We start from the raw sequence: 72,089 nt of genomic DNA, 5'->3' as shown, positions 1-72,089 counted from the left end.
GATATTAGCGACTAAGCCTAATAATTCGTCGAGATATGTATCTCATTGGATTGGGTTTTGAAAAAGCTTTACAAAAATGTGCAACATGCCGAAATTTTGGTTAATTTTGGCCACGTTTTAGTCGATTTGGAGGCGGCTGAATGCAAACAGTTTTCTTAAAGTGGCTGTAACTTTGGCTAATTTCAATGGATTTTTGTCCCGTTTCAGCCGTGGATGGAGGACATTCCAGACTACCTAGTTGTGCAAAAATGAAGCAATTTTGAAAATTTTTCATCGTTTTTTGTTTTTCCATTTTAGTTTTGCAAATCGTTTTTCGTAAATATCTTTTGACAGGAAAGGGCTACGGGGAAGATTTTCAATAGCGACTTATCGGAAGCTAAGAGGGATCGAATGCAACCGGAAGTGTCCAAATCCGTTCAGCCATTTCCGAGAAATCGAAGTGCAATTTTTTGGCCAATTTTCAAGTGATTTTATATGGCATTCCTCGGAGAGGAAGCCAAAACTCGGGTTCCCCCAAAATAAAATAATCTGCCGTAAACCAATTGCGACCAGTTGGTCGCGTTCTTGTTGCACTCTTCTCAACAAGTCGAGTCGGCGTAGTGAGCTAGGGCGCGCCTTAGAATTTTATTTTTGGCCGTGGGTTCGAATCTCGTTCTCTCCCGCTCGCTCTCTGAGCTGATTTGTTTTTTTTTTTCTCTCTGCGCGTTGTCGAGCAATCTTCCGGCCGGAAGGTGCTCGACTTGGTTTTTCGAGCAATCTTCCGGCCGCTCGACTTTTGGGGCCATGCTGGACCTGATTTGAGGTCGGCGGAATCTTTGCATGCTGGACGCGATTCACAAAGGGAATTTTATTTCCTAAAATGACATTCGAAGCACGATGAAAAATGCTTTCGAGTGAAGTATAATAGTTCTGGGTTTTTTAGCCGGATGGGCGAACCAGCATGTGATAATGCATTGGTATCGTCAAAAATAGCAGTTTAGTGCAGATATTAGCGACTAAGCCTAATAATTCGTCGAGATATGTATCTCATTGGATTGGGTTTTGAAAAAGCTTTACAAAAATGTGCAACATGCCGAAATTTTGGTTAATTTTGGCCACGTTTTAGTCGATTTGGAGGCGGCTGAATGCAAACAGTTTTCTTAAAGTGGCTGTAACTTTGGCTAATTTCAATGGATTTTTGTCCCGTTTCAGCCGTGGATGGAGGACATTCCAGACTACCTAGTTGTGCAAAAATGAAGCAATTTTGAAAATTTTTCATCGTTTTTTGTTTTTCCATTTTAGTTTTGCAAATCGTTTTTCGTAAATATCTTTTGACAGGAAAGGGCTACGGGGAAGATTTTCAATAGCGACTTATCGGAAGCTAAGAGGGATCGAATGCAACCGGAAGTGTCCAAATCCGTTCAGCCATTTCCGAGAAATCGAAGTGCAATTTTTTGGCCAATTTTCAAGTGATTTTATATGGCATTCCTCGGAGAGGAAGCCAAAACTCGGGTTCCCCCAAAATAAAATAATCTGCCGTAAACCAATTGCGACCAGTTGGTCGCGTTCTTGTTGCACTCTTCTCAACGAGTCGAGTCGGCGTAGTGAGCTAGGGCGCGCCTTAGAATTTTATTTTTGGCCGTGGGTTCGAATCTCGTTCTCTCCCGCTCGCTCTCTGAGCTGATTTGTTTTTTTTTTTCTCTCTGCGCGTTGTCGAGCAATCTTCCGGCCGGAAGGTGCTCGACTTGGTTTTTCGAGCAATCTTCCGGCCGCTCGACTTTTGGGGCCATGCTGGACCTGATTTGAGGTCGGCGGAATCTTTGCATGCTGGACGCGATTCACAAAGGGAATTTTATTTCCTAAAATGACATTCGAAGCACGATGAAAAATGCTTTCGAGTGAAGTATAATAGTTCTGGGTTTTTTAGCCGGATGGGCGAACCAGCATGTGATAATGCATTGGTATCGTCAAAAATAGCAGTTTAGTGCAGATATTAGCGACTAAGCCTAATAATTCGTCGAGATATGTATCTCATTGGATTGGGTTTTGAAAAAGCTTTACAAAAATGTGCAACATGCCGAAATTTTGGTTAATTTTGGCCACGTTTTAGTCGATTTGGAGGCGGCTGAATGCAAACAGTTTTCTTAAAGTGGCTGTAACTTTGGCTAATTTCAATGGATTTTTGTCCCGTTTCAGCCGTGGATGGAGGACATTCCAGACTACCTAGTTGTGCAAAAATGAAGCAATTTTGAAAATTTTTCATCGTTTTTTGTTTTTCCATTTTAGTTTTGCAAATCGTTTTTCGTAAATATCTTTTGACAGGAAAGGGCTACGGGGAAGATTTTCAATAGCGACTTATCGGAAGCTAAGAGGGATCGAATGCAACCGGAAGTGTCCAAATCCGTTCAGCCATTTCCGAGAAATCGAAGTGCAATTTTTTGGCCAATTTTCAAGTGATTTTATATGGCATTCCTCGGAGAGGAAGCCAAAACTCGGGTTCCCCCAAAATAAAATAATCTGCCGTAAACCAATTGCGACCAGTTGGTCGCGTTCTTGTTGCACTCTTCTCAACAAGTCGAGTCGGCGTAGTGAGCTAGGGCGCGCCTTAGAATTTTATTTTTGGCCGTGGGTTCGAATCTCGTTCTCTCCCGCTCGCTCTCTGAGCTGATTTGTTTTTTTTTTTCTCTCTGCGCGTTGTCGAGCAATCTTCCGGCCGGAAGGTGCTCGACTTGGTTTTTCGAGCAATCTTCCGGCCGCTCGACTTTTGGGGCCATGCTGGACCTGATTTGAGGTCGGCGGAATCTTTGCATGCTGGACGCGATTCACAAAGGGAATTTTATTTCCTAAAATGACATTCGAAGCACGATGAAAAATGCTTTCGAGTGAAGTATAATAGTTCTGGGTTTTTTAGCCGGATGGGCGAACCAGCATGTGATAATGCATTGGTATCGTCAAAAATAGCAGTTTAGTGCAGATATTAGCGACTAAGCCTAATAATTCGTCGAGATATGTATCTCATTGGATTGGGTTTTGAAAAAGCTTTACAAAAATGTGCAACATGCCGAAATTTTGGTTAATTTTGGCCACGTTTTAGTCGATTTGGAGGCGGCTGAATGCAAACAGTTTTCTTAAAGTGGCTGTAACTTTGGCTAATTTCAATGGATTTTTGTCCCGTTTCAGCCGTGGATGGAGGACATTCCAGACTACCTAGTTGTGCAAAAATGAAGCAATTTTGAAAATTTTTCATCGTTTTTTGTTTTTCCATTTTAGTTTTGCAAATCGTTTTTCGTAAATATCTTTTGACAGGAAAGGGCTACGGGGAAGATTTTCAATAGCGACTTATCGGAAGCTAAGAGGGATCGAATGCAACCGGAAGTGTCCAAATCCGTTCAGCCATTTCCGAGAAATCGAAGTGCAATTTTTTGGCCAATTTTCAAGTGATTTTATATGGCATTCCTCGGAGAGGAAGCCAAAACTCGGGTTCCCCCAAAATAAAATAATCTGCCGTAAACCAATTGCGACCAGTTGGTCGCGTTCTTGTTGCACTCTTCTCAACAAGTCGAGTCGGCGTAGTGAGCTAGGGCGCGCCTTAGAATTTTATTTTTGGCCGTGGGTTCGAATCTCGTTCTCTCCCGCTCGCTCTCTGAGCTGATTTGTTTTTTTTTTTCTCTCTGCGCGTTGTCGAGCAATCTTCCGGCCGGAAGGTGCTCGACTTGGTTTTTCGAGCAATCTTCCGGCCGCTCGACTTTTGGGGCCATGCTGGACCTGATTTGAGGTCGGCGGAATCTTTGCATGCTGGACGCGATTCACAAAGGGAATTTTATTTCCTAAAATGACATTCGAAGCACGATGAAAAATGCTTTCGAGTGAAGTATAATAGTTCTGGGTTTTTTAGCCGGATGGGCGAACCAGCATGTGATAATGCATTGGTATCGTCAAAAATAGCAGTTTAGTGCAGATATTAGCGACTAAGCCTAATAATTCGTCGAGATATGTATCTCATTGGATTGGGTTTTGAAAAAGCTTTACAAAAATGTGCAACATGCCGAAATTTTGGTTAATTTTGGCCACGTTTTAGTCGATTTGGAGGCGGCTGAATGCAAACAGTTTTCTTAAAGTGGCTGTAACTTTGGCTAATTTCAATGGATTTTTGTCCCGTTTCAGCCGTGGATGGAGGACATTCCAGACTACCTAGTTGTGCAAAAATGAAGCAATTTTGAAAATTTTTCATCGTTTTTTGTTTTTCCATTTTAGTTTTGCAAATCGTTTTTCGTAAATATCTTTTGACAGGAAAGGGCTACGGGGAAGATTTTCAATAGCGACTTATCGGAAGCTAAGAGGGATCGAATGCAACCGGAAGTGTCCAAATCCGTTCAGCCATTTCCGAGAAATCGAAGTGCAATTTTTTGGCCAATTTTCAAGTGATTTTATATGGCATTCCTCGGAGAGGAAGCCAAAACTCGGGTTCCCCCAAAATAAAATAATCTGCCGTAAACCAATTGCGACCAGTTGGTCGCGTTCTTGTTGCACTCTTCTCAACAAGTCGAGTCGGCGTAGTGAGCTAGGGCGCGCCTTAGAATTTTATTTTTGGCCGTGGGTTCGAATCTCGTTCTCTCCCGCTCGCTCTCTGAGCTGATTTGTTTTTTTTTTTCTCTCTGCGCGTTGTCGAGCAATCTTCCGGCCGGAAGGTGCTCGACTTGGTTTTTCGAGCAATCTTCCGGCCGCTCGACTTTTGGGGCCATGCTGGACCTGATTTGAGGTCGGCGGAATCTTTGCATGCTGGACGCGATTCACAAAGGGAATTTTATTTCCTAAAATGACATTCGAAGCACGATGAAAAATGCTTTCGAGTGAAGTATAATAGTTCTGGGTTTTTTAGCCGGATGGGCGAACCAGCATGTGATAATGCATTGGTATCGTCAAAAATAGCAGTTTAGTGCAGATATTAGCGACTAAGCCTAATAATTCGTCGAGATATGTATCTCATTGGATTGGGTTTTGAAAAAGCTTTACAAAAATGTGCAACATGCCGAAATTTTGGTTAATTTTGGCCACGTTTTAGTCGATTTGGAGGCGGCTGAATGCAAACAGTTTTCTTAAAGTGGCTGTAACTTTGGCTAATTTCAATGGATTTTTGTCCCGTTTCAGCCGTGGATGGAGGACATTCCAGACTACCTAGTTGTGCAAAAATGAAGCAATTTTGAAAATTTTTCATCGTTTTTTGTTTTTCCATTTTAGTTTTGCAAATCGTTTTTCGTAAATATCTTTTGACAGGAAAGGGCTACGGGGAAGATTTTCAATAGCGACTTATCGGAAGCTAAGAGGGATCGAATGCAACCGGAAGTGTCCAAATCCGTTCAGCCATTTCCGAGAAATCGAAGTGCAATTTTTTGGCCAATTTTCAAGTGATTTTATATGGCATTCCTCGGAGAGGAAGCCAAAACTCGGGTTCCCCCAAAATAAAATAATCTGCCGTAAACCAATTGCGACCAGTTGGTCGCGTTCTTGTTGCACTCTTCTCAACAAGTCGAGTCGGCGTAGTGAGCTAGGGCGCGCCTTAGAATTTTATTTTTGGCCGTGGGTTCGAATCTCGTTCTCTCCCGCTCGCTCTCTGAGCTGATTTGTTTTTTTTTTTCTCTCTGCGCGTTGTCGAGCAATCTTCCGGCCGGAAGGTGCTCGACTTGGTTTTTCGAGCAATCTTCCGGCCGCTCGACTTTTGGGGCCATGCTGGACCTGATTTGAGGTCGGCGGAATCTTTGCATGCTGGACGCGATTCACAAAGGGAATTTTATTTCCTAAAATGACATTCGAAGCACGATGAAAAATGCTTTCGAGTGAAGTATAATAGTTCTGGGTTTTTTAGCCGGATGGGCGAACCAGCATGTGATAATGCATTGGTATCGTCAAAAATAGCAGTTTAGTGCAGATATTAGCGACTAAGCCTAATAATTCGTCGAGATATGTATCTCATTGGATTGGGTTTTGAAAAAGCTTTACAAAAATGTGCAACATGCCGAAATTTTGGTTAATTTTGGCCACGTTTTAGTCGATTTGGAGGCGGCTGAATGCAAACAGTTTTCTTAAAGTGGCTGTAACTTTGGCTAATTTCAATGGATTTTTGTCCCGTTTCAGCCGTGGATGGAGGACATTCCAGACTACCTAGTTGTGCAAAAATGAAGCAATTTTGAAAATTTTTCATCGTTTTTTGTTTTTCCATTTTAGTTTTGCAAATCGTTTTTCGTAAATATCTTTTGACAGGAAAGGGCTACGGGGAAGATTTTCAATAGCGACTTATCGGAAGCTAAGAGGGATCGAATGCAACCGGAAGTGTCCAAATCCGTTCAGCCATTTCCGAGAAATCGAAGTGCAATTTTTTGGCCAATTTTCAAGTGATTTTATATGGCATTCCTCGGAGAGGAAGCCAAAACTCGGGTTCCCCCAAAATAAAATAATCTGCCGTAAACCAATTGCGACCAGTTGGTCGCGTTCTTGTTGCACTCTTCTCAACGAGTCGAGTCGGCGTAGTGAGCTAGGGCGCGCCTTAGAATTTTATTTTTGGCCGTGGGTTCGAATCTCGTTCTCTCCCGCTCGCTCTCTGAGCTGATTTGTTTTTTTTTTCTCTCTGCGCGTTGTCGAGCAATCTTCCGGCCGGAAGGTGCTCGACTTGGTTTTTCGAGCAATCTTCCGGCCGCTCGACTTTTGGGGCCATGCTGGACCTGATTTGAGGTCGGCGGAATCTTTGCATGCTGGACGCGATTCACAAAGGGAATTTTATTTCCTAAAATGACATTCGAAGCACGATGAAAAATGCTTTCGAGTGAAGTATAATAGTTCTGGGTTTTTTAGCCGGATGGGCGAACCAGCATGTGATAATGCATTGGTATCGTCAAAAATAGCAGTTTAGTGCAGATATTAGCGACTAAGCCTAATAATTCGTCGAGATATGTATCTCATTGGATTGGGTTTTGAAAAAGCTTTACAAAAATGTGCAACATGCCGAAATTTTGGTTAATTTTGGCCACGTTTTAGTCGATTTGGAGGCGGCTGAATGCAAACAGTTTTCTTAAAGTGGCTGTAACTTTGGCTAATTTCAATGGATTTTTGTCCCGTTTCAGCCGTGGATGGAGGACATTCCAGACTACCTAGTTGTGCAAAAATGAAGCAATTTTGAAAATTTTTCATCGTTTTTTGTTTTTCCATTTTAGTTTTGCAAATCGTTTTTCGTAAATATCTTTTGACAGGAAAGGGCTACGGGGAAGATTTTCAATAGCGACTTATCGGAAGCTAAGAGGGATCGAATGCAACCGGAAGTGTCCAAATCCGTTCAGCCATTTCCGAGAAATCGAAGTGCAATTTTTTGGCCAATTTTCAAGTGATTTTATATGGCATTCCTCGGAGAGGAAGCCAAAACTCGGGTTCCCCCAAAATAAAATAATCTGCCGTAAACCAATTGCGACCAGTTGGTCGCGTTCTTGTTGCACTCTTCTCAACGAGTCGAGTCGGCGTAGTGAGCTAGGGCGCGCCTTAGAATTTTATTTTTGGCCGTGGGTTCGAATCTCGTTCTCTCCCGCTCGCTCTCTGAGCTGATTTGTTTTTTTTTTTCTCTCTGCGCGTTGTCGAGCAATCTTCCGGCCGGAAGGTGCTCGACTTGGTTTTTCGAGCAATCTTCCGGCCGCTCGACTTTTGGGGCCATGCTGGACCTGATTTGAGGTCGGCGGAATCTTTGCATGCTGGACGCGATTCACAAAGGGAATTTTATTTCCTAAAATGACATTCGAAGCACGATGAAAAATGCTTTCGAGTGAAGTATAATAGTTCTGGGTTTTTTAGCCGGATGGGCGAACCAGCATGTGATAATGCATTGGTATCGTCAAAAATAGCAGTTTAGTGCAGATATTAGCGACTAAGCCTAATAATTCGTCGAGATATGTATCTCATTGGATTGGGTTTTGAAAAAGCTTTACAAAAATGTGCAACATGCCGAAATTTTGGTTAATTTTGGCCACGTTTTAGTCGATTTGGAGGCGGCTGAATGCAAACAGTTTTCTTAAAGTGGCTGTAACTTTGGCTAATTTCAATGGATTTTTGTCCCGTTTCAGCCGTGGATGGAGGACATTCCAGACTACCTAGTTGTGCAAAAATGAAGCAATTTTGAAAATTTTTCATCGTTTTTTGTTTTTCCATTTTAGTTTTGCAAATCGTTTTTCGTAAATATCTTTTGACAGGAAAGGGCTACGGGGAAGATTTTCAATAGCGACTTATCGGAAGCTAAGAGGGATCGAATGCAACCGGAAGTGTCCAAATCCGTTCAGCCATTTCCGAGAAATCGAAGTGCAATTTTTTGGCCAATTTTCAAGTGATTTTATATGGCATTCCTCGGAGAGGAAGCCAAAACTCGGGTTCCCCCAAAATAAAATAATCTGCCGTAAACCAATTGCGACCAGTTGGTCGCGTTCTTGTTGCACTCTTCTCAACGAGTCGAGTCGGCGTAGTGAGCTAGGGCGCGCCTTAGAATTTTATTTTTGGCCGTGGGTTCGAATCTCGTTCTCTCCCGCTCGCTCTCTGAGCTGATTTGTTTTTTTTTTTCTCTCTGCGCGTTGTCGAGCAATCTTCCGGCCGGAAGGTGCTCGACTTGGTTTTTCGAGCAATCTTCCGGCCGCTCGACTTTTGGGGCCATGCTGGACCTGATTTGAGGTCGGCGGAATCTTTGCATGCTGGACGCGATTCACAAAGGGAATTTTATTTCCTAAAATGACATTCGAAGCACGATGAAAAATGCTTTCGAGTGAAGTATAATAGTTCTGGGTTTTTTAGCCGGATGGGCGAACCAGCATGTGATAATGCATTGGTATCGTCAAAAATAGCAGTTTAGTGCAGATATTAGCGACTAAGCCTAATAATTCGTCGAGATATGTATCTCATTGGATTGGGTTTTGAAAAAGCTTTACAAAAATGTGCAACATGCCGAAATTTTGGTTAATTTTGGCCACGTTTTAGTCGATTTGGAGGCGGCTGAATGCAAACAGTTTTCTTAAAGTGGCTGTAACTTTGGCTAATTTCAATGGATTTTTGTCCCGTTTCAGCCGTGGATGGAGGACATTCCAGACTACCTAGTTGTGCAAAAATGAAGCAATTTTGAAAATTTTTCATCGTTTTTTGTTTTTCCATTTTAGTTTTGCAAATCGTTTTTCGTAAATATCTTTTGACAGGAAAGGGCTACGGGGAAGATTTTCAATAGCGACTTATCGGAAGCTAAGAGGGATCGAATGCAACCGGAAGTGTCCAAATCCGTTCAGCCATTTCCGAGAAATCGAAGTGCAATTTTTTGGCCAATTTTCAAGTGATTTTATATGGCATTCCTCGGAGAGGAAGCCAAAACTCGGGTTCCCCCAAAATAAAATAATCTGCCGTAAACCAATTGCGACCAGTTGGTCGCGTTCTTGTTGCACTCTTCTCAACGAGTCGAGTCGGCGTAGTGAGCTAGGGCGCGCCTTAGAATTTTATTTTTGGCCGTGGGTTCGAATCTCGTTCTCTCCCGCTCGCTCTCTGAGCTGATTTGTTTTTTTTTTTCTCTCTGCGCGTTGTCGAGCAATCTTCCGGCCGGAAGGTGCTCGACTTGGTTTTTCGAGCAATCTTCCGGCCGCTCGACTTTTGGGGCCATGCTGGACCTGATTTGAGGTCGGCGGAATCTTTGCATGCTGGACGCGATTCACAAAGGGAATTTTATTTCCTAAAATGACATTCGAAGCACGATGAAAAATGCTTTCGAGTGAAGTATAATAGTTCTGGGTTTTTTAGCCGGATGGGCGAACCAGCATGTGATAATGCATTGGTATCGTCAAAAATAGCAGTTTAGTGCAGATATTAGCGACTAAGCCTAATAATTCGTCGAGATATGTATCTCATTGGATTGGGTTTTGAAAAAGCTTTACAAAAATGTGCAACATGCCGAAATTTTGGTTAATTTTGGCCACGTTTTAGTCGATTTGGAGGCGGCTGAATGCAAACAGTTTTCTTAAAGTGGCTGTAACTTTGGCTAATTTCAATGGATTTTTGTCCCGTTTCAGCCGTGGATGGAGGACATTCCAGACTACCTAGTTGTGCAAAAATGAAGCAATTTTGAAAATTTTTCATCGTTTTTTGTTTTTCCATTTTAGTTTTGCAAATCGTTTTTCGTAAATATCTTTTGACAGGAAAGGGCTACGGGGAAGATTTTCAATAGCGACTTATCGGAAGCTAAGAGGGATCGAATGCAACCGGAAGTGTCCAAATCCGTTCAGCCATTTCCGAGAAATCGAAGTGCAATTTTTTGGCCAATTTTCAAGTGATTTTATATGGCATTCCTCGGAGAGGAAGCCAAAACTCGGGTTCCCCCAAAATAAAATAATCTGCCGTAAACCAATTGCGACCAGTTGGTCGCGTTCTTGTTGCACTCTTCTCAACGAGTCGAGTCGGCGTAGTGAGCTAGGGCGCGCCTTAGAATTTTATTTTTGGCCGTGGGTTCGAATCTCGTTCTCTCCCGCTCGCTCTCTGAGCTGATTTGTTTTTTTTTTTCTCTCTGCGCGTTGTCGAGCAATCTTCCGGCCGGAAGGTGCTCGACTTGGTTTTTCGAGCAATCTTCCGGCCGCTCGACTTTTGGGGCCATGCTGGACCTGATTTGAGGTCGGCGGAATCTTTGCATGCTGGACGCGATTCACAAAGGGAATTTTATTTCCTAAAATGACATTCGAAGCACGATGAAAAATGCTTTCGAGTGAAGTATAATAGTTCTGGGTTTTTTAGCCGGATGGGCGAACCAGCATGTGATAATGCATTGGTATCGTCAAAAATAGCAGTTTAGTGCAGATATTAGCGACTAAGCCTAATAATTCGTCGAGATATGTATCTCATTGGATTGGGTTTTGAAAAAGCTTTACAAAAATGTGCAACATGCCGAAATTTTGGTTAATTTTGGCCACGTTTTAGTCGATTTGGAGGCGGCTGAATGCAAACAGTTTTCTTAAAGTGGCTGTAACTTTGGCTAATTTCAATGGATTTTTGTCCCGTTTCAGCCGTGGATGGAGGACATTCCAGACTACCTAGTTGTGCAAAAATGAAGCAATTTTGAAAATTTTTCATCGTTTTTTGTTTTTCCATTTTAGTTTTGCAAATCGTTTTTCGTAAATATCTTTTGACAGGAAAGGGCTACGGGGAAGATTTTCAATAGCGACTTATCGGAAGCTAAGAGGGATCGAATGCAACCGGAAGTGTCCAAATCCGTTCAGCCATTTCCGAGAAATCGAAGTGCAATTTTTTGGCCAATTTTCAAGTGATTTTATATGGCATTCCTCGGAGAGGAAGCCAAAACTCGGGTTCCCCCAAAATAAAATAATCTGCCGTAAACCAATTGCGACCAGTTGGTCGCGTTCTTGTTGCACTCTTCTCAACGAGTCGAGTCGGCGTAGTGAGCTAGGGCGCGCCTTAGAATTTTATTTTTGGCCGTGGGTTCGAATCTCGTTCTCTCCCGCTCGCTCTCTGAGCTGATTTGTTTTTTTTTTTCTCTCTGCGCGTTGTCGAGCAATCTTCCGGCCGGAAGGTGCTCGACTTGGTTTTTCGAGCAATCTTCCGGCCGCTCGACTTTTGGGGCCATGCTGGACCTGATTTGAGGTCGGCGGAATCTTTGCATGCTGGACGCGATTCACAAAGGGAATTTTATTTCCTAAAATGACATTCGAAGCACGATGAAAAATGCTTTCGAGTGAAGTATAATAGTTCTGGGTTTTTTAGCCGGATGGGCGAACCAGCATGTGATAATGCATTGGTATCGTCAAAAATAGCAGTTTAGTGCAGATATTAGCGACTAAGCCTAATAATTCGTCGAGATATGTATCTCATTGGATTGGGTTTTGAAAAAGCTTTACAAAAATGTGCAACATGCCGAAATTTTGGTTAATTTTGGCCACGTTTTAGTCGATTTGGAGGCGGCTGAATGCAAACAGTTTTCTTAAAGTGGCTGTAACTTTGGCTAATTTCAATGGATTTTTGTCCCGTTTCAGCCGTGGATGGAGGACATTCCAGACTACCTAGTTGTGCAAAAATGAAGCAATTTTGAAAATTTTTCATCGTTTTTTGTTTTTCCATTTTAGTTTTGCAAATCGTTTTTCGTAAATATCTTTTGACAGGAAAGGGCTACGGGGAAGATTTTCAATAGCGACTTATCGGAAGCTAAGAGGGATCGAATGCAACCGGAAGTGTCCAAATCCGTTCAGCCATTTCCGAGAAATCGAAGTGCAATTTTTTGGCCAATTTTCAAGTGATTTTATATGGCATTCCTCGGAGAGGAAGCCAAAACTCGGGTTCCCCCAAAATAAAATAATCTGCCGTAAACCAATTGCGACCAGTTGGTCGCGTTCTTGTTGCACTCTTCTCAACGAGTCGAGTCGGCGTAGTGAGCTAGGGCGCGCCTTAGAATTTTATTTTTGGCCGTGGGTTCGAATCTCGTTCTCTCCCGCTCGCTCTCTGAGCTGATTTGTTTTTTTTTTTCTCTCTGCGCGTTGTCGAGCAATCTTCCGGCCGGAAGGTGCTCGACTTGGTTTTTCGAGCAATCTTCCGGCCGCTCGACTTTTGGGGCCATGCTGGACCTGATTTGAGGTCGGCGGAATCTTTGCATGCTGGACGCGATTCACAAAGGGAATTTTATTTCCTAAAATGACATTCGAAGCACGATGAAAAATGCTTTCGAGTGAAGTATAATAGTTCTGGGTTTTTTAGCCGGATGGGCGAACCAGCATGTGATAATGCATTGGTATCGTCAAAAATAGCAGTTTAGTGCAGATATTAGCGACTAAGCCTAATAATTCGTCGAGATATGTATCTCATTGGATTGGGTTTTGAAAAAGCTTTACAAAAATGTGCAACATGCCGAAATTTTGGTTAATTTTGGCCACGTTTTAGTCGATTTGGAGGCGGCTGAATGCAAACAGTTTTCTTAAAGTGGCTGTAACTTTGGCTAATTTCAATGGATTTTTGTCCCGTTTCAGCCGTGGATGGAGGACATTCCAGACTACCTAGTTGTGCAAAAATGAAGCAATTTTGAAAATTTTTCATCGTTTTTTGTTTTTCCATTTTAGTTTTGCAAATCGTTTTTCGTAAATATCTTTTGACAGGAAAGGGCTACGGGGAAGATTTTCAATAGCGACTTATCGGAAGCTAAGAGGGATCGAATGCAACCGGAAGTGTCCAAATCCGTTCAGCCATTTCCGAGAAATCGAAGTGCAATTTTTTGGCCAATTTTCAAGTGATTTTATATGGCATTCCTCGGAGAGGAAGCCAAAACTCGGGTTCCCCCAAAATAAAATAATCTGCCGTAAACCAATTGCGACCAGTTGGTCGCGTTCTTGTTGCACTCTTCTCAACGAGTCGAGTCGGCGTAGTGAGCTAGGGCGCGCCTTAGAATTTTATTTTTGGCCGTGGGTTCGAATCTCGTTCTCTCCCGCTCGCTCTCTGAGCTGATTTGTTTTTTTTTTTCTCTCTGCGCGTTGTCGAGCAATCTTCCGGCCGGAAGGTGCTCGACTTGGTTTTTCGAGCAATCTTCCGGCCGCTCGACTTTTGGGGCCATGCTGGACCTGATTTGAGGTCGGCGGAATCTTTGCATGCTGGACGCGATTCACAAAGGGAATTTTATTTCCTAAAATGACATTCGAAGCACGATGAAAAATGCTTTCGAGTGAAGTATAATAGTTCTGGGTTTTTTAGCCGGATGGGCGAACCAGCATGTGATAATGCATTGGTATCGTCAAAAATAGCAGTTTAGTGCAGATATTAGCGACTAAGCCTAATAATTCGTCGAGATATGTATCTCATTGGATTGGGTTTTGAAAAAGCTTTACAAAAATGTGCAACATGCCGAAATTTTGGTTAATTTTGGCCACGTTTTAGTCGATTTGGAGGCGGCTGAATGCAAACAGTTTTCTTAAAGTGGCTGTAACTTTGGCTAATTTCAATGGATTTTTGTCCCGTTTCAGCCGTGGATGGAGGACATTCCAGACTACCTAGTTGTGCAAAAATGAAGCAATTTTGAAAATTTTTCATCGTTTTTTGTTTTTCCATTTTAGTTTTGCAAATCGTTTTTCGTAAATATCTTTTGACAGGAAAGGGCTACGGGGAAGATTTTCAATAGCGACTTATCGGAAGCTAAGAGGGATCGAATGCAACCGGAAGTGTCCAAATCCGTTCAGCCATTTCCGAGAAATCGAAGTGCAATTTTTTGGCCAATTTTCAAGTGATTTTATATGGCATTCCTCGGAGAGGAAGCCAAAACTCGGGTTCCCCCAAAATAAAATAATCTGCCGTAAACCAATTGCGACCAGTTGGTCGCGTTCTTGTTGCACTCTTCTCAACGAGTCGAGTCGGCGTAGTGAGCTAGGGCGCGCCTTAGAATTTTATTTTTGGCCGTGGGTTCGAATCTCGTTCTCTCCCGCTCGCTCTCTGAGCTGATTTGTTTTTTTTTTTCTCTCTGCGCGTTGTCGAGCAATCTTCCGGCCGGAAGGTGCTCGACTTGGTTTTTCGAGCAATCTTCCGGCCGCTCGACTTTTGGGGCCATGCTGGACCTGATTTGAGGTCGGCGGAATCTTTGCATGCTGGACGCGATTCACAAAGGGAATTTTATTTCCTAAAATGACATTCGAAGCACGATGAAAAATGCTTTCGAGTGAAGTATAATAGTTCTGGGTTTTTTAGCCGGATGGGCGAACCAGCATGTGATAATGCATTGGTATCGTCAAAAATAGCAGTTTAGTGCAGATATTAGCGACTAAGCCTAATAATTCGTCGAGATATGTATCTCATTGGATTGGGTTTTGAAAAAGCTTTACAAAAATGTGCAACATGCCGAAATTTTGGTTAATTTTGGCCACGTTTTAGTCGATTTGGAGGCGGCTGAATGCAAACAGTTTTCTTAAAGTGGCTGTAACTTTGGCTAATTTCAATGGATTTTTGTCCCGTTTCAGCCGTGGATGGAGGACATTCCAGACTACCTAGTTGTGCAAAAATGAAGCAATTTTGAAAATTTTTCATCGTTTTTTGTTTTTCCATTTTAGTTTTGCAAATCGTTTTTCGTAAATATCTTTTGACAGGAAAGGGCTACGGGGAAGATTTTCAATAGCGACTTATCGGAAGCTAAGAGGGATCGAATGCAACCGGAAGTGTCCAAATCCGTTCAGCCATTTCCGAGAAATCGAAGTGCAATTTTTTGGCCAATTTTCAAGTGATTTTATATGGCATTCCTCGGAGAGGAAGCCAAAACTCGGGTTCCCCCAAAATAAAATAATCTGCCGTAAACCAATTGCGACCAGTTGGTCGCGTTCTTGTTGCACTCTTCTCAACAAGTCGAGTCGGCGTAGTGAGCTAGGGCGCGCCTTAGAATTTTATTTTTGGCCGTGGGTTCGAATCTCGTTCTCTCCCGCTCGCTCTCTGAGCTGATTTGTTTTTTTTTTTCTCTCTGCGCGTTGTCGAGCAATCTTCCGGCCGGAAGGTGCTCGACTTGGTTTTTCGAGCAATCTTCCGGCCGCTCGACTTTTGGGGCCATGCTGGACCTGATTTGAGGTCGGCGGAATCTTTGCATGCTGGACGCGATTCACAAAGGGAATTTTATTTCCTAAAATGACATTCGAAGCACGATGAAAAATGCTTTCGAGTGAAGTATAATAGTTCTGGGTTTTTTAGCCGGATGGGCGAACCAGCATGTGATAATGCATTGGTATCGTCAAAAATAGCAGTTTAGTGCAGATATTAGCGACTAAGCCTAATAATTCGTCGAGATATGTATCTCATTGGATTGGGTTTTGAAAAAGCTTTACAAAAATGTGCAACATGCCGAAATTTTGGTTAATTTTGGCCACGTTTTAGTCGATTTGGAGGCGGCTGAATGCAAACAGTTTTCTTAAAGTGGCTGTAACTTTGGCTAATTTCAATGGATTTTTGTCCCGTTTCAGCCGTGGATGGAGGACATTCCAGACTACCTAGTTGTGCAAAAATGAAGCAATTTTGAAAATTTTTCATCGTTTTTTGTTTTTCCATTTTAGTTTTGCAAATCGTTTTTCGTAAATATCTTTTGACAGGAAAGGGCTACGGGGAAGATTTTCAATAGCGACTTATCGGAAGCTAAGAGGGATCGAATGCAACCGGAAGTGTCCAAATCCGTTCAGCCATTTCCGAGAAATCGAAGTGCAATTTTTTGGCCAATTTTCAAGTGATTTTATATGGCATTCCTCGGAGAGGAAGCCAAAACTCGGGTTCCCCCAAAATAAAATAATCTGCCGTAAACCAATTGCGACCAGTTGGTCGCGTTCTTGTTGCACTCTTCTCAACGAGTCGAGTCGGCGTAGTGAGCTAGGGCGCGCCTTAGAATTTTATTTTTGGCCGTGGGTTCGAATCTCGTTCTCTCCCGCTCGCTCTCTGAGCTGATTTGTTTTTTTTTTTCTCTCTGCGCGTTGTCGAGCAATCTTCCGGCCGGAAGGTGCTCGACTTGGTTTTTCGAGCAATCTTCCGGCCGCTCGACTTTTGGGGCCATGCTGGACCTGATTTGAGGTCGGCGGAATCTTTGCATGCTGGACGCGATTCACAAAGGGAATTTTATTTCCTAAAATGACATTCGAAGCACGATGAAAAATGCTTTCGAGTGAAGTATAATAGTTCTGGGTTTTTTAGCCGGATGGGCGAACCAGCATGTGATAATGCATTGGTATCGTCAAAAATAGCAGTTTAGTGCAGATATTAGCGACTAAGCCTAATAATTCGTCGAGATATGTATCTCATTGGATTGGGTTTTGAAAAAGCTTTACAAAAATGTGCAACATGCCGAAATTTTGGTTAATTTTGGCCACGTTTTAGTCGATTTGGAGGCGGCTGAATGCAAACAGTTTTCTTAAAGTGGCTGTAACTTTGGCTAATTTCAATGGATTTTTGTCCCGTTTCAGCCGTGGATGGAGGACATTCCAGACTACCTAGTTGTGCAAAAATGAAGCAATTTTGAAAATTTTTCATCGTTTTTTGTTTTTCCATTTTAGTTTTGCAAATCGTTTTTCGTAAATATCTTTTGACAGGAAAGGGCTACGGGGAAGATTTTCAATAGCGACTTATCGGAAGCTAAGAGGGATCGAATGCAACCGGAAGTGTCCAAATCCGTTCAGCCATTTCCGAGAAATCGAAGTGCAATTTTTTGGCCAATTTTCAAGTGATTTTATATGGCATTCCTCGGAGAGGAAGCCAAAACTCGGGTTCCCCCAAAATAAAATAATCTGCCGTAAACCAATTGCGACCAGTTGGTCGCGTTCTTGTTGCACTCTTCTCAACGAGTCGAGTCGGCGTAGTGAGCTAGGGCGCGCCTTAGAATTTTATTTTTGGCCGTGGGTTCGAATCTCGTTCTCTCCCGCTCGCTCTCTGAGCTGATTTGTTTTTTTTTTTCTCTCTGCGCGTTGTCGAGCAATCTTCCGGCCGGAAGGTGCTCGACTTGGTTTTTCGAGCAATCTTCCGGCCGCTCGACTTTTGGGGCCATGCTGGACCTGATTTGAGGTCGGCGGAATCTTTGCATGCTGGACGCGATTCACAAAGGGAATTTTATTTCCTAAAATGACATTCGAAGCACGATGAAAAATGCTTTCGAGTGAAGTATAATAGTTCTGGGTTTTTTAGCCGGATGGGCGAACCAGCATGTGATAATGCATTGGTATCGTCAAAAATAGCAGTTTAGTGCAGATATTAGCGACTAAGCCTAATAATTCGTCGAGATATGTATCTCATTGGATTGGGTTTTGAAAAAGCTTTACAAAAATGTGCAACATGCCGAAATTTTGGTTAATTTTGGCCACGTTTTAGTCGATTTGGAGGCGGCTGAATGCAAACAGTTTTCTTAAAGTGGCTGTAACTTTGGCTAATTTCAATGGATTTTTGTCCCGTTTCAGCCGTGGATGGAGGACATTCCAGACTACCTAGTTGTGCAAAAATGAAGCAATTTTGAAAATTTTTCATCGTTTTTTGTTTTTCCATTTTAGTTTTGCAAATCGTTTTTCGTAAATATCTTTTGACAGGAAAGGGCTACGGGGAAGATTTTCAATAGCGACTTATCGGAAGCTAAGAGGGATCGAATGCAACCGGAAGTGTCCAAATCCGTTCAGCCATTTCCGAGAAATCGAAGTGCAATTTTTTGGCCAATTTTCAAGTGATTTTATATGGCATTCCTCGGAGAGGAAGCCAAAACTCGGGTTCCCCCAAAATAAAATAATCTGCCGTAAACCAATTGCGACCAGTTGGTCGCGTTCTTGTTGCACTCTTCTCAACGAGTCGAGTCGGCGTAGTGAGCTAGGGCGCGCCTTAGAATTTTATTTTTGGCCGTGGGTTCGAATCTCGTTCTCTCCCGCTCGCTCTCTGAGCTGATTTGTTTTTTTTTTTCTCTCTGCGCGTTGTCGAGCAATCTTCCGGCCGGAAGGTGCTCGACTTGGTTTTTCGAGCAATCTTCCGGCCGCTCGACTTTTGGGGCCATGCTGGACCTGATTTGAGGTCGGCGGAATCTTTGCATGCTGGACGCGATTCACAAAGGGAATTTTATTTCCTAAAATGACATTCGAAGCACGATGAAAAATGCTTTCGAGTGAAGTATAATAGTTCTGGGTTTTTTAGCCGGATGGGCGAACCAGCATGTGATAATGCATTGGTATCGTCAAAAATAGCAGTTTAGTGCAGATATTAGCGACTAAGCCTAATAATTCGTCGAGATATGTATCTCATTGGATTGGGTTTTGAAAAAGCTTTACAAAAATGTGCAACATGCCGAAATTTTGGTTAATTTTGGCCACGTTTTAGTCGATTTGGAGGCGGCTGAATGCAAACAGTTTTCTTAAAGTGGCTGTAACTTTGGCTAATTTCAATGGATTTTTGTCCCGTTTCAGCCGTGGATGGAGGACATTCCAGACTACCTAGTTGTGCAAAAATGAAGCAATTTTGAAAATTTTTCATCGTTTTTTGTTTTTCCATTTTAGTTTTGCAAATCGTTTTTCGTAAATATCTTTTGACAGGAAAGGGCTACGGGGAAGATTTTCAATAGCGACTTATCGGAAGCTAAGAGGGATCGAATGCAACCGGAAGTGTCCAAATCCGTTCAGCCATTTCCGAGAAATCGAAGTGCAATTTTTTGGCCAATTTTCAAGTGATTTTATATGGCATTCCTCGGAGAGGAAGCCAAAACTCGGGTTCCCCCAAAATAAAATAATCTGCCGTAAACCAATTGCGACCAGTTGGTCGCGTTCTTGTTGCACTCTTCTCAACGAGTCGAGTCGGCGTAGTGAGCTAGGGCGCGCCTTAGAATTTTATTTTTGGCCGTGGGTTCGAATCTCGTTCTCTCCCGCTCGCTCTCTGAGCTGATTTGTTTTTTTTTTCTCTCTGCGCGTTGTCGAGCAATCTTCCGGCCGGAAGGTGCTCGACTTGGTTTTTCGAGCAATCTTCCGGCCGCTCGACTTTTGGGGCCATGCTGGACCTGATTTGAGGTCGGCGGAATCTTTGCATGCTGGACGCGATTCACAAAGGGAATTTTATTTCCTAAAATGACATTCGAAGCACGATGAAAAATGCTTTCGAGTGAAGTATAATAGTTCTGGGTTTTTTAGCCGGATGGGCGAACCAGCATGTGATAATGCATTGGTATCGTCAAAAATAGCAGTTTAGTGCAGATATTAGCGACTAAGCCTAATAATTCGTCGAGATATGTATCTCATTGGATTGGGTTTTGAAAAAGCTTTACAAAAATGTGCAACATGCCGAAATTTTGGTTAATTTTGGCCACGTTTTAGTCGATTTGGAGGCGGCTGAATGCAAACAGTTTTCTTAAAGTGGCTGTAACTTTGGCTAATTTCAATGGATTTTTGTCCCGTTTCAGCCGTGGATGGAGGACATTCCAGACTACCTAGTTGTGCAAAAATGAAGCAATTTTGAAAATTTTTCATCGTTTTTTGTTTTTCCATTTTAGTTTTGCAAATCGTTTTTCGTAAATATCTTTTGACAGGAAAGGGCTACGGGGAAGATTTTCAATAGCGACTTATCGGAAGCTAAGAGGGATCGAATGCAACCGGAAGTGTCCAAATCCGTTCAGCCATTTCCGAGAAATCGAAGTGCAATTTTTTGGCCAATTTTCAAGTGATTTTATATGGCATTCCTCGGAGAGGAAGCCAAAACTCGGGTTCCCCCAAAATAAAATAATCTGCCGTAAACCAATTGCGACCAGTTGGTCGCGTTCTTGTTGCACTCTTCTCAACAAGTCGAGTCGGCGTAGTGAGCTAGGGCGCGCCTTAGAATTTTATTTTTGGCCGTGGGTTCGAATCTCGTTCTCTCCCGCTCGCTCTCTGAGCTGATTTGTTTTTTTTTTTCTCTCTGCGCGTTGTCGAGCAATCTTCCGGCCGGAAGGTGCTCGACTTGGTTTTTCGAGCAATCTTCCGGCCGCTCGACTTTTGGGGCCATGCTGGACCTGATTTGAGGTCGGCGGAATCTTTGCATGCTGGACGCGATTCACAAAGGGAATTTTATTTCCTAAAATGACATTCGAAGCACGATGAAAAATGCTTTCGAGTGAAGTATAATAGTTCTGGGTTTTTTAGCCGGATGGGCGAACCAGCATGTGATAATGCATTGGTATCGTCAAAAATAGCAGTTTAGTGCAGATATTAGCGACTAAGCCTAATAATTCGTCGAGATATGTATCTCATTGGATTGGGTTTTGAAAAAGCTTTACAAAAATGTGCAACATGCCGAAATTTTGGTTAATTTTGGCCACGTTTTAGTCGATTTGGAGGCGGCTGAATGCAAACAGTTTTCTTAAAGTGGCTGTAACTTTGGCTAATTTCAATGGATTTTTGTCCCGTTTCAGCCGTGGATGGAGGACATTCCAGACTACCTAGTTGTGCAAAAATGAAGCAATTTTGAAAATTTTTCATCGTTTTTTGTTTTTCCATTTTAGTTTTGCAAATCGTTTTTCGTAAATATCTTTTGACAGGAAAGGGCTACGGGGAAGATTTTCAATAGCGACTTATCGGAAGCTAAGAGGGATCGAATGCAACCGGAAGTGTCCAAATCCGTTCAGCCATTTCCGAGAAATCGAAGTGCAATTTTTTGGCCAATTTTCAAGTGATTTTATATGGCATTCCTCGGAGAGGAAGCCAAAACTCGGGTTCCCCCAAAATAAAATAATCTGCCGTAAACCAATTGCGACCAGTTGGTCGCGTTCTTGTTGCACTCTTCTCAACGAGTCGAGTCGGCGTAGTGAGCTAGGGCGCGCCTTAGAATTTTATTTTTGGCCGTGGGTTCGAATCTCGTTCTCTCCCGCTCGCTCTCTGAGCTGATTTGTTTTTTTTTTCTCTCTGCGCGTTGTCGAGCAATCTTCCGGCCGGAAGGTGCTCGACTTGGTTTTTCGAGCAATCTTCCGGCCGCTCGACTTTTGGGGCCATGCTGGACCTGATTTGAGGTCGGCGGAATCTTTGCATGCTGGACGCGATTCACAAAGGGAATTTTATTTCCTAAAATGACATTCGAAGCACGATGAAAAATGCTTTCGAGTGAAGTATAATAGTTCTGGGTTTTTTAGCCGGATGGGCGAACCAGCATGTGATAATGCATTGGTATCGTCAAAAATAGCAGTTTAGTGCAGATATTAGCGACTAAGCCTAATAATTCGTCGAGATATGTATCTCATTGGATTGGGTTTTGAAAAAGCTTTACAAAAATGTGCAACATGCCGAAATTTTGGTTAATTTTGGCCACGTTTTAGTCGATTTGGAGGCGGCTGAATGCAAACAGTTTTCTTAAAGTGGCTGTAACTTTGGCTAATTTCAATGGATTTTTGTCCCGTTTCAGCCGTGGATGGAGGACATTCCAGACTACCTAGTTGTGCAAAAATGAAGCAATTTTGAAAATTTTTCATCGTTTTTTGTTTTTCCATTTTAGTTTTGCAAATCGTTTTTCGTAAATATCTTTTGACAGGAAAGGGCTACGGGGAAGATTTTCAATAGCGACTTATCGGAAGCTAAGAGGGATCGAATGCAACCGGAAGTGTCCAAATCCGTTCAGCCATTTCCGAGAAATCGAAGTGCAATTTTTTGGCCAATTTTCAAGTGATTTTATATGGCATTCCTCGGAGAGGAAGCCAAAACTCGGGTTCCCCCAAAATAAAATAATCTGCCGTAAACCAATTGCGACCAGTTGGTCGCGTTCTTGTTGCACTCTTCTCAACGAGTCGAGTCGGCGTAGTGAGCTAGGGCGCGCCTTAGAATTTTATTTTTGGCCGTGGGTTCGAATCTCGTTCTCTCCCGCTCGCTCTCTGAGCTGATTTGTTTTTTTTTTCTCTCTGCGCGTTGTCGAGCAATCTTCCGGCCGGAAGGTGCTCGACTTGGTTTTTCGAGCAATCTTCCGGCCGCTCGACTTTTGGGGCCATGCTGGACCTGATTTGAGGTCGGCGGAATCTTTGCATGCTGGACGCGATTCACAAAGGGAATTTTATTTCCTAAAATGACATTCGAAGCACGATGAAAAATGCTTTCGAGTGAAGTATAATAGTTCTGGGTTTTTTAGCCGGATGGGCGAACCAGCATGTGATAATGCATTGGTATCGTCAAAAATAGCAGTTTAGTGCAGATATTAGCGACTAAGCCTAATAACTCGTCGAGATATGTATCTCATTGGATTGGGTTTTGAAAAAGCTTTACAAAAATGTGCAACATGCCGAAATTTTGGTTAATTTTGGCCACGTTTTAGTCGATTTGGAGGCGGCTGAATGCAAACAGTTTTCTTAAAGTGGCTGTAACTTTGGCTAATTTCAATGGATTTTTGTCCCGTTTCAGCCGTGGATGGAGGACATTCCAGACTACCTAGTTGTGCAAAAATGAAGCAATTTTGAAAATTTTTCATCGTTTTTTGTTTTTCCATTTTAGTTTTGCAAATCGTTTTTCGTAAATATCTTTTGACAGGAAAGGGCTACGGGGAAGATTTTCAATAGCGACTTATCGGAAGCTAAGAGGGATCGAATGCAACCGGAAGTGTCCAAATCCGTTCAGCCATTTCCGAGAAATCGAAGTGCAATTTTTTGGCCAATTTTCAAGTGATTTTATATGGCATTCCTCGGAGAGGAAGCCAAAACTCGGGTTCCCCCAAAATAAAATAATCTGCCGTAAACCAATTGCGACCAGTTGGTCGCGTTCTTGTTGCACTCTTCTCAACGAGTCGAGTCGGCGTAGTGAGCTAGGGCGCGCCTTAGAATTTTATTTTTGGCCGTGGGTTCGAATCTCGTTCTCTCCCGCTCGCTCTCTGAGCTGATTTGTTTTTTTTTTCTCTCTGCGCGTTGTCGAGCAATCTTCCGGCCGGAAGGTGCTCGACTTGGTTTTTCGAGCAATCTTCCGGCCGCTCGACTTTTGGGGCCATGCTGGACCTGATTTGAGGTCGGCGGAATCTTTGCATGCTGGACGCGATTCACAAAGGGAATTTTATTTCCTAAAATGACATTCGAAGCACGATGAAAAATGCTTTCGAGTGAAGTATAATAGTTCTGGGTTTTTTAGCCGGATGGGCGAACCAGCATGTGATAATGCATTGGTATCGTCAAAAATAGCAGTTTAGTGCAGATATTAGCGACTAAGCCTAATAACTCGTCGAGATATGTATCTCATTGGATTGGGTTTTGAAAAAGCTTTACAAAAATGTGCAACATGCCGAAATTTTGGTTAATTTTGGCCACGTTTTAGTCGATTTGGAGGCGGCTGAATGCAAACAGTTTTCTTAAAGTGGCTGTAACTTTGGCTAATTTCAATGGATTTTTGTCCCGTTTCAGCCGTGGATGGAGGACATTCCAGACTACCTAGTTGTGCAAAAATGAAGCAATTTTGAAAATTTTTCATCGTTTTTTGTTTTTCCATTTTAGTTTTGCAAATCGTTTTTCGTAAATATCTTTTGACAGGAAAGGGCTACGGGGAAGATTTTCAATAGCGACTTATCGGAAGCTAAGAGGGATCGAATGCAACCGGAAGTGTCCAAATCCGTTCAGCCATTTCCGAGAAATCGAAGTGCAATTTTTTGGCCAATTTTCAAGTGATTTTATATGGCATTCCTCGGAGAGGAAGCCAAAACTCGGGTTCCCCCAAAATAAAATAATCTGCCGTAAACCAATTGCGACCAGTTGGTCGCGTTCTTGTTGCACTCTTCTCAACGAGTCGAGTCGGCGTAGTGAGCTAGGGCGCGCCTTAGAATTTTATTTTTGGCCGTGGGTTCGAATCTCGTTCTCTCCCGCTCGCTCTCTGAGCTGATTTGTTTTTTTTTTCTCTCTGCGCGTTGTCGAGCAATCTTCCGGCCGGAAGGTGCTCGACTTGGTTTTTCGAGCAATCTTCCGGCCGCTCGACTTTTGGGGCCATGCTGGACCTGATTTGAGGTCGGCGGAATCTTTGCATGCTGGACGCGATTCACAAAGGGAATTTTATTTCCTAAAATGACATTCGAAGCACGATGAAAAATGCTTTCGAGTGAAGTATAATAGTTCTGGGTTTTTTAGCCGGATGGGCGAACCAGCATGTGATAATGCATTGGTATCGTCAAAAATAGCAGTTTAGTGCAGATATTAGCGACTAAGCCTAATAATTCGTCGAGATATGTATCTCATTGGATTGGGTTTTGAAAAAGCTTTACAAAAATGTGCAACATGCCGAAATTTTGGTTAATTTTGGCCACGTTTTAGTCGATTTGGAGGCGGCTGAATGCAAACAGTTTTCTTAAAGTGGCTGTAACTTTGGCTAATTTCAATGGATTTTTGTCCCGTTTCAGCCGTGGATGGAGGACATTCCAGACTACCTAGTTGTGCAAAAATGAAGCAATTTTGAAAATTTTTCATCGTTTTTTGTTTTTCCATTTTAGTTTTGCAAATCGTTTTTCGTAAATATCTTTTGACAGGAAAGGGCTACGGGGAAGATTTTCAATAGCGACTTATCGGAAGCTAAGAGGGATCGAATGCAACCGGAAGTGTCCAAATCCGTTCAGCCATTTCCGAGAAATCGAAGTGCAATTTTTTGGCCAATTTTCAAGTGATTTTATATGGCATTCCTCGGAGAGGAAGCCAAAACTCGGGTTCCCCCAAAATAAAATAATCTGCCGTAAACCAATTGCGACCAGTTGGTCGCGTTCTTGTTGCACTCTTCTCAACGAGTCGAGTCGGCGTAGTGAGCTAGGGCGCGCCTTAGAATTTTATTTTTGGCCGTGGGTTCGAATCTCGTTCTCTCCCGCTCGCTCTCTGAGCTGATTTGTTTTTTTTTTTCTCTCTGCGCGTTGTCGAGCAATCTTCCGGCCGGAAGGTGCTCGACTTGGTTTTTCGAGCAATCTTCCGGCCGCTCGACTTTTGGGGCCATGCTGGACCTGATTTGAGGTCGGCGGAATCTTTGCATGCTGGACGCGATTCACAAAGGGAATTTTATTTCCTAAAATGACATTCGAAGCACGATGAAAAATGCTTTCGAGTGAAGTATAATAGTTCTGGGTTTTTTAGCCGGATGGGCGAACCAGCATGTGATAATGCATTGGTATCGTCAAAAATAGCAGTTTAGTGCAGATATTAGCGACTAAGCCTAATAATTCGTCGAGATATGTATCTCATTGGATTGGGTTTTGAAAAAGCTTTACAAAAATGTGCAACATGCCGAAATTTTGGTTAATTTTGGCCACGTTTTAGTCGATTTGGAGGCGGCTGAATGCAAACAGTTTTCTTAAAGTGGCTGTAACTTTGGCTAATTTCAATGGATTTTTGTCCCGTTTCAGCCGTGGATGGAGGACATTCCAGACTACCTAGTTGTGCAAAAATGAAGCAATTTTGAAAATTTTTCATCGTTTTTTGTTTTTCCATTTTAGTTTTGCAAATCGTTTTTCGTAAATATCTTTTGACAGGAAAGGGCTACGGGGAAGATTTTCAATAGCGACTTATCGGAAGCTAAGAGGGATCGAATGCAACCGGAAGTGTCCAAATCCGTTCAGCCATTTCCGAGAAATCGAAGTGCAATTTTTTGGCCAATTTTCAAGTGATTTTATATGGCATTCCTCGGAGAGGAAGCCAAAACTCGGGTTCCCCCAAAATAAAATAATCTGCCGTAAACCAATTGCGACCAGTTGGTCGCGTTCTTGTTGCACTCTTCTCAACGAGTCGAGTCGGCGTAGTGAGCTAGGGCGCGCCTTAGAATTTTATTTTTGGCCGTGGGTTCGAATCTCGTTCTCTCCCGCTCGCTCTCTGAGCTGATTTGTTTTTTTTTTCTCTCTGCGCGTTGTCGAGCAATCTTCCGGCCGGAAGGTGCTCGACTTGGTTTTTCGAGCAATCTTCCGGCCGCTCGACTTTTGGGGCCATGCTGGACCTGATTTGAGGTCGGCGGAATCTTTGCATGCTGGACGCGATTCACAAAGGGAATTTTATTTCCTAAAATGACATTCGAAGCACGATGAAAAATGCTTTCGAGTGAAGTATAATAGTTCTGGGTTTTTTAGCCGGATGGGCGAACCAGCATGTGATAATGCATTGGTATCGTCAAAAATAGCAGTTTAGTGCAGATATTAGCGACTAAGCCTAATAATTCGTCGAGATATGTATCTCATTGGATTGGGTTTTGAAAAAGCTTTACAAAAATGTGCAACATGCCGAAATTTTGGTTAATTTTGGCCACGTTTTAGTCGATTTGGAGGCGGCTGAATGCAAACAGTTTTCTTAAAGTGGCTGTAACTTTGGCTAATTTCAATGGATTTTTGTCCCGTTTCAGCCGTGGATGGAGGACATTCCAGACTACCTAGTTGTGCAAAAATGAAGCAATTTTGAAAATTTTTCATCGTTTTTTGTTTTTCCATTTTAGTTTTGCAAATCGTTTTTCGTAAATATCTTTTGACAGGAAAGGGCTACGGGGAAGATTTTCAATAGCGACTTATCGGAAGCTAAGAGGGATCGAATGCAACCGGAAGTGTCCAAATCCGTTCAGCCATTTCCGAGAAATCGAAGTGCAATTTTTTGGCCAATTTTCAAGTGATTTTATATGGCATTCCTCGGAGAGGAAGCCAAAACTCGGGTTCCCCCAAAATAAAATAATCTGCCGTAAACCAATTGCGACCAGTTGGTCGCGTTCTTGTTGCACTCTTCTCAACGAGTCGAGTCGGCGTAGTGAGCTAGGGCGCGCCTTAGAATTTTATTTTTGGCCGTGGGTTCGAATCTCGTTCTCTCCCGCTCGCTCTCTGAGCTGATTTGTTTTTTTTTTCTCTCTGCGCGTTGTCGAGCAATCTTCCGGCCGGAAGGTGCTCGACTTGGTTTTTCGAGCAATCTTCCGGCCGCTCGACTTTTGGGGCCATGCTGGACCTGATTTGAGGTCGGCGGAATCTTTGCATGCTGGACGCGATTCACAAAGGGAATTTTATTTCCTAAAATGACATTCGAAGCACGATGAAAAATGCTTTCGAGTGAAGTATAATAGTTCTGGGTTTTTTAGCCGGATGGGCGAACCAGCATGTGATAATGCATTGGTATCGTCAAAAATAGCAGTTTAGTGCAGATATTAGCGACTAAGCCTAATAACTCGTCGAGATATGTATCTCATTGGATTGGGTTTTGAAAAAGCTTTACAAAAATGTGCAACATGCCGAAATTTTGGTTAATTTTGGCCACGTTTTAGTCGATTTGGAGGCGGCTGAATGCAAACAGTTTTCTTAAAGTGGCTGTAACTTTGGCTAATTTCAATGGATTTTTGTCCCGTTTCAGCCGTGGATGGAGGACATTCCAGACTACCTAGTTGTGCAAAAATGAAGCAATTTTGAAAATTTTTCATCGTTTTTTGTTTTTCCATTTTAGTTTTGCAAATCGTTTTTCGTAAATATCTTTTGACAGGAAAGGGCTACGGGGAAGATTTTCAATAGCGACTTATCGGAAGCTAAGAGGGATCGAATGCAACCGGAAGTGTCCAAATCCGTTCAGCCATTTCCGAGAAATCGAAGTGCAATTTTTTGGCCAATTTTCAAGTGATTTTATATGGCATTCCTCGGAGAGGAAGCCAAAACTCGGGTTCCCCCAAAATAAAATAATCTGCCGTAAACCAATTGCGACCAGTTGGTCGCGTTCTTGTTGCACTCTTCTCAACGAGTCGAGTCGGCGTAGTGAGCTAGGGCGCGCCTTAGAATTTTATTTTTGGCCGTGGGTTCGAATCTCGTTCTCTCCCGCTCGCTCTCTGAGCTGATTTGTTTTTTTTTTTCTCTCTGCGCGTTGTCGAGCAATCTTCCGGCCGGAAGGTGCTCGACTTGGTTTTTCGAGCAATCTTCCGGCCGCTCGACTTTTGGGGCCATGCTGGACCTGATTTGAGGTCGGCGGAATCTTTGCATGCTGGACGCGATTCACAAAGGGAATTTTATTTCCTAAAATGACATTCGAAGCACGATGAAAAATGCTTTCGAGTGAAGTATAATAGTTCTGGGTTTTTTAGCCGGATGGGCGAACCAGCATGTGATAATGCATTGGTATCGTCAAAAATAGCAGTTTAGTGCAGATATTAGCGACTAAGCCTAATAATTCGTCGAGATATGTATCTCATTGGATTGGGTTTTGAAAAAGCTTTACAAAAATGTGCAACATGCCGAAATTTTGGTTAATTTTGGCCACGTTTTAGTCGATTTGGAGGCGGCTGAATGCAAACAGTTTTCTTAAAGTGGCTGTAACTTTGGCTAATTTCAATGGATTTTTGTCCCGTTTCAGCCGTGGATGGAGGACATTCCAGACTACCTAGTTGTGCAAAAATGAAGCAATTTTGAAAATTTTTCATCGTTTTTTGTTTTTCCATTTTAGTTTTGCAAATCGTTTTTCGTAAATATCTTTTGACAGGAAAGGGCTACGGGGAAGATTTTCAATAGCGACTTATCGGAAGCTAAGAGGGATCGAATGCAACCGGAAGTGTCCAAATCCGTTCAGCCATTTCCGAGAAATCGAAGTGCAATTTTTTGGCCAATTTTCAAGTGATTTTATATGGCATTCCTCGGAGAGGAAGCCAAAAAGCTTCACGCCGTCATCTGAACTTACACTCACACATCCATAACTTCTCACATGTATTGGTGCCAATTTATTTTCCCTTTTTGTCAATGTGTTAGTGAACAGGTTTCATGTGTGTGTTAGTGAGTCATGCTGATAAAAATGCTTCTTCCGAAAATGAAATAAGTCGAGAAAGTTCCGAAAAACATCATTTATTCAATTTTTTCACGTTATCACAATATATTCACTTCACTTTAAATTCATTCACCGGCTGTGGCTGCTGCAGCTGCGACGGCTTGTTTTGGACTGGGATTATTCGGAGCAACAACTCCAGCCGCATCAAATCTGGCCCTCCAAAGGTGTTGGCCCTCGAGCAGAGTCGACGGCTTGACCATCCTGCGTCGAGGTGTGGCCAACGGAACTCAACCCGCAACCTTCCTGCAGTCTCGATAAAGTTACGGGTGCACCCGGGTGATGGAGCTGAAAATAAACAGGCGAAATTTAAGTCAGTCTTACTAAATATAAAAGAATAAATCGTAGCACCCCAAACTAACGGAAAATCTGCAAGCTAAAAATTACCTGGTATACGCTGCATGCTTCAACTGCCTCCCTCCTGGTTGAGAATTCACCAAAATTATATCCCGTTTTGGTTCCGGCATGTTGCAAAACAAAAAAAACACAACCTCTCAAGTTGGAGGCTCACGCGAACTGTCACTCTCATTCCACAGAGCAAGGTACACCAACGGAAGCGGGTATGGCAGATTAAGCAAGAACGCATACATGTTCACATCACAAACTTGTTAGATGCAACTGCGCGTGAGTGTATGGTGTTAACGAAATAAAGTCGAAATATTTTGAGCTTTTCTTGTAATGGTATGCGTGATTTACAAAGTTCGCATTGAGCGTGAGTAATTTCCGTCCGATTTGAGTGGGACAATGCACAATCCGATTTGGGAGGGCCTCTCTCACGGATTTCTCGTTTGCGTGTAGAAAAACCTTGTTTGTGCATTTGAGCCAAACCACAAAAGGCGGAAACCACAATCTCCTAGAAATGACCATTATCATGTTTGCCAGATCAAAAAGACGTTCTGCTGCTCGTTTGTTCAGCAGTCATTTTTATTCAAACCCCCTCCCTAAAACGACTCTCAGAAATCAGATAAAAGCATTCCCAGCGTGCGACAGGTTCGTTTCTTGCAAAATTTCAAAGAAAAATTCCTCCCACCCTCTGAAGCGCCGGCAAAATGCATCGCGCAAAGTGCACTTGGCAGCGAGATTTCCGTCCGATAATAAACATCCCCGTGGATGGATTTTCCCCATTTTTTGTACACTCTGCATAATGCAGAGCTTTTTCCACCTTCCGACCGGAAGACCGGGGAAATGCAGTCACTTTCGGGTTTGTCACTTTTTGCCTTTGAAACACGAATTTTGCCGTTACAGATTCCGATCTGCTGTCGGGATGGCAAATGGCTCGTATTGTTGCGAGAGCACAGAGCCGTCCACTTATCGCATAATTCTATTTTTCGTTGAGTTGGAGTTGGAGAATGGACTTGGACGGGGTCTTTCCGGTTTTGTCCAGTTGGTTATGATTGGGTTTACGTAACGCAAGTTGTTTGCAATGGAAACAAGCGTTCTGTTGAGTGCAATAAATTTAAACGGTACTTGATATTCGATTTTGATAACAAATAGAATCGGGAAAGGGCTGATCTGATTGAATTGATCCATTTTGAAATTTTCCCATGCAACTTGGATTGATTGGTAGGATAGAGACTATCTGTTCAGTTCTGATCTATCAAACATGACATTTTCCGTGTACAATGTGAACATTTCCATTTAGTTGAAGTGATTCGCAATGTACATCGACTTGAAAGCCAGAATGTTCTAAACACTTTCATTTGCATTCTATTCGAGCTGACGGTTACATACGCCACAATGTTCCCAGTTAAAGTTGAACTCCTGCTTTACTGCTATGCTATCGTTGCATCTTCGACCTCGCTCGAACTGTTCAACTACGTTCATTACGTGGTCGAACACTTGACAAGCTTTGAACCAGACACTCAAACGTACGTGTTTTGCGACCTGTCGTCAAAGTATTCCTTCGACGGAATCATGCATCAACTGCTGACATCTCCTCGATTGGATCACGTTACGAAGTTGCTCATCAACAGTTCGTTTTCCACTGCTGGGCAGTTCAAGTGGTTCAAGACTAACAGCGAAACGTTTACGGATGTCCCCAACTTGATTGTGCTGCACGTTGGACGGAATCAGTGGAGGGACGAGGAACCGATGTTCTACACACTGCAATGCTTTCAGCAGAACACTAAGGTGTTGGTGCTGGTCGACTACAGGTTTCGACGGAACTTTGAGATCACCAGTTGGATTTTGAGTAAGTTGTTGAAGTTCAACAAGGTTGTTTATCTGGATATTAGGAAGGTCTTGGTGATTTGGACGGACATTGATGGGAAGCTGGCAAAGGTTTCATCGCACTACTCGGATCCGAACAAGCTGTTCCAGGATTCTACTCGTAACTTGGATGGTCGAAACGTAACCTACACCTGGAAGCAACATAAGGGCGTATTGAGGTCAATGCAGCTTGACCCAGTCGTTCGTTGGGTTAAAGAAACGGCAGAGTACCTTCAAGGTCGTGCTCAACCGCTGAAGAATCCCTGCCCAATCTCTGCAAAACTATTTGACGAGTGCTACATGAGGCACCTAGCATCGGGCGATGTTGATCTTTCCATCGATTCGGTCGTGCTCAGTGGATACAATCGAGGAAGTAGTCGCATTATTTTCTCGAACGTTCCAGTGATTGACCAGCTGATTGTACCGAAAGGCAGGACACTCCCGATTTTGACGATTTTCTTCATGCCGTTCTCCCGTTCAGTTTGGGCTTTGATACTGGCGATTCTGTTCACGCTTGAGATCATCAGCTTGCTGAAGCCATCGTTGTTTAGAAACAATCCCGTGCTTTTGGTGATTTGTGGTTTCGAACAAATCAGCTTGTACCGAACTGGAATTTTTGAGAGAATCCTTCTTCAAATTTTGGTGGTTGTATTTGTCATCCTGTTAAGCTCTTATGAAATCAAAATAACTTCATTGATGACCGCCAAACCTTTATCAAAAACTCCCAAAACGCTGAACGATCTAGTTGAGCTGGGAATCAATGTCAAAATTGACAGCAGATACAATCCATACTTGGCTGAAAATCCCCAAATCGGAGATTTGGTCATCAACGGAACCATCGACTATCAGGACTTGGACGGTGTCAGTGCGTACAACATCGACGTCAACTGGTTGCACTACATGGCGCATGTTCCATATCTGGACTACTATCGCCGTCAAAGGGGTTACTGTTTGCTACAGGAAACTCTGGGAAGTGGCGTCATCGGTTATTACACGGCACATCGGATGCCATTATACGAACAATTTCGTCAATCACTTGATGTTTTTGAAGAGGCTGGAATATTTGCACACTGGAGAAGGGAATACTTTAACTCACGGCGAAGTCCTCACCTAAGTTCCAGCAACATCGTTCACCAAAGTTGGCTAGCTCTAAATCTGGATGACGTTATACTGGCATGGATTGCACTGGCCATTGGATTCATCTTGGGAGGATTTGTGCTAACCTTGGAGATCTTAGAACGCAAGCTGTTGACCAAGAAGTGCAAACAAAGCTTTCAAAAACTTGCAGTGAAATGCATGCAATATATCATCTCTAGAAGAAGTTAATTTAGTGAATTACCAAGATCCGGGGTGACGACTGCCTCTGCGGAATTTTTGCCGATTTTTTTTTATACGCGAAAAAAAAAGTTGGAACGATGTTTTTTATCGCAAAAATCACAGATTTGACATCCTAAAAAATCACTGAAAAAAAAGAATCATCATGATTGGTTGAGTTATGCCCGAGAACCATTGAGTTGAAGTTACCGTTGCACCTTTTTTGGAGCCTTGGGCGTTGGAATGTTAAAATTAGTGCCCATGTTTTCCCACTTTCGAAAAAAATTTTTTTTGAAAAGTTGAGAAAATTCTCTATTTTTTGTTTTTTTGAACTTTGTTGATACGACCCTTTCTTTGCTGAGATATTGCCATGCAGAGATTTAAAAACAGGCAATTCATGTTTTCTTAGTGTTTCATCCAAACAACCCACCATTTTCTAACGTCGATATCTTAGCAATTAATGGTCCGGTTTTCAATATTAAAACATGAAACATCCGTGAAAAATTCTGATCTTTTCGAAAACTATATTTTCAAAAAAAAATCAAGACTAACATTTCAAAAGGTTCAAACATTCAATACTACGCCCTTTTGAAATGTTAGTCGTGAGCATGTGGGTTAAAAATTAGCGTTGTTCTAGAACATTGTTCGAAATTGACTAAAACTCATCGTAGAAAACAAAGACAGTAGAAAAAAAAATTAAAAAAAAAATTAGATTGAGTTACACACATTTTTCTAAAAAGTGCTGCAAAATACCTCCAAGAGATCTTTTTTCTTTGTTTTTTTTTATGTATAGAAAACACTAAAAATTTAATTTGAACAATATTTTTTATACACAAATTGTTTGATAAACTTATCAACTCCAAAACCCATAAGCATTTGACGTTCAATTTATCGTCATACTTTTTTTTAAAACAATTGTTTTAAAAAGAGCGTTTACGGAGACTTGATTCCTGCATTTTTACAGTCACTGGAATCAGCCTCAAGCTTAATAAATTGGGCTGGATTTTCATACATATTTTCCTTTAGTATAGTTGTAAATAACTTACTGCAGTTTGAACCATTTTTAAAAAAAATTCGTGAACAAAAATAACCAGCTTTTGTAAACATACTCAATTTTGGTCTAAAAAAGAATACCGTCCGTGGGGTGACTATGGGTCAAAAAACGATACACCTCTCGTAGTTTCTTAATAACAAAAACAATTTAGGCCGATGCAAATATTTAAAAAAGTTTTTGTCCTTCAGTTGGTTGCACTTGAATTTTCATCGAAATTTTGAAGTTTATTGTAAAAATATTTTTTTTGCCCCCTGATTTTTCGGGCCAATTTTGAAGGGGGGGGGGGTGACAAAAACTTTTAAAAATATTTGTACCAGCCTTAAATAACATCGAAAAAAATTTATCGTAGAATTGTTCTTAGATAGTTTACTAACATTTTCCCAAAATATGGTGTAATTTGATGGACTCTACCTTTTAAATGGCAATGGTTTGAAAATTGACCCAATCTCACCCCTCACAGGGGGTGACATTGGGTCAAATGAAACTAAAATGATGCTCAAATACAAAGATATGGTAAAAACAAGTCATCCAACAGTGTTTCTTGTTCGAGGAATCGTATTGACATGCTAAAATGTTTGAAGTAGAGATTTTCAAACATTTGGGTACTTTTTGATCAAAAAAAAAAATTGATTTTTCGAGAGGTCATTTTTGGCCAAAAACGTACCTCAACTTTAGACAGCTGCTAAAATGACAGGATTTGTTCTAGGAACGAGATTTTTCTGCAATGTCATCTTAGGGTGTCCCTTGTACAACCCTTTTAACAGAATTTAGTTTCATTGAGAAGTAGGGGAAAGTGGGGCAAGTGTAACAAGCAAAAGAAATGATTAGGATGTATTTGAAACGATTCTTTCACTTTTAGATTAAAAAATAATATTTTACTAAAAATTTTACCGTTTTTACGAAAAAAAATATTACTAAGATGATAAATAGTAAATTTTTATGATATTATTATAGCATGTTTAGACAATTTTTTAAACAATTGTTTATCAGTTTTTAAGAACATTTATGTATTTTTTTCACACTAAAATATGTTGATGCAGCAATTCGTATTTTTTTTCCATACTAAAAATCCATATGGTACACTTGCCCCACATATACAAGAATTTTTAAAAGCTCTCTACAAAATCAACCAAAAGATAAATCATGCTTTATAATAGGTGCAAGTCATTGGTAGGGACACTACTAATCTAGGAAAAATAGCATTTTGATAAAATGAGCCTTAAACGAACCCTAAGCCTTATTTTGTACTTTCCAAATATTATAAGGAAACAAAGGTTTTGAAAAAAACTTCATTCAATCTAATGCCCCGTGGCGTTTACGTCGTTTTGGCGGTTATGTGGTAGTAGAATCAGCTAATTCTTTTTTTTTTTTTTTTTTTGTGGGACTTAAGACTACTGCGACCATTGAGTTGATCTATTGTAGTGTACCCCTAATTACTGTCGCATATTTTTCAGGGTGACGAGTCACCATTTAGGGTGACCGCCACTGACTGAGGATGCGATATACCCCAGTTTGGCATTGCTTCAAGAATGAAGTCAACAACCGAAGTGGGATTTTCTAAATAAATTTCTGAGGGAGTTAGAGTCCCTTTATTGAAAAATTTAATTCTTTTTGAAATCAGTGCACCACACTCACACAGTAAGTGCTTTGAAGTTTCTACTTCACAGTCACAGAGCCTACAGATATCAGTTTGACTTCGCGTTAGCTTTTTCAAGTGATACCGTGATGGGCAATGTCCTGTAATTAATCCAATGTATATGTTTAGCGACCGTTTATTCAGACCAAGTATTCGCGACGTTTTCTGTTTGCTAGGGGTGATAAACAACTTGGATTGTTTTGCAGATTTCGAGGAAATCCAATTCTGTTGTATTCTTGCTAGCAACAATTCCTCATTCTGGAAATAATCAAAATTGTAAAAATTACGGCCTTACGAGCGATTGTTCCTCTTGCCCCATATGATCGTCTTGCCCCACCTTCCCCTACCTAAGAAATGGTAAAATCCGTAAAAAAATACTTTGACCCAATCTCACCCCCCATACCCAATGCCACTTACGGTATTTTAAGTTTTTAAATATTTAACATGCTAAACCTGTTATATTTTGAACACAAACGTACAAGTTTTATGTAAAATTGCTGTAACTTATAAAAAAATAAAAGCTGGCATGAATAACAAACATTTTGCTTAACATTTCTTCAAAATGTTGAAAGGGGGATCAAGTTACCCCTGCCATTTTGAAAATGCTGATTTAAAATATTTTTTCAAATGATTGGCATCACTCGAAGAGTTTATCTGATTAAATACCCTTATCAGTCAATCATAGTTGAATGTTTAAGCTTTCAATTCATGCAAAAAGTTCATAGTTTTGTGAGAAATTGACAGAGTTATGTGCGATACAAAAAAAGAGATCAAGTCTCCCCACTCTCCCCTACATAGTGAAAAATTGTCTAAAGAATCCGATAATGCAGTCCGTTTTCCGTTTCGAACTCATTTTCATTGGGAAAAGCATGACACATTGATAGTATTTATGTTACCTATTTATCAATGTTTTCAGAATTATAGTTGATGATATGATTCTATAGTGTTAAACGAAAAAGTTACTTATTTGAATTTATTTATTTAGCAAATCGAATAACAGTATAAATTCAACGCTTTCCACGCTTGTGGTGAGCCTTCCTAGCTCTCTTCTTAGATTGACGAGTCTTCACACGTCCCACGTAGACCTGCCCCGTCGTTGGTTGATCTCCAGCGGTAGTGGTGTTGATCTCAGAACCCTTGACCTCGAGAAGATCGATGTTGCATTCTATTTGTATTTAATTCATATTTTTCATATTTCAAACAAATCTTCAACTTATCAATGTCACCCCAGTTTACGTTAAAGATTCAGTTGTTTCAGACATACTTTTTTTACAATCTTCAAGTTTGTCAACTTTCAAACAAAATAAGTCTGACTATGATGGAGCATTGTTTCTCTTTTTCAACCAACCCTTTCCCACACAACGGATGCAAAAGTTTGTACACATCTTTCCGAGCGGTTCACCGGAACTTCCTAATCATATTTACGGCCCCCAAGAAGCTCAGCATAGCAAAATATTATTTTTTCTCCTCTCCTCATGCAGTCATGCAGTCAGTGCCATACGTGAATCCTTACACAAGTGAGTTGAGTTCGCTTCGTGGTGCTGCCTCAGACTTGATGAAAACTTAATCTTCTGGTAGCTACACAACGACAACAGTGTGACGGCAGGGGAAGAAGGCCATCGCTCTGCTGCTGTGCAAACGGCCCACAAGGGTTGTCAGTATGGCATCAGATAAGAGGATTCGTCGAGGATTTTTTTTTTCGTGACACTCGCGCTGCGCACTTTCTGGAGGCAGGAACTTTTGGGCAGGGGTTCGAAAACAGAGTAGATTTTTCAATTACCTTTCAAAAGGTCATATAATCTTTTATGTCAGAAAAAATGTGTAATTTTACCTCTGAAAATATTTAATTATAATTATGTCACTTTTTCAGCCTTAATTTAGGTAAAATTACAACATAAAAGAGGTCTTAAAAAATACAACTTTCAAATTTACTCATGGTACATAGGACCTTTGAGAAAGTACTCTAGATTTGTGGAGAAATTTATTTTGATTAAAAATACAAGCACATGAATTGATCTTTTTTCAGGATAAATGTTTTCAAATGGAAAAATTGGGTTTTTTATTTTGTTTTTCCAATCAAGCCCATGGGATTTTCTTTTGAATCAATCACAGTGGGCAAAAACGGGTGAAAAACGGATCTTTTGATGCCGTCAGTTTCTGCCTATCAAAAATATAATTTTTAATAGAAAAAATTACGAGGATTACCAATTGGTGGTACTCTTATCAGCAGAAAATGACGGGAAGTGGTCCATTTTAACCCATTTTGCCTTTTTTAGGGTATTTTACTCGAATATCTTTAAGAGCGAGTCCACGAGCAAAGCATACCCATCTCGCATCGACCCCACCAATCTGCCTGAAATTTTAAGGGGTTGTTTGTACATATAAAAGCAGCATCTGGCCAAAATATGAGCACTCTAGGTCAACGGGAAGTGGGGCAAATCGGGACACAAAGTTTAAAGGTTCAAAAACGTCAAAAATCTTAAAAAGGCTATAACTTAGACAAAATGCAATTTATTTTCAAAATTCAAAATGCATCTGAAAGGGCTTAAAAAATGCAACAAAATGCAGGATAGAGCATCCCAATTGGTTAAATCTAAAGGGAGTTATTGGCATTTTAGTGAAAAAAATGCATAATTTTCAAACTCAAATAAAAAAGTGTTCCATCCAGATATCAACTCGGTTCGACCTGCAGCTTGTAGGGGACATCTGGGACTACCATCTAAGACTGAGAACGCTTTGGGTAAGGCAGTTTAACATATTAAATATACACTTTTACTTTTAGTGATTTTTTTGGTTGTAAATTTTTGCTCGGGGGACCCCTTAGATCCCATTTTCCGGTGATAATTTTATCATATTCGTGTTTCTGAGACAATTTCACAATAGAAACATGCATAAAAATGTTTATTTTGATCCATTTTAACCCTTTAAAAAAAATTGTTCAAAAAAAAATAAAAAGCTGCTTTTTCTGGTGTCATCTAGTATCCTTGGAAACGAGCTTGATTTTCAATAAATGTGAATCGAAGATTTTTTTTAACTTTTTTTTTTAAAGGGTTAAAATGGATCAAAATAAACATTTTTATGCATGTTTCTATTGTGAAATTGTCTCAGAAACACGAATATGATAAAATTATCACCAGAAAATGGGATCTAAGGGGTCCCCCGAGCAAAAATTTACAACCAAAAAAATCACTAAAAGTAAAAGTGTATATTTAATATGTTAAACTGCCTTACCCAAAGCGTTCTCAGTCTTAGATGGTAGTCCCAGATATCCCCTACAAGCTGCAGGTCGAACCGAGTTGATATCTGGATGGAACACTTTTTTATTTGAGTTTGAAAATTATGAAAAATTTTCACTAAAATGCCAATAACTCCCTTTAGATTTAACCAATTGGGATGCTCTATCCTGCATTTTGTTGCATTTTTTAAGCCCTTTCAGATGCATTTTGAATTTTGAAAATAAATTGCATTTTGTCTAAGTTAAAGCCTTTTTAAGATTTTTGACGTTTTTGAACCTTTAAACTTTGTGTCCCGATTTGCCCCACTTCCCGTTGACCTAGAGTGCTCATATTTTGGCCAGATGCTAGTTTTATATGTACAAACAACCCCTGAAAATTTCAGGCAGATTGGTGAGGTCCAAACGACGTCCCATACAAAGGGGTATGCCCTGTTCGTGGACTCGCTCTTAATCTTCAACTACCGTAGTTTGCCGCACTTATAAAGTATCTTATTTTATGTAAAAAATCACGAGAAATCGATTGGTAACACTCTCAATGGCGGCAAATGACGGGAAGGGCCCATTTTGCCCCATTTACCCCCTTTTTATGTGCTTTTCTTTAATATCTTGAATTTCTGTAGTTTCCTACTGTTTTAAAGAATGTTATTTTATGTAGAAAATCGCTTGGAATCGATTTGTGACATTTTAATTGGCAGCAAATGACAGCAATGGCCCATTTTGCCCCAGTTACCCCATTTTATGTGTTTTTCGCAAATATCTTTAATTGCCGTTGTTTTTTCCCTTTGAAAGTTTACTATTTTATGTAAAAAATCACGAGGAATCGATTTGTGACACTCATTTGTGGCAAATGACGGCAAGGGCCTAATTTGCCCCATTTAACCCCTTTTAATGTGTATTTCATCAATATCTTGAAATTACATTATTTCCTACAGTTTGAACATATGTTATTTTATGAAGGAAATCATGAGGAAACGATTGGTGGTGTTCTCATAAATGGCAAACGACGGCAAAGGCCCGTTTTGCCCCATCTACCCCATTTTAAGTGTTTTCTTTAATATCTTGAATTGCCGTGGTTTCCCAAAGTTATAAAAAAGTTATTTTTTACAAAAAATCGCGTGGAATCGATTGGGAACACTCTAACTTACGGCAAATGGCGACAAGGGCCTATTTTGCCCCATTTCATGTGTTTTTAGTCAATATATTGAACGTGTCGTGATTTCCTATACAGTTTACAAGAATATTATTGCACAATGCATAGTACGTTCAAGATATTCACGAAAAACATCTCGAGAGGGAGTAAATGGGGCAAAATGGGCCCATGTCACCGTTTGCTGCAAATTAGAGTGTTCTCAATCGATTCCGTGTGATTTTCTGCAAAATAACATTTATTTTGAGTTTAGGAAACCACGACAATTCAATATACTAAAGAAAACACATAAAATAAGTAAATATGGTAAAATAGGCCCTTTTCGTCGTTTGCCGTTAATGAGAACGCCACCAATAGATTCTGCGTGATTTTCTGTAACAAATAACTTTTTTTTAACTTTGGGAAACCACGGCAATTCAAGCTATTAAAGAAAACTCATTAAACGACCACTCGAATCCTCGTGATTTTTTACATAAAATAATTTACGTTTAAACTGTTGGAAATTATGGCATTTCAAGATATTTACGAAAAACAAATTAAAAGGGTTAAATGGGGCAAAATGGGCCCATGCTGTCATTTCAATCGATTTCTTGTGATTTTTTACATAAAAAAGTTAATTTTCAAAGGAAAATTAAAATAAAAAAAATTGAAAATATTGACGAAAAACACATAAAATAAGGGGTAACTGGGGCAAAATGGGACCTTGCTGTCATTTGCCGCCAATGAAATGTCACTAATCGATTCCTCGCGATTTTCTACATAAAAGAACATACTTTAAAACTGTAGGAAACTACAGCAATTCAAGATATTTACGAAAAACACATAAAAAGGGTTAAATGGGGCGAAATGGGCCCTTGCCGTCATTTGCCGCCATTGAGAGTGACACCAATTGATTTCTCGTGATTTTTTACATAAAATAAGATACTTTAGAAGTGCGGCAAACTACAGCAGTTGAAGATATTCGATAAAAAACACTCTAAAAAAGGCTAGATGGGGTAAAATGGACCACTTCCCGTCATTTGCCACTAATGATAGTACCACCAATCGATTCTTCGTAGTTTTTTACATTAAAAATAATTCTTTCGATAGGCAGAAACTGACGGCATCAAAAGATCCGTTTTTTCACCCGTTTTTTTGCCCAATTTGGAATGCTTAGAAAAATTAATGAATTTGTCTATGAAGAGTTTTACTGTAAAAATATCGACAACAATTATTATTCCCAAAATATCACCTCTCAACTTTAACAGCTCTGTCGCAAAATTGTAAGCAAAATTCTCAGGTTTCTATGTCGTGTTTACTCAATTCCGTTTGACATTCTTATTTTCTCTCTCATTTCCACATTCACAATAATTCCTCCTAAAAATAGCGTAGCAGCAAAATCCGCCATAAACCAAAAATTTGCTTACGCAATTTAAAGGGACGTAATGTGCGGTCGTTTTCTAATCCACCTCCCGCATTCTTTCATTGCGATTTTCTGAGAAAACAAAAGAATCTTCAGCGAGTGTTCGTGAACTAGGAAAAAAGAAGGAGAGATAGAAAGAGAATGCTTCTGCTGGAAAGCCCAAAATAAAAGAAGAGAACTTACAACTTGCCGGTACCTTCTGATATTTTGGTGCAAGAATCATTAAATAATAATTTTTCTATCATTCATTAGGAGAAAAATACATTTAAGCAAAAGTAAATTAAAATTAAAGATCTTTTTCAAACTGACATTAATTGTTGAAAATCAAAAAAAAAAATTAAAACGTTACTTTTTTACGATTGAGAACCTCTCCAACTGCACTGCATAAGCACCACGCGTTTAAACAAGATCATAACGTCATGATTCGAATTCCCGGACGCTTCGAAACCCGGACACTTCATCTTGTTTTAGCAATTATTTGGATATAAGTTCGCATTATGAATGTCAAAACTGTGTTATTTGGTGAATTCTAACATCAACTTTCATTTGAAGTTTGTTTGAACGCTGTAGTTAATGAAAAAACAGTTAAATACAATAAAATTATAAGTTTACCAAAAATGCGAAACATTTCACTTGAAATATTTCATAGGCGTTCGAAGCACCGGGAAGGCAAAGCAGAAATTTATGGTTTCGATTTCCTTAAATTCTAACAAATTTTTGTATAAAATATCGATTGTTGTGATGTTAACAGCTTATTTGAGACCTAAAGAATGCCATTCACTAACAATTCAGTCCAAATTTGTGCGATTCATAAGTAAAATCGAGTGTCCGGAATTCGAAGCAAAAGTGTCCGGATTTCGAATCAGCTTTTATCAGTGTCCGGGATTCGAAGCACAACAAGTCATTTTAATTTTGAAATTCTGATGAAAAATTGTTTGAAAAGACATATTTTGCATGCATTTTCTTGAAACTGACTGTTTATACTACATCCTGATGATGTTTCTACATTTCCAACTTATTACATGATTTTTTGCCAGCTATAACAAAAATGATATGCTACTAAGTGTCCGGATTTCGAATCATGACGTTACCCACACTCACTTGCGATACACGCACCCACCCGTGACTCGTTGCGAGAGCATGTGTTTCCGAAAGAGTCAAACTTGTTATTTATGGTTTCAGCGAGGGTTGAAAATTTTTGAATTATGTGCGCACCCCCGCCGCTGTAATCCAATTTGCACACTTTTGGCTCACTTTTGGGGGGAAGGGAGGTGTGGTGCTTTTGAGCTTTTGCAACAACGTTGTTGTTCATAAACAGTTGTTGTTCTTCGGTGGAGGGAAAGTGCACGTGACTGTGACCAGGGAAGAAGGGGGATAGCCTGTCAAACATGTCGTCCCGTTGGCACGAGCGACGGTGACGGGAAAAATCCTCTTTTTTCTACGGAAATGCTGATTTTCAAAAACACCAAGGGGAAAAACGGGGTAGGTTTCTTTTCATTTTGCCCTTTTTCCGGGAAGGAGGCAAATGTGTGGTAAGTAGCTTAGCAAAAGGGTTCCCCTGGGAGGGGATCGCGCTTGATAGATGGCATGATTTAGTTGCAGTTGTCAAAATGCTTTTCTCCCTTCGTGACAGTATGTGAAAGAACATAAATTTTACAACTCCAGGCTTATCAAGTTGTGTTTGTTTGGAGTGAAGAGCAGTAACAAGTGGAAAGGTAAATATCAGATGGTTGAGCAGCAGCTGGGGCATCAACATAATATCGAACTTGGTTTTTACCAGTGGTACAAAATCTGTTTTGCTGGCCAATATTTCCGATATTTCTGAAGAGGTGGTGGGCCGGTAAAGAATGTTTGACACAAGTGTAAAAAAAAATCATAATGTAACGTTGCAATAAAAATACATACGACACATTCCGGCATTGTGACGTCACGAAATTGTTCACTTTTTTTTAAAAAATATGTCTTGTAGGCTATCTATAAGTAATTTAAAATTTTGGAAAATCTCAGGAGATACCCCCTGGATCGATTCTTTATGCAATAATAAGTAACTGTGCCAATTTAGAGCCAAATCGGATAATGATAAAAGGTCGCTTTTTATCGTTGAAGTTTATATGGGAAAAATCGGGAAATGTATGGGGAAAAACATCGCTTCAGGATTTTGGCAGCTGGTGGCACAGGTCTCGCCCAAAATTGTCCAAGTGTGAGATTCTTGTAGGAATTTAATTCCCTACAACTTTGTCAAAGGGTACATGAAGATCCGAGTTGATCCTGATGAGTTATTAGCAATGCGATGAAAAGAAATCGGCTTATATACTTAAAAGTAAACAAAGGATATATAAGAAGTATATAAGAAAATACTTTTTACTTACAAAAATCACCAAAAATCAGGATCAACTCGGATCGTTTTGCACCCTTTAGGATATTAAATTTCCTACAAGAATCCCACAAAATTTTGGGTGATACCCGTGCCACCTGGCAGAAAAATACTGAAACGATGTTTTTCTGCATACATTTTTGCGATTTTCCCCATATAAACTTCAACGATAAAAAGCGACCCCTTAACCTTAAACCTTTTTGGCTCAACATTCGCACAGATACTTATTTTTGCCTAAGGAATCAAATCAGAGGGTATCCCTGATATCGATTTTTTTTATTGCCACCCTACTCTGTAATCAAAACTATTCCAAAACATGAAAAATTATTACAAATTTGGATTAGAAATTAAATTTTCTCAAGTACCAATTACTTTGAAAAACTGATTCTAAGTCGAAAACGGTTAACTTTTTCTGATCAAGCTCAAATTTGATGTAGCTATTGATACCATCAAAACAGGCAAGACTCTCGATTATCTACCAAATCGGACCACCCCCTCCTTTTTGGCACCTCCACAAAGTATCATTTTTTTCGTGAAAATTGTAATAACCTCCATTTTCAAACTACGATATTTCGAGAACCACAAACCGTAGTAGGTTAATCCAGGATTCATTTTGAAGAAAATTAGACGTATAATCGATTGGCGGAGTCCAAAACAGAGTATGTTTCACATGTTGCTAAACTTTTTCAAAAATCGCCTGTTTTAACATATGTTTTGATCTCACTATCACACAAGATCCACTTTTCATCGCCATGTTTTCCTTTTCATAGTTACCCCAAAATATATCAATTTTACCTACAATATGCTAACGCGTTGGAACTAGCAGGTGGATATTGCTCTGAAACGAATCAACATGCGCACTCACTGGGACTATTCAAAATACAAATATCTCGTGAACCAAAAGAAACACATTGAGATAAACAGTTATTCTTGTATAGAATTTCCTCACAAATACGATGGTGTGGTCAAAACCAAACTCAAAGTTAAAATTTAGCAACTAGTTTCATTTACGCAACAAACACTCAACACAATTTTTGATTTGAAAATTGACTCCTTTGAACGATTCTACGTCCAATTTGCTTCATGAGTCTTGGATCAACCTTAAACGATTTGAAAAATATTCATGCGAACTAAATTTTCTTAAAAGATATTAGATTCAATTATTACTAAACGCAGTCAAATCTTAAAATTATTTAAAGTTTTTTTTCTTCTGCACAAACATTGGTTTTTGCTTCACTTTCTACAAAATTGAACTTTTTCTGGTGTCATTTTATCAACAAAGTAATGGATTATGAAGAATATTAGTTCTAAATAAATAAAATCAAATGCAAGCAAAAATATATTTGAAATTAATTTAAAAAATATATATTTAAAAAACAGAAAAATCTAAATAATAGAGGAGAAAAGCAACTCGCGACAAAATTTTGAGGCTAGGAATTTTGACAGGTATGATTTTCATAAAGTATTCGCCTCCTTTTCTCTCCCACAGAAAACTGGGGACAATGTAGCTGTCAAACTAGGCCAAACTGTTAAAGTCACTCACAAAATGAACTTTGAGTGATTTGAGTTCACTCCTAACGTAACGATTTTCTCCTCTATAGAGGACACATTGTCCCCAGTTTTCTGTAGGAGAGAAAAGAAGGCGAATACTTTATGAAAATCATATCTGTCAAAATTCCTAGCCTCAAAATGTTGTCGCGAGTTGCTTTTCTCCTCTATAGAGGAGAAAATCGTGACGTCAGAAATGAACTCAAATCACTCAAAGTTCATTTTGTGAGTGACTTTAACATTTTGGCCTAGTTTGACAGCTACTTCGTTCCCAGGTTTTCTGTGGGAGAGAAAAGGAGGCGAATACTTTATGAAAATCATACCTGTCAAAATTCCTAGCCTCAAAATTTTGTCGCGAGTTGCTTTTCTCCTCTATACGTGCAAAATTCGTTGCTAGGGCAACCAAACAAGGATTTTTCAGATTTTTTGTTTAAGGTGTGTAAATTCGTATATAAGTAAATATTTTTTTAATGATTTTGTCCTCAACTCGAACCAAGGTCGAGGAAGGGGCCAAAAATGAAATTTAAAAAAGGACATTACAAGCCATCGTTGCAATATTTGAATATAGAGCAATTCCAGCTCAAATGAGGAATTTTAAATAGACATCACACCGTCTTTTCAGACTGAATTTACTAACTAACGGGACAAACACAGAACACCCAGAGGAGATGGTCGGGAATCGAACCCGGGCCCCTTAGCACACATGAGGGATCGGCAGCCGAAGCCGCTAACCACCGCGCCAAGGGGGATTTTTGTGGTACTTTTTATCCGACCCCCTTTGATTTCATTGAAACTTTGTAGACATGTTTTTCATAAGTTTGTCTGTTTTATTGAAATGGCCGCAAAACTGTCAAAATCCCTGTTTTTTCATCTTTTTTTATTTTTTTAACCGCTGTATCTTCACAAGGATTGGACTTAGGACAATGGTCAGTATGGAGGGTTAATGTAAAATTTTCTAGAGAACCGATTCCCACTATCGGCTTTAGACAATTTTACGTTCAGACCACTTAAAAAGAAAAAAAACATTTTGTAAATGATATTTATACGTTTTTAAGGAGAGATACACCATCCTGAATTTTTAGAGTCTTTTTGAAACATCTTTGGCTATTTCCTCAAATATTTTGGGCGTAAAGAATCGTGGCATCACCTTAAAATTTAACTTTTAAACTTAAAAATTTATAAATCTCATGGAAGTGGCATTTATTTTTCCTTCAGTGTATTTTTTTTTTCAGAATGCCCTCCAATTTCCAACAAGTTTGTCTTTGACCACTTTTTGATACGAAGTAACGGCTTCGGGATACAGTAATTTTTAAATAACGAAATACGAAAATATATTTAGATAACTTACGCTCTTCTCAAATGTTATTTTCGAGTGCAATTGGCTCCATATAAACAAAAATGGCTAAGAATCGGACAGGGTCGGGTAAAAAGTACCAGACAAATTCCTGATTTAAGCTGGAATTTATCTACAATCAAAAATGAGTTAAAATGCATTTTATGTGAAATAGTGATTTTTCCGGAAAAAATGACTTTTTATTAAGGTGTTAAAAGCGCCTATGCCTGAAAATATTCGGATTCCTCGGACAAAAGTTTATTTTTTGAAGAAAATCGACGAAAATTGCCATTTTTAGGACCACCCTAACACGGCGTAGGTCATCGTAATGGCCAAACGTTTGAGTTGTTTGGAAACATTATATTAAACAAAATTCTTTTCTAAATCGGTTAAGGACTATTATAGTACATTGCACCATGAAAGTGAACAGTTTTCTTCCTGGTTCCCTGTGGCATGAACTCTGTTCACGTTTACGCGAACTCATTTTTGAGTGTAATGTTTCTTAGATTGTTTAAAATTCATATAGAGTTTAAAGCCGCAAAAATTCTTCTAATAAACTCACAAATGAAATTTCTCACGTTCTTTGCTGAATATCGAATATTCATACAGTTTTTAATGTGGGTTTATATGGTATGAAAACTTGTTTGGATAAACCGACAATGCAAAATGGCTTTTTGGTACAGGAAAGGTTCCCACAAAAATTTCATTTAAAAAAATATGTTTAATCTTAACATTTTTTATTTAAATACAGAATGAACTTTGAAAAGCCTTTTCAAAAACATAAATAACACATTTAAAAAAAATTGAAAATAAATTCTCCGCAAACCCACCATCTTTCATCGTGGTCTCGAATGAAAATTTATGATCACTGAAAGACACTGCTCGAAGAATGTTTGCACCAAATTTATTCCCAGCAGCAGAGCCCTCTGTCACTTCATCTTTGGGTGGCAGAACAATAAAGTGCATTATGTGTCTGTTTTTTATGCGTCTCGTCTGGAAGTGAAATTTATTGAACCGAAATCGACATCTTCCTCTCCGATGGCACTGTGGCTGCTGTGGGGACCTCCCGGCCTCCCGGAAAAGGGGCAAGCCACAATTTGGGACGCATAATAATTTCCTGTTCCGGATCTTCCACGGAGGACAGAAAGTTTTTTCTTTTCGTCTAGACAAATTGGCAGGCAGCTTCTCGAGTTTGGAAAGTAATTCGTTTATTGTGTGTGTGTGTGTGTTCAACTAACTTTTGGTTTATCTGCGGGCAATAATGGCTCAATTTGAGTGAAAGTGAATTTGGCAGGTCGTAAAAACTGCATGAATGAGCAAGCTGAGCGGGACAGGGACAGATTTTTCCAGTTTAAATTTCGGGCCAGGTGAATTATCTAAAAATGTAATTTCATTTTCTCAATCACATGCATTCTCCCATTTCAATTTCACTTCAATCATCCCACTATCAATTATGTAACCAAGTTGAGAGCTCATAGCCAAGCTCTCTATTCCACTCATTACCACTCATGGTCATCATCATCACCATGGTGGCGTTCCAAAAACAATCCCGGTAAATGCCTGATGCCTATCAGCGGAGGACACTCAGCCCTGCCAACGACGACGATGTCATGATGAAGTGTTGATAAAACAAGTTAATCTCGTCCTGGCTGAAGCTCAAGTGCCAATTCCAAACTCTGGAGAATGTTTGCTGGCATAATATTACACGCGTTCCCGCCCCCATCAACAGCCCCCCCACTCGTTGATGAGGATGACTCTCGTTATCCAACTCATCGTCCTCGGGGAGCACGGGCTCAGGCAAGCAAAAGTTATCTAGTTGAAAGTTCAATTAAACTTATTGAAGAGGCTCTCGTGACGAGCACTTGTGATTTTTCCCCCCACATCTTACCCCGTGGAGATCCTGCGACAGGTCCTGGACGGTACTCCTCCACGGTGAGTTCAACGAAGCGCAAAACGCGTTGTCATCATTTCTGATGGCCTGTCGTTATTGCTACACGGTGTGTCCAATGAGGCCAGGTCGGGCCAGCAGCAGCCGTGGGCCTACGGTACAGTGCAGGAAGGACAGTTTTTGGAAAAGTTTGAAAATTTGTTTAAAACTTGGTCAAATTCAAAACTATTTCCCCTCTTCGGATTTTCGTGAAACTTTGCTATAAGTAGTAATTTTAGCACGAATCCGAAGTCCATTTTCCAATATCTCCCCTTAAATACGACCCCTTCAATTTTCCGGGTTTTTACCAATACACGTTTTTTAGTGATTTGTAGATCGAAACCGTGAAAAGATAGAAATTTGGTGTCAAAAGGAACAACTGTGTAAAATTTGGCGTCCGAATTGATGGTGTAATAAAAATTCCGAAAAAAACGTATTTTTTATCAAAAGGTGAAAAAAAAAGTTTTAAGACAGTCAACAATCGAGAGCAATGTAATTTGATGGGAACTTTAATGTATTTTTCAAATCTCAAATAACCCAGAGAGGGTTATTGAAATTGAAATAACAAGCCATTATCTCAACTTTTGAATGAAAAAAGTGTTTTAAATGCATTTTAACCCTTGTTCAGTTATTTGAAATCATTAGTTTCAAAAACTTATAAGACTTAAGAAAAACAAAAATTATAACGAAAAAAAAACTTCGAAAAATTTCAAAAAATACAGTTTTTTTTGTATAAACCCAAACATATAGAAAATGATTCTTAACGCAAAGGAACGCATTTTAAATTGATTGCAACTAATTGCAATTAAATTTGATTTTCTTTGCCCCCTGATTTTTCGGGCCGATTTTGAAGAACCGAATATTTGTACCAGCCTTAAGTTAAAAGAATTTACCAAATTTTTTTTAAAACGGTGACGATTTTGACGATTTTTGAATTTTTAGACAGAATTCCCGGGATTTTTCCACAATCGATAATTTTCAGATCTCGGGTATTTTTGAATATTTTGTACCGGTTTACCTGGAATTGAAAAAAAAATATAGATATTTTGGTCAGGAATTTCAGATTTGGCTGTGAAAATAGTGAAACAATTGAATTCTTAGTAATCGATAGGATTTTAAGGCACAAATGGGTATCAAATGATCGGGCATTTTTTATACATTTAGATAGAATGGATACATTTTTTGAAAATTACTCACTATTTTCTCACAAACCTACGTTTTTTCGAAAAAGTACTGAAAAAATAGTTATTGCCAGATGGGTATCATATGAATGTGAATTTTTCATACATTTTGCTAAAAATAATGTATTTTTTTCAAAATTCTAAAATTTTTCACAAAACTTCGTTTTCAAAAAAAAATACTGAAAATTTAAGTGTTCTGAAATATTGGTATCAAATTATCGGGAATTTTACTCACATTTTCTTAGCAGTAATACACATTTTTATGAAAATACTTAAATTTTTCACAAAACTACGTATTTAAAAAAATGCAAATTTTAGTTATTGCCATATGGGTATCAAACGATCCGAAAATTTTCATTCTATGCGAAAGTAATATTTTATATATTTTAGAAATAATAAAAAAAAACTCACTTAAAACATATTTTGGAAACAAACTTAATGTTAAAGTATTTAAATGCATAAAAAAAAAAACAATTGTAATGTATTCAAAATGTATGAAAAAATCCCGACCATTTGATGTCCATATTGTTAAAAAATTGGATTCAGTAAGGCGGTTAAAAATATTGTTTAAAGTTTATATCCCTCGACTCTGACCAAAGGGAGGGCAAAAAAATAAAAAGGTAAAAAAAAATAAATTTCGAGCCATGGTTTCAACATTTGAATGAAAAGCGTGTTTTAAAATGCATTATACACCTGTCCAGTTTTATTTTTGCAATCATTGGTTTTCAAAATATCTTAGTAGTGACGAAAATTTTATTTTTTTGCGAAAAAAAAGTTTTTGCGGTGCTGTACATCGGAGTTCCAGAAAAATTCAAAACATTTTTAAACGAGCCCAAAAATGCTAAATATGATTATCAATATAGAAAATTGCATTTTAGATTGTTTTCAGTTGATTCGACTTCTATTTTCATTTAAATTTTAAAGTTTTTTGACAAAATATTTGTTTTGACCCTTGATTTTTCGGACCCCGCTTCAAGGGGGGCGACAAAAACTTTGAAAAACATTTACAACGGCCTAATTATTGAAAAAAAAACTTTTATTATTTCTATCAAAATTTATTAAAAACCCGATTTAATATCACCAGAGGTGAACTAGAGCATTTGTTACAAAATGATGAAACTCTGAAAAATATATTGGTGCAATTAATTTTTCAGAAATATAATGATACCACACAGTGAGAATTTGACATAAAGCTTCGAATCTTTTTAGACTTAACCTCGAATGCCATTATTTTTTTTTTATTTCAGAGGTACATTCTGGGCCGCAAGATAATTATATTTAATTAAGAAAAACATATTGGATTAACATTAGTAGAAAAAAAATAAAGGGTACTCAGTCTTTAATGTTAGTCTATGATCAACTTAAAAAAATATGTATCGATATTGCACTTTGTCGATCTATTATGAGAAGCCAGAAAGCACACTTTCACGCGCAGCGTAAAACGCGCAAGCGTAAATGTGCTGGCGTTTATGCTTCGACTTGACGACTTGTCGATCTTTCGAGCGAGAACGAGCCGGGACTTCGAATTTGATGTTCATTATATGATTCTGTATAAAACCAAAAATTTAATAGGAAAAAATAGGCTAAAAATAAGACTAAAAACACTAATATGGCTATATCTCTTGAAATACATTTTGGAAACGCTTCAAATTTTGGGCCCAAGCAGTTTATGGCGCATGTTTTCGAATGGCTTTTTGTTTGAAACTGAATTCTTTTAATTTGGTAGTGTTATCTGTAAATACCTCTAAAAATGTCTTTGACCACATTTGCTGGTCGAAAATTGTGAATCGAACAATAAAACGTTCGTCTCCGACCCCACAGCTACAGATCTGAAATATAAAAATTGTGGGTTTTACGAGCGGTTTTCCAATGATGGAAGACACAAATTTTGAAGAGCGGATACAAACATCGCTCATGTATTTCAGAAAAAGAGCTCTCAAAAATCAGACTTTGATTTCCGGGTTTCGGGCCAAAATTCAATCGAAAGAGCGCATCTAAACCTTCAATTTAGTAAGAGGATTTTTTTCCTGGGACGAATCCTCGCCGTGTACGATTTTTTTAAGATTTCTGAGAAAAGCGTTTTTCCAAAAGCAAACCTTAAACCTCTCTTTTGTAAGAAAAGCAAAAAAGCACATATAATTTTTTTAAATGCATTTAGGCTATCTAAAATTTGCTGTCCCTAATCAAATTGTAGTCAAGATTGTCTCAGTTAATGGAAATCAACTAATTCTATACTTTTAAACATTAAAATTTTTATAAGTGTGTTGAAAATAGATTCAAGACCGTTCCGAAAATAACCCGTGATCTCGGGAATTTCCGGGATTTTAAAAAGATTGTTGGAGGAGGGAGGAAGGAGGGTAAACTTATCGCCCTATTATGGACTATTTTCGAAAAACAAAATTGGCTGAAGTTTCCGAAAAAAAATCTTTCAAAATGCACACGGTTGCGTTATAGGGGTTACAATTTTGAACAACTGGTCACAAATGGTTAAAATCATCGCCTTCCCAAAACAAATATTTTCAAAAAATGTGATAACTTGTGAAGAATAAATATAATGTACCCAAAACGGTTACAAAAATCACGGAATTCTAAAATGAAAAATTTAGTTAAAATCCAGAAAAAAAGAAAGGGGTCGTACCGCTCCACCGTCCCGAGGTATCAAAAAATGGACCTCAGATTCGTGATCAGGGACTAAAATTCCCCCATAGAGTAATGTGTCACGGAGATCAAAGAGGAGTCGGCCAGGAGCTGCGTGTGTTGGTGGAGAATGACCCATTAAAAAAACAAAGAATAATTAAGAAGAACAAAGCACAAGAGAAGCAAAGTTTTTTTTAGAAGAAAAGGTGTCCTCCTGAATATGAATTAACTTCTACCGGAAAAGAATTAATTTTTAATTATTCTAAGTTACAACAAACAATAAAAAAAATCATCCCATTTTTCGACTTTTTAACTGAATTTTAGGAAAGTTTAGATGAAAAACTAATCAAATTACGTTTTTCCAAACTTGAAATTCTAAAATTATTTGCGACTTTTTCACTCCTCACTGTAATCCTGCAGAGTTGTCGATAAGGACCGAAAGTCAGCCGTCGTAATTTGCCACGGTCGGTTGGTCTGTCCTTCTCGATGATGCCCTTATGCTCTCTTCCACTCTCCAGCGAAGGTGCACTCCGCAGAACCGTCGGTGAAAGGTGGAACGGACGTCAAACTGTCCTTCCAAGACCATTAACAAGCGAACCTAGTCCCTGGTTCACGACTTATGACGATGGCAACGGGTATCGTTAACAATGAGTCCAAAGTAATTATAAGTGCTTTTGCTGGGGTGTAGTTTTTAACGACGTTGGATGCAACGGGATTAACGGGGGAAGATTGAGAAAACTTGGCTGAGTGGGAGTGACAACAGATTCAGAGCGTTTAAATCTCTTCGTAGATATACGTTTTATGGTGCAATTTCATCTGATTTAAGTGAAGAAGACACATGTTTTTAAACCTTAAATATTACAAGGAAAATGCAAAAAGTCCCGCCCGTGTGGATCAATCGGACCGCGCACTGGACTCACAATCCAGAGGTCGACGGTTCGAATCCCGCGGTGGGCGCTCTAAAATTCTTTGTGTAAACATGGGTATTCGGCGCCGTCGCTCTGTGCCATACTTTCATACACTTAGGAGCCCAGGGCGGCGAAGTCCTTGTAGATAAAAGGAAGACACTAGTGGTTGGTACTAGCAATGGTGGCCGATAGCTATGAAGTCAACTTCGTTCAAATGCAAAATCAGGTAAAATAAACATCACAAAATTTATAAACTCCAGTCATTATCACGGATCATCACCTTCGACAAACAATCTCGCCAAATTCAATTAAAGTCCCATTCATCCTTGGTCGGCCTAACGGAATTATCTCCCTCAGCCATAGTCCAGCTTTCCCCAAGACGGAATTCCCAATTGACAAAGGATTAACTCCTTTCCGGCAGAAAAGTGTCGACGACATCTACTTCCCACCGGCCGACCGTAACCCGTCTGTCAACAGCTATAATAAACTTTTCGACCCCCAAGAGAGAGACCAGCCGAAGACGGACAGGTTGCGGACACGCCATCCTCGGTTTGGCCCCGGTGTCCGCAGATGATGGATCGGGTTTCTTCCGGTTGCCTTTAGCTTTAGTTCGTGTGATTAAACAGGACCGGTTTTGTTCGGAATCACCCCACAAAAAGATGTCTTTACTTGGTGTTTTGTGTATCTTTCCGTAACTTGGGAAAAGGTTAATTAAGGGCAAGTTTGGGCTGGGAAACTTTGCCCGATTCGCAGTACAGTTTGTGGAGAAATCTTCATCAAGCATCTGTTTATGAAAATGATTTTCTATGGCTGCAACCGTGTGTCGGGTCTTTATGGAAAGCTGGAGTCGGAGTCGGCAAATTCTTAGAAGCCTAAGTTGGAGTCAATAAATCTTCAGTAGCCAAAGATGGAGTCGGTCTCGAAGTCAGATAATTTTCTAAAACTTTGCATGGAAGTTGTTGTTGTTGTTGTTGTTGGACTCGGAGTTGGAAGAGTCTGTTCTTTTTGGAGAATTGGAGGGTTGGATATAAAAAAAAAGAGTTTGAGTCAGAATTGCTCTAAAAGCTACCCGATTCCACAGCTTTGCTTACACGTTGTCAAAGACACCAAATTAATTAAAATTACATTATAACTGCTGATTCATTGAAAAATTTACATCAAATTTTGTAAGACAAGTTCCATGCAAAGTACAGGAGCAATTTTCTACGAAATCTGCCAATTTCGACCATTTTTATGTTTTGTATTTTTTTATTTGGATTAAACTTTGTTGGGGCATTCCCTATGACCAAAAAAGTAATGTTGTGTTGTATTGGTTCACCCATACAAGTCTTTTTTGGCAGCTGTAATCTGTAACTTTTGAATGAATTTTCTGATCAATTTAGTGTCTTCGGCAAAGTTGGTGGTATTGTTGAGGAATAACCAGAAAAAATGGATACACGGAACAAACGACGATTTTTTAATTAACTTTTTTTCCACAAAAGCTCAATTTCCCAAAATATCCCGTTTTGTTATTAATAATAATATTTATTTATTTTTCGAGATTTTTTGATATAAGTGGACCAAAACTACACAGCAAAAAATCCGATGGTAAAATCGCATGCAAAATCATGCACATCACCTTCGTCAAAATAAACACTTAATATGACACACTGCATGTAAATTTTTTGTAAACACAAAAAAAAGTTGCAACCGACGGGATTTAAACCCAGAGCCATCAGTAAGGACTGGCGCCTTAGCCCACTGGGTCATCAGACCGATAGAAAGCTGGAAGGATAAACGCATATACCGACGTCGTCGTGCTATCTTGTCGCACCCGCCATTTCGACGTTCCGAGAAAAACGCAATTTAATGTTTGACTTTGAATAAACAAAAACGAAAGTACGCAATGTAAACAATAACAAACACGTTTTGTTTGGCTGACCATTCTGTGCATTGTCCCGAAGTGTGGTTGAATTTGGTTGCTGGAGTCCCGAGTTATAATTACAAATGTTTACGGTAGTCTAATTTGTACGTGCGTCAAACGCGTTCTGACCTGAAATCCCTTTGGCCAATTGTCGCACTTACATCAATTTTCAGGGAGTGACAAGATAGCACGATAAGATTGAAACTACTTTCATATGAAAAGTGACAAAAATATTCGGAGCTTTTTCGGATCTCATTGAATATCTCAGGATTGAAATCGAATTTTGAGGATCTGTGAAGGTCAAAAGATAAGGCATTGTGAGCTGAACAAAATTGCGTTCTTAACTCAATTTGGCCCAAAATGCACGTACGACAAGTTAGCACGACGGCGACGATATGAGCTTGACATTTCGGTCAAGTAGGTTTCCCATACTGATGGGCTACATATTTCAGGGTGTAAAATCACATAAAATTGCATAAAATAATGCAATATTTATTTTAGACTCAGGCCTTTAACATGCAGCTGGATAACTACTACTAGCAACTTTTGAGCCATAGAGAAGTTTGGTAAAAAATTCCGACGCCGAATTATGAATTTTTGGAAAACTACACAGCACAAAAAGTAGTAATCTAGCTGCGTGTAAAAGGCCTGGGAGTAAAATAAATATTGCATTATTTTATGAAATTTTATGTAATATTACACCCTGAAATATGTAGCCCATTAGTATGGGAAACCTACTTGACCGAAATGTCAAGCTCATATAAGCGTTTATCCTTACAACATTCTATCGGTCTGATGGCCGAGTGAGCTAAGGCGCCAGCCCTTACTGTTGGTGCTGGGTTTGAATCCCGTCGGTTGCAACTTTTTTTTTGTGTTTGCAAAAATTGTACATGCAGTGTGTAATATTAAGTGTTCATTTTGACGAAGGTGATGTGCATGCTTTTGCATGCGATTTTACCATCGGTTTTTTTGCTGTGTAGTGATTTTTGGATTTTTTTTCAGACATGTTACATATGTTTTTGATGGTAAAAAACTGACTTTTGAATTCTTGCCAACAAGGGCAAACAATATTTTATGAATGGCTCCTTTGGAGGCAAAAATCACTACAGAAATTTTGATAAAAAGAAACTATTTTGAAATAAATCTACCTAAAATTGTATAATTTTTAATAACACCGACCAACAAAATTTCTGCGCAGACTCAACTCGAGGGGAAGCATGAAGTTTGGGGTCCCCATAAACACGTGCACTTTGATTTTTTTCAAAAATGGTGAGACTGGGCCGAATGTGAAGAAAGCAATCAATTGAATAATTCTAACTACAAAACCAATATTGTTTATAATTTTTTGAGTTATTGTACCCGATATACTTGGGTTCGAGAGGATAAACAGGTTATCATTTAGTGATCAAAGTGAAATAACACAATTAGAGATTTCCAATTAAAATAAAAATGCTTCAAAAACATAATGGCATCTGATAAATCTCTTTAAAAAAATCAATATTGGCAACGCATTGCATGCGACTTAAAAAATAATTGAAAATATAAGACGTTTTGTGAATTAACCTGCATTATAACAAATACTGAACAATGAAAAATATATTTTTTATTGAATTTTAGATAACTCCGACTCCGACTCTGGGCTATCAGAAATTTTCGGCTCCGACTCCGACTCCAGCTCCCGGGCAGACGGTAATAACAAAATTCATGCCATTTCAATAACAAATAATGATAAAATAACAGAAAGTGTTATGGAATCTTCTTGAAAAATCTATTTTTGTATAAGGGTTTAATAACAGTTTATGTTATCATAACAAAATTTGTTATTGGTCTGATATTGTTTGAAAGCCAAAACAACTTTGAAATAACATTTTTTGTTATGGAAGAATACCACCAACTGTTATTGGGATGATCGGATTAATTGTTAAAATAACAAAAAATAATAACAAAGTTTTGTTCGAAGAATAACTAAAACTGTTTTTATTCTGTTATTACAATAACAATCCAATAACAAAAAAATCATAACGACGAATAACAAATCTTGTTATAAATAACATAAAATGTTATTGGTCTAGTATTTTGAAATATAAAAAAATGTTATTCTTAAGTTATTTCCGTCTGCTCGGGCTGTTCGAGTTTTGACGACTCCGACTCCGACTCCAGGTCCCCAAAAGGACCCGACTCCGCCGACTCCGACTCCGACTCCACAGCCCTGGCTTCCACAGGTCGGCTAAGATCCGCATCGCATTCAATGGTTTACACTTCGACCGGAAGTAAACAATCCATACATCCCCTTGGCCGGCCAGGTACTTGCGAACGCGGGGTGTGACATCCGTATCGTCGCACCCGAGTCAAGTCCATCCTTCTTGTCCGTCGCCGGTTGCTTCTCTGCTTCAAACCCGCCCGGTTTCTCCCACACACTTTTGTTCGTAGCTTTGTTCCAATAGAACAGCCTCCCTTTCTTGGTCTTTTGGACCGTCCAATCATTTCCCGCCTCCGCGGCCGCCGCCATGGCCGTCGACGAAGGTAAACAAAACACCGCCAGAAAAGGCGCTAAAAATCACGACCGCTCACTGCGAGCGCCGACGAGAGAGTCCCTTACTCCAAAGTTTGTATGGAGAATAAGTGCTGTTCTCTACTCCCACATATTGCATGCAATTTTTTAAGTTTTATGCAAGAGCGACGAACCGCTCTAATTCTCCATACAAACTTTGGAGGAAACCCATTCGGCCCAGTCTTACTATTTTTGAAAAAATCAATGTGCACGGGTTTCTGGGGACCCCAAACTTCATGCTTCCCCTCGAGTTGAGCCTGCGCAGTCATTTTTGTCAGTTTTTGTAGGTCAGTGTAATGTTTCAAAAGTGCCCATAGTTGCCCCAGAAAGTTTTGTTCCAATTTTAATGTCAAAAAATTAACTTATCATTTTCGGAGCATTCTGATTGAATTTTTCAAAATTAGAAAACAACTGTACATTTAGATTTATTCAGACTGTGCCTAATTTTTTATGGTGTTTCTATTTTCTATGTAAACTGAACGATTGCGTCTTTGGATGTATGAAATATGTATGCAAAATTTGAACAAATAGTAAAATTATACTAATATTCATCATTTACCGAAGTCCCAGAGAATTGCTAACCTTGAGTATGAACTTTAAACCGAAAACTGGGTCTTAACTTAACTTAATTTGATCTTTTGAATTGTTCAAATCGATTTAAAAAATTTACAATATTAAAATTGGATGGATTAGTGAATTCCACGAATGTTTCCTATTTAGCTTAGGTTGCTGATAAATGTTTACCCAGGTATTCAACGCTTTTTAAAAAGAAAAAAGTATTTTTCATACAGAAAAAAACTTAATGGTGGATACAACTTGTGCATGGTGCACTTATTCAAAAATAATGTATAATTATTAGAGTGTAACAAAAATTACTAGTTGGCGGGCAGATTTTCATAGTTTGGCAATTTTTCGAAAAATCGGCCCCAGTAAAATCAAATGGCGTCTCGAGGTGCGACGCATATCTTTTTTACCGGGGCCGATTTTTTGAGAAAAAAAATGCCAAACTTTGAAGGTCTGTCCCAATCTACATGATGCTCCAAACTTCAATGTTAAAATATACAAAACAAGCCTTTCCCGGCAAACTTCGTCCTGCCCTTTTTGGTTTCTTGACGTTTTTTGCTTGTTTGCTTATTCAGCCTCCTGTGATCAAAATTTGATTTTACGCAACTTTTCCCATACAATTTGCCGATGCTCAAGAATCGGTTCCAGAGTGACCAAAGTGTCAATTAGTTAGCGTATACACCTTCCTTGGGCTTATACGAACCCAACGCAACAAATAGCACCTCGATCCGACGATCCGTATTGAACTGATTCGCGTTCGAACAAAACCGTCGAAATTTTTATATATATATTAGGGTGGGTACGGATTTTGAAAAGTTCTCAGATCAAGTTCTGGTGTGGTTCCCCTTGTAGGGCATACCCATAGGGACTCTCACGCCAAATTTCAGCTCATTTGGTTGAAAACTGGCTTGTCTCAAGCGAGTTCAAGTTTACATGGGATTTACTATGGGAAATTTTGAATTTTCGTTCATTCGCTCCTACAGGCTTAAGGAAAACATGTAGAAACTTCTAGGATGGCCAGAAATGAGCGGAATCGTCTGGAGAACAACTTTCCCTAAGAGACCAGGTCGATTCGGTCAACCCCCATCGAGCTCAACGGCAATACATCCGGGGTTTTCGGAACCAACGGTTTTCTCCAGAAAAGCATCAAACTTTCCTTAGCATGCTATGAATCTTTGATGAACACCGCGACGCCACATGTCAAACAGCTACCACGTGATTGTAAAATTTGCACCATAACAGTTTTTTTTCTTATTTGGAGGTTCAGAATACAGCTAAATAGTATCAGGATCACCATAAATGATTATTATATAGTTCAAAAAGTAATAAAAAGTTATTCTTTATAGGCGGTGCTAATCCACGTGGTAGCTGTTTGACATGTGGCGTCGCGGTGTTCATCAAAGATTCATAGCATGCTAAGGAAAGTTTGATGCTTTTCTGGAGAAAACCGTTGGTTCCGAAAACCCCGGATGTATTGCCGTTGAGCTCGATGGGGGTTGACCGAATCGACCTGGTCTCTTAGGGAAAGTTGTTCTCCAGACGATTCCGCTCATTTCTGGCCATCCTAGAAGTTTCTACATGTTTTCCTTAAGCCTGTAGGAGCGAATGAACGAAAATTCAAAATTTCCCATAGTAAATCCCATGTAAACTTGAACTCGCTTGAGACAAGCCAGTTTTCAACCAAATAAGCTGAAATTTGGCGTGAGAGTCCCTATAGGTATGCCCTACAAGGGGAACCACACCAGAACTTGATCTGAGAACTTTTCAAAATCCGTACCCACCCTAATATATATAGAAGATGCGCAAGGATCTGGCCTATATCGCTTTAGTGACCAAAGTGCCTTGAGAATAGACATTAAAAAAACGGTTTTTACGGGTTAAATCCCATTTAAATTCAAATGCAAAGCTCCTGTTACGTCCAATCAAGCTCATATTTGGGATTTGGGCTCAGTATGCCCACCGGAACAAACCCTTGAATGCCCGTTTAAAAGTCTATTTGTTACACTCTTAAAAAATTATTTAAGATTGCAAATTCGGCTTCAGATAAATAAAAAAAGAAAACAAGCATGCTTTTCACCAAGTTTTCGATGTTTTTCTCAAATTCTTGGTGAAAAGACACTCAATCGAACAAAGTTGCACGAAAATGGAAAAAGTTGGCTCGACCCCTTTTCGATTTCCGTGAAACTTTGCTCAAATGGGTAATTTTGTTCCCTGATCACGAATCCGATGTCAATTTTTCGATATCTCGTGAAGTTAGGGCGGTACGACTCCTTTCACTTTTTGGATTGATGGCGTACCAAAAATTTTTTTTTTAATTTGTGTAATAATGTTCCACAAAGTTGTAGACCACACAGAAAAAAAAAGTTGAATTTTGGAATGTTGAAAATTTGGTAGGTTGAATATTACCTCTTTATTTGTGTAATATCACATAAAAAATGTGTAAAAATGTGAACCTGATGAATATTCATCAAAAACTGATGAAAATTCATCATTTTCTGGGGTAAAATTTATCATTTATTTTGCCACAAAATCTGTCACCATTTCCTGATGAATATTACCATCATTTTTTTTTCTGTGCAGACATTTACAAAAATGTTAATGTATAATCACAAGGGATTTGCATCTATTCTTCAAGATTTATCAATGCTAGCGCTAAACCACTGCGGAATCCATGTCCCAGCACTACAGATCTGTTGGATGAGTGCTACGAGAGGCACTTGGTATCGGAGGATGTGGATCTTTCTATTGATGCAGTAGAGTTTGGACAACTAGAGCGGACGATGGCACGAATAATTTTCTTACATTTTCTTGCAACGGAACATTTGATTTTTCCAAAGGGTGGACCACTTCATGTCATAGAATTGTTTTTCATACCATTTGCACCCTTAGTTTGGGTAATTATTGAGATAGCATTAGCTAGTATTGAACTCGTGAGTGTTTTCAAGCCAACATGGTTTAGAAATGATCCAATTCTTTTTATTGTTTGTGGATTTGAGCGTATCAGTCTATACCGTGTAAATCGTCGTTCTGCAAATACTGGTCTTTCTGTTTGTAGTACTGTTGCACATATATGATACTGAAATTACATCGTTGATGATTGCTAAGCCTCATACAATAACTCTTAGAACAATCAATGATCTAATAGAACAAGGGATCTCCGTTGAGGTAAATTTCATGTACCACCCTAGCTTGGCCTTATTTATGTCAAGTTTTGTGTGCTAGCAGAACTCTAATCTCAAATTTAAATTATTTTAATTATTTTACCAATTGCAAAATTAAACCTCTTGTGGCTATGAATATCAATGAACTCACACGGAAAGAAGGTTTATCGTGAATCTTACTAAATTTCGGTTAAAAACCCTGAAAAAATTGGTTGTTTTTTCAACCACCATTTTTTTTAGCTGGAAATCCTAAAAAAAAGTCCTGGATTTGACAGCTGGATCCAGGTCCTAAAAATGATAAATCTAGCTAAATTTTTAGTAAATTTTACTAATTTACAAGTTGGAAAAATGCTGTCAGTCTCAAAAGCTGTATGTTTTGAGAAGGTCTGTTAGCTATTTTAGCTAGATTTTATGGTATTCTAGGAAGTTTTATAGTTAGCCCAACGAGTTTTTAGGCTGTTTCAACCAGTTTTTTTGGAATCATTCTCAAAATTTTCCATTGATGGCTGCGAAGCCAGGTATTTTCACACATCTTTTTAGCTAGTTTAGCTAACTTTGCCACTATTCTTGGTAGGTGTTTTGGTTGGAATAGCTAATTTTTCCACTATTTCTACAAGTTTTCTTTCAAAAGCCTCCGTTGCTGCCTGCAAAGCACGCATTATTCACCCAGCCTTTTGGCTGATTTAGCTCGTTTCTTTTTTGTTCTTGCTTCGTTTTTCGGTAAGTCCAGCTAATTTTTCGACTGTTTTAACTGGTAATTTTGAAATCATTTTTAAAAATCCCTTGCTGCCTGTAAAGTTGTTTTTTATTTTCAAAAAGACTTTTGCTGGTGTAGCATGATTTTCCGCTATTCTTGGTACGTTTTTTGGTAGTCCAGCAAGTTTTTTGGATGTTTCAATAGTTTCCAGGCTTTTAAACTATGTTATAGTTGATCATCCAAATTGTACGGCTTTGTTGCGATATTCTATTGACAAATAAAAAAAATGAAATACAGTAATACAAAAATACAAAAATACAAAAATACAAAAATACAAAAATACAAAAATACAAAAATACAAAAATACAAAAATACAAAAAAAAAATACAAAAATACAAAAATACAAAAATACAAAAAAAAACTTACAAAAAGTTAATTTGGTTGAATTATAGTAAATTCATGTTAAATTTAAACTTTGTTTTGCATTTAACAAAGTTTAAATATAACATCAAATTACTTTCACTTAAACAAAATAACTTAACTTAATTTAAATTAACTTGATTTAACTTAACTTAACTTAATTTAACTTAATTTAACTTAATTTAACTTAATTTAACTTAATTTAACTTAATTTAACTTAATATAACATAATTTAACTTAATTTAACTTAATTTAACTTAATTTAACATAATTTAACTTAATTCAACTTAATTTAACTTAATTAAACTTAACTTAAATTAATTTAACTTGATTCAACTTTATTTAACTTAATTTAGCTTTATTTAACTTTCTTTGACTTTATTTAACTTAATTTAACTTAATTTAACTTAATTTAACTTAATTTAGCTTAATTTAACTAAATTTAACTTAATTCAACATAATTTAACTTAATTGAACTCAATTTTACTAAATTTAACTCAATTTAACTCAATTCAGCTTAATATAACTTAATGAAACTAAATTTAACTTAATTTCATTCAACTTAATCAAACTTATTTTAGCTTAATTAAAGTTAACTTAATTTAATTTAATTTAACTTAATTTGACTCCATTTAACTTAATTTAACTTAATTTAACTTAATTTAACTTAATTTAGCTGAATTTAACTTAATTTAACTTAATTTAACTTAATTTAACTTAATTTAACTTAATTAAACTTAATTTAACTTAATTTAACTTAATTTAGCATAATTTAACTAAATTTCACTTAATTCAACATAACTTAATTTAACTAAATTTTACTAAATTTTACTTAATTTAATTCAATTTAACTCAATTTAGCGTAATATAACTTAATGAAACTAAATTTAACTTAATTTAACGTAATCAAACTTATTTTAGCTAAGTTAAAGTTAACTTAATTTAATTTAACTTAATTTAACTCAATTTAACTTAATTTAACTTAATTTAACTTAATTTAACTTAATTCAATTGAATTTAACTTAATTTAACTTAGTTTAACCTAATTTAACTTAATTAAACTTATTTTAACTTAATTAAAGTTATCTTAACTTAATTAAACTCAATTTAACTGAATTTTACCAAATAAGTTTAAATTTAACTAAATTCTACCAAATTACATTAAATTCAACTGAATTCTACCAAATGTAATAACATTTGAATAAATGTACTTACATTTACCTATATTCTACTACATTTACCTAAATTCAACTACATTTTTCTAAATATAACCATTTTCAACTAAATTAAGCTCAATTTAACTGATTTAATTTAATTTTACATAATTAAACTTGATTGAAATTAATTTGACATATATTAACTGAATTTAACATAATTTCAACTCAATTTTACTTAATTTAACTTTATTTTATTCAATTTTACATAAATTTACTTCATTTTACTTAATTTTACTTAATTTTACATAATTTTACTTAATTATGCTTAATTTTAATTAATTTTGCTTAATTTTACTTAATTTTGCTTAATTTTACTTAATTTTGCTTATTTTTTTTAATTTTACTAAATTTAACTTAACACAACTTAATTTAAACAAATTTGGGCAAATTCAACTAAATCACACAAAAAATAACTAATTTCAACTGAATGTATCTGAATTTAACTAAATTTTGCTTAATTTAACTATTTTTTTTAAATTCATCTTAGTTCAACAAAATTTATTTAAACTTATCTAAATTTTACTTTATTTTACTAATTTAAACTAAATTTAATCAATTTTAACGAAATTTTACTAATTTCAACTAAATTTAACTAATTTTAACTAAATTTTATCAATTTAACTGATTTTAACTGAATTCTTCATTTTTATTTAAATTTTACCAAATGTAACTTAATTTAACTAAACTTAAATTGATTAAACTTAATTTCACTTAATTTAACTTAATTGAACTTAATGTAACTTCATTTCTAACAATGTTTAACAATATTTATGGATGTGCTTAAAAGGCATTAGGTACCCTATTTGTTCGGAGCTGTCAAACATTGGCCAATCTATGTCTAGACATTCTGTACCCGCCGCCCCTCCAGGTGGACAGATGTCCATACAAAAAAATATACTGTGGACAATCGCCAGCCTCCCCTTTCCCCTGCCAAAGTGTTCACGTGGTTTAGGGATGCTCCCACTTTATGTTAAGTACAAGTTTTTACCTACGCATCATCCAAACAATAACGAGAGGCTCAACTTCTAACCACTTTCCCTCAACACAAAAAGCTTCTCACCTTATCTACTGAAACTTACCTTCAGGTGTCGATCCGCAGAAAACCTTCCAGGCTTTTGATTTATTCACTCACACAACACATTCTATCACCTTTTGCACTTGCACTTGCACTCAAACAGCACACATAACCATCAAAAAACTTCGCGAACTGAGCGGCTCAAACAGGATCGAACACGATACAAGACGATGCTTTGTTTTGGTCTCGAACTGATGACCTGTCAAAAAATCCATGCTGCCGGTTCCAGCTAATTTTTCGGTAAAATTACGCAAAATTGTGCTGAAACACCATTATTTTTGGTAAAATCTCTCCTGTCATTTTGATTTGGGCTGTCAGTTTTGGAAAGCAAATCAGCAATCAGGGTTAGCTATTTCACCAATCCCAGGTTGTTAAATTTAGCTGTAATTTTAGCTGATTCAACCAAAAAAATCACTGTTTCACCAATTTGAAGCCAGCTAATTTGAATTGTTAAATTTTGGATAGAACTCTTTTCCGTGAGTCTATACCGTGTAAATCGTCTTGAAATTTTTTTTCTGCAAATACTGGTCTTTTTGTTTGTAGTACTGTTGAACATATATGATACTGAAATTACATTGTTGATGACCGCTAAGCCTCATACAATAACTCTTAGAACAATCAATGATATAATAGAACAAGGTATCTCCGTTAAGGTCAATTTCATGTACCACCCTAGCTTTGTTTATTGATGTCTAGTTTTGTATGCTGGCAGAAATCTAATCTCAAATTTAAATTATTTCAATTAATTTACCAATTGCAAAATGAAACCTCTTGTAGCTATGAATATCAATGAACTCAATCAAATTTCGAAGGCAAGCTCAAACTTCACACACAAATGCATTGATTATAATCGAGCTGCCACAAGCTATTTGGACCGCAATTTCAATTAATTCAGTTGATATTCCAACCCCACCTAACGAGAGTGATGATTCTCAAACATGCGGTCCCCGAATCACGCAACACTCATCACTCTCCTCGGAATGACGTCCGCCCAAAACTGCTGAAGTCTCATCCCTGAGGGCTCCGAAATAGTTGCTGCTAGATGCTGACCAAAAATCCTGATAATACTATAAAATCATATTATCGCCTCCGAAGTCTGTGTCGACAGTTTCTCCGTGGGGGACGACGTCGAGCGACTTTGTGGCCAAGCGGCAGGCTTCGCATATCTCAGGACGCAGTCAGTGGTGCTGCAGTATTCGCCGGGCATAGGGTCAGATATGGCGCCACAAAATCAACGAAACGATAGAGCACGTTGACGACGGTGTCGCTTGTACAACCGTGAGCTGCGTTTTGGGTTTCAAGTGACCTGTTCAGTACTTTCTTAAAAAATCAAATTATTGAAAGGATTTAAAAACCTAACTTGAAACAGACTACAAAATACAAGATTATAGCCAAACCTGCCACAAGTACTCCTAAAAAGGAAAAAGTACGCCAAGTTTACAGTGAAATATTACCAAAATTCGTCATCGAAAGGGTTAAGGAAACCCCTTTTCCTTTTCGGCAAAACCAGTCCAAGCGTCTAGCGCACCGAACATTTCACTCTTGCACCACGAGCTCGGAACCACCGTCCTTCGAACGTCAGCACCTTTACGAGCAAATTAAAATGAACTAGAGCGCACCAATAAAATTAAATTGTTTTATTTTCTTTACCTTTCGGCCCCACCCCAGGAGGAAAAGGGGTTGTCCCTTAGCGCCACCACGCCGAATGGTGTGTCCTTTCTAATAAAATTTTCCGGATGAAGATCACGTATCAGCTTTTATTATCAATTTTCATACGAGACAATACGGTGGTTCCCGGTTAGTGGTGGCGAGGACCGTTTTCGAGAGGACAGAACAAGTTTTGCCCCTGTCAGCAGGCAGAGATTCGGTCCCTTAAGGGAGAGGCTTCTTCAATAAACCATTACCGTGTAAGCGGTTTTTAGTTTACGACATCGACTGTTGGTTTATGTTAATTCTGCCTCAGCAGCAGCTGTCAAATGGTCAAATAGTTTTGGCATCCGCTACCGAGGATAAGATAAACTAGAAGAGTCGTTCAAAAAGTTTTCATTGACTTTGTTTGGTCATAAAAAATTTAGTTCGCAGGCGCAAAATATTATTAAAATTCCAAATTTGTTTGTTTGAAGAAGAAACTAGCAAAGAAGATCGAATCACTCTTAATTCCGGAAAACCCACCAAACCCGGTAGCCCTTTTGTAAAACATACCTCAACCCACACTACCCGTCATGTTTACTTGGCCGGAAATGAAACGACGAACAGCAGCTGAAAAAGCACTCCACATGTGACAAATTCCACCCTCTTACCATGCTCTCTTACTTCCCCTGATCATCGTCAGCGCAAACCAAACTGACCCAGCGAGGGCTGTGAAATAACATGTGTGGCCAAAGGCGAGAGACCTGTCACAGACAAAGATACTTCAGATTTTTATTTTAAACTAGTTTTTTCTATAAACAAATAAACAATCGTCGCTATCGTGATATTTTGTCGGACGTGCATTTTGGTTCAAATTGAGTTCAGAACACCATTTTGTTCAGCTCACAATGCCACACCTTTTGGCCTTCACAGATCAACAAAATTCGATTTCAATCTTAAGATATTCAATAAAAATCGAAAAAACTCCGTGCATTGTTGTCACTCTACAGATAAAAGAAGTTTCAATCTTGTCGGGCTTTCTTGTCACTCCCTGAAAATTGACGTAAGTGCGACAACTGGCCAAAGGGATTTCAGGTCAGAACGCGTTTGACGCACGTACAAGTTAGACTACCGTAAACATTTGTAATTATAACGCGGAACTCCAGCAACCAACTTCAACCAAACTTCGGGACAATGCACAGAATGGTCAGCCAAACAAAACGTGTTTGTTATTGTTTACATTGCGTGCTCTAGTTTTTGTTTATTCAAGGTCAAACATTAAAAAACGCGTTTTCATCGGAACGTCAAATTGGCGGGTGCGACAAGATAGCACGACAGCGTCGAGCTGTAACAAATTTTAAACAATTTGCTTAACTCTCTACTGCCCAATATATTTTTTCGCGAATTAGTATTTTTTTTTCGTTCAGGGGGTTATTTTGAGCAACTTTTGATCGATGAAAATCTTTACTTCTCTTGTTTTATTGTTTCCTTGTTTTATTTTTAGTACTTTCATTTGTATATATCTTGTTTAGTTTATGTTTGTTTTTGATAGTATTTGTCCGATTCTACCACCTCATATCATTACATTTTGACTTTCTATTTTTTTCATGTTTTTAGTCACTTTTTCAATAAATAAAAACAGCGTAAAGGCATAGTCTGGAGCACTACAAAAATTACTGCATACTTCTTCTTATTTGAAATATTGAAGATGTTAGTAAAAATACAGCCAAAGGTGACCCCTAAAAAAACTACACTTTAAAAAAATGGTAAAGACTCACAAAACAAATCAAACTTCCAACACTAAAATTTTCTAAAATTTTAAATGTTCTTCTTTCAAATGCTTTGCAAAGATAAAAAAATGGTTAACAAATTGATTTTTGGCGTATTTAAAATTGAGCTGAAAAATCATCGATTGTGATTGAATACATAATAATAAATGAATTTATCTAGAAGTTTGAATGAACAAAGTTTGTAAAGAATTGGGTAAGGAAGGCTCATGATGTACTGTGGTACGCGCGGTTGGTGCTACCCCGCGCAGTACTAAACCATACTTGTTGTGGTGGCAGTTCTGAAGCCGCTCTTTCTCTCGCATTATTTATGTCTCTCTGTGGTCCCACTATCAAAATTAACCCTCTCAGCTAACTGCGATCGGTGGCGCGAAATGCACCGATGCGCCATGTATGTTCCATGTAGTTTAGTGCAGCGATTCTCAACCTTCTTCTAGGCTGGTACCCCCTGCCATCTAAATCAAGTAGGCCCGGTACCCCCGTTGAGAATCGCTGGTTTAGAGTTTTTTTTTTTTTTTTTTTTTGAATTAAATATACTTTATTGAATCTTTCTTATAATAATTACATTTGGTTTACATAATAAGTGGTCAGCTGTGGCTCTTCAGCTTTAGTTTGCTTTTCGTGATTTAAACACTGTTCATATTCATAACTTTAAAAGTATATGATTTATCATTTTTGTAACACTAGGTACAATGAAGAAAAAAAAAAATTAAGAAAACATAACCTAACCTAAAACTAACTTAATCTTACCATAAACTAAACCAATCCTTGAATCAAGGGGTATTCAGATATAGCACATTTTTCCCTGAATTTCAAACATTTTTCTTGAATCTTCTGATCCAACATTTTTACTTCTGCTAATTCATGAACCTCACTTGATCTAGTCCAGCCAGGAACATTCAAAACCATTTTGAGTACCTTGTTTTGGACACGCTGGAGCTTCAATTTATGAGTTCTAGCGCAACACTCCCAAACAGGTACTGCATACTCAATAACGGGGTAAATTATTTGTTTGTAAACTGCTAGCTTATTTTTCAAAGATAACTTTGATTTTCTGTTAATTAAAGGATACAAACACCTGATGAGAATGCTGCACTTGTTCAATATTTTGTCTACATGCTGCCGAAACAAAAGTTTCGAGTCAAGTATGAGACCTAAATAGACAACTTCCTTTGACCAGGGTATCGAAACATCATTCATTTTAATCAAAACATCATCCTTTGGGACAAATCTGGCCGATTTGGAAAGTGGAAAAATGATGGTTTGAGTTTTGGCTGCATTTATGCGAATTTTCCAGTCGCCAAAGTATTCGGAAAGAACGTCAAGACCCTTCTGAAGACGGCCAACTAAATATCTGGTTATTTTACCCTTATAAATAACGGCAGTGTCATCAGCAAAAAGTGACAACACACCATTACCAGGAAGAGTAGGCAAATCAGATGTAAAAATATTGTACAGAAGTGGGCCAAGAATACTTCCTTGGGGAACCCCAGCATCAATGTTGAATAATCCAGAAGCAATCCCATTCAGAAAAACCCTGAACGATCTCTCCGAAAGATAGTGCTGGATAATTTTGATAAGATACATTGGAAAACCGTATAAATACAGTTTATGTATCAAACCATCATGCCAAACATTGTCAAAAGCCTTCTCAACATCCAACAAAGCCATAGCAGTTGATTTAGACTCAAGCTTGTTCTGCTTGATGATTTTAGTTACTCTCGTAAGCTGATGAGCAGTATTATGCCCCTTTCGGAAGCCAAACTGCTCATTCAAAATTATATTATTATCGTTGGTAAAATCCAAAAGCCTTGAATAGATGACCTTCTCAAAGAGTTTGGACAGACTACTCAAAAGACTAATGGGACGATAACTTGTTGGCGATGTTGGATCTTTTTGAGGCTTCAAAATTGGTATGACTTTGCCCAGCTTCCAATTGGTGGGGAAGTAAGCAAGTTGCAAACATTTATTGAAAATATTGGCTAGATGTTGAAAGAACTGATCACTCTGTTTTTTCAACACTAGATTAAAAATGTTATCAAAGCCAGGAGCTTTCATATTTTTCATTTGTTTAACTGCAACTTTGACTTCCTCACCAGAAACATGGGAATCTGCAGGAAATTCAAAGGTAGAGTCATTGATTGTTGAAATACTATTGGCAACTGATGTTTCTTTACGGCTGGTCATGGAAGCGCCAAGATTATGTGAACTAACAAAATGAAGCCCAAGTGCATTTGCCTTTTCCTCGGATGTAATCAAAGGAGAATCCTCAACAATAAGAGGAGGAATAGGCTTTGGTTTGTTTTTAAGAACTTTTGAAAGTTTCCAAAATGGTTTTGAATAATTCCCAAGCTGGCTTACATGTTTTGAAAATTCTTGATTTCTAATATTGTCAAGTCGGTCTTGTATGATTTTGTTCAAATTGTTAACTGAAATCTTTTTGTCATAGTCCCCAGTCCGTTGATATTGTCTCCTATAAACATTCCTAAGTCTAATCAAGTGTTTAGTATCTACGTCAATATCAGTTACCTTAAAATTAACAGGAACCTCCCGAACGTTGGCAGCCTCTGCTTGGTTGATAGCCTGCTGGATCACCTCCAGCGAACGATCAATATCAGCAGAAGTTTCCGGGTGTTGATCATAGTCGATGTTGCTGTCTACCACTTGCTGAAACTGCTGCCAGTCAACGTTGTGGTAATCTTTCCGGGTTGGTTGCCGCTGCGGAGTAACGGAAGCTCCAACCTCCACAACCACCGGATAGTGATCAGAACTCAACTCTTCAAACACCTCAGGATGAGCCACGTTCTCAGCCATATTGGTAATGAAGAAATCGATGATTGAGTGATTCCCAGACCGAGCCACCCTCGTTGGACGATCCGGACTCACAACGTTGTAGTATCCGTTTTGCAGATCGTTGTGCAGAATCACTCCGTTCCGATTCCTCCTGCTGTTGCCCCAAACTTCATGCTTCGCGTTGAGGTCACCAGCGATGATGTACTTTGCGCTCCGCCGTGTCAGCTTCTGGATATCGCCCTTCAGTTTTGCTGCTGAACCATCTCTGGCATTCACCTGACGTGGGCAGTATGCAGCAATGAAGAGTACTGGGCCAACCGAAGTGGGAATTTCCACTCCAACGGCCTCGATGATGTCCAGCTTAAAGTGTGGCAGCCGGCGTGGCTTGAGATCACGATGAACAGCGACAAGCACACCTCCTCCTCCAGACGTGGTCCTGTCGAGCTGCGTTGCAATCTTGTAGTTTTGCAGATAAACTTTTTCACCGGGCTTCAGATGAGTTTCCGTGATGGCAGCTACGTCGATCTCCTTCTCGCGAAGAAAATCCACCAGCTCTAAGTTCTTCCTCCTAATGGAGCAAGCGTTCCAATTCAGCAGCTTGAGGGACCTACGATCCATACTGGATGACGAACGAGGTCAGCACTTCAATCTGCTGGGTCTTGGTTTTGCATCCACGCAGTGCAGCGGACATCTGTTTGAAAATATTGAGGAGTTCGGTTGAGGTGTAAAGATCATTACCATTTTCCTCAACTGCTGGTTCTTGGGTTGGTCTTGGCTCCTGGCTGAAGCCCGGTGGTGGCGGTCTCGGCTCCTGGCTGGAACCCGGCCGTGGATGATTCATCTCAGCTCTCTTCCTGGGATCCAACGGCAACGGTGCCAAGTTCGGGACCTGGCGTCGCGGTTGAAGAGGTGGAAAATTTTGCTCCACCAGGGCTGGAGGAGTTCTACGACGCTGAGGCTGATTCTTCGTCGATGCTTGCTGCCGAATTTTCACGAACTCAGCTCTCTTGGGGCACTTTCGGTCGGTTGACGAATGCTCACCGTTGCAGTTGAGGCACTTCACCAGCGAATCTTGGATGCACTGGGATGTGATGTGCGCATCGGTACCACATTTGGCGCAACGACGCTTCAGGTGGCAGTTCTTACCTCCATGCCCGAAACCCAGGCAGTTGAAGCATTGTGTGACGTCAC

General features: G+C 38.9%; 1 protein-coding gene across 1 annotated transcript; it reads left to right on the top strand.

The window, feature by feature from the left end:
* Positions 1-30,934: 30,934 nt before the first annotated feature.
* On the top strand, positions 30,935-52,782 carry LOC120422598 (uncharacterized). Its single transcript, XM_039586090.1, has 3 exons — positions 30,935-31,754; positions 32,196-32,666; positions 52,712-52,782. Exons 1-3 carry the CDS (start codon positions 30,935-30,937, stop codon positions 52,780-52,782), a joined length of 1,362 nt encoding a protein of 453 aa, XP_039442024.1.
* The last annotated feature ends 19,307 nt before the right edge of the window (positions 52,783-72,089 follow it).

The sequence above is a fragment of the Culex pipiens genome, chromosome 3 (genome assembly GCF_016801865.2).
Source record: "Culex pipiens pallens isolate TS chromosome 3, TS_CPP_V2, whole genome shotgun sequence".
Taxonomy (NCBI): domain Eukaryota; kingdom Metazoa; phylum Arthropoda; class Insecta; order Diptera; family Culicidae; genus Culex; species Culex pipiens.
Note: the sequence above shows the minus strand (reverse complement) of the source record. Positions and strands in the feature narration are given on the sequence as shown.

Bases quoted from the DNA above. Each gene is read 5' to 3' on its own strand.
- LOC120422598 (XM_039586090.1), top strand. From the start codon at position 30,935: ATGTTCCCAGTTAAAGTTGAACTCCTGCTTTACTGCTATGCTATCGTT. The intron at 31,755-32,195 runs TGCTCAGTGGAT...GATACAATCCAT, and splicing joins TCTTTCCATCGATTCGGTCG to ACTTGGCTGAAAATCCCCAA. The intron at 32,667-52,711 runs GCAAACAAAGCT...TCCACTCTCCAG, and splicing joins CAAGCTGTTGACCAAGAAGT to CGAAGGTGCACTCCGCAGAA.